General features: G+C 48.2%; 2 protein-coding genes and 2 long non-coding RNA genes across 15 annotated transcripts in view; 1 reads left to right on the forward strand and 3 right to left on the reverse strand.

Annotated features, from left to right (window-relative positions):
- The window catches only part of DIPK1C (divergent protein kinase domain 1C), a 24,174-nt gene extending 21,886 nt beyond the window's left edge, over positions 1-2,288 (reverse strand). Inside the window, exon 1 of one of the 4 annotated variants that reach the window (XM_033175813.1) lies at positions 1,873-2,287. In XM_033175813.1, the coding sequence (XP_033031704.1) occupies positions 1,873-2,169 (297 nt within the window). In that variant the 5' untranslated portion in view covers positions 2,170-2,287. Of the gene's footprint in view, positions 1-1,160; positions 1,573-1,872 lie in introns of those variants that run through there. The other 3 variants (XM_033175807.1, XM_033175820.1, XM_033175830.1) reach the window with 3 other exon arrangements.
- A 2,096-nt stretch (positions 2,289-4,384) lies between these two features.
- On the reverse strand, positions 4,385-9,262 carry LOC117062386. Its single transcript, XR_004428345.1, has 2 exons — positions 6,904-9,262; positions 4,385-5,278 (listed from the first exon to the last, which is right to left on the reverse strand). It is a non-coding gene; the product is annotated as an uncharacterized LOC117062386 (long non-coding RNA).
- Positions 9,263-20,530: 11,268 nt separating this feature from the next.
- LOC117062376 lies at positions 20,531-37,154 on the reverse strand. 3 transcript variants are annotated; one of them, XR_004428340.1, is made up of 6 exons: positions 36,856-37,154; positions 30,720-30,904; positions 30,002-30,131; positions 28,024-28,200; positions 25,565-25,706; positions 20,531-23,022 (listed from the first exon to the last, which is right to left on the reverse strand). It is a non-coding gene; the product is annotated as an uncharacterized LOC117062376 (long non-coding RNA). The 3 variants fall into 3 exon arrangements; XR_004428343.1 differs by lacking the exon at positions 30,720-30,904 and having other exon boundaries at positions 28,024-28,102; XR_004428339.1 differs by lacking the exon at positions 30,720-30,904.
- A 157-nt stretch (positions 37,155-37,311) lies between these two features.
- On the forward strand, positions 37,312-60,739 carry CNDP2 (carnosine dipeptidase 2). 7 transcript variants are annotated; one of them, XM_033175861.1, is made up of 12 exons: positions 37,312-37,556; positions 41,098-41,249; positions 42,100-42,243; positions 46,434-46,596; positions 49,019-49,107; positions 50,965-51,165; positions 52,599-52,683; positions 53,731-53,891; positions 56,880-57,044; positions 59,120-59,261; positions 59,562-59,709; positions 60,610-60,739. In XM_033175861.1, the coding sequence occupies exons 2-12, from the start codon at positions 41,190-41,192 to the stop codon at positions 60,677-60,679; spliced, it is 1,428 nt and encodes a 475-aa protein (XP_033031752.1). In that variant the 5' UTR covers positions 37,312-37,556; positions 41,098-41,189; the 3' UTR covers positions 60,680-60,739. The 7 variants fall into 7 exon arrangements, with proteins under 7 accessions (XP_033031752.1, XP_033031774.1, XP_033031767.1 ...); XM_033175883.1 differs by having other exon boundaries at positions 37,385-37,520; positions 41,153-41,249; XM_033175876.1 differs by having other exon boundaries at positions 37,397-37,556; positions 41,153-41,249.
- Positions 60,740-63,800: the final 3,061 nt, after the last annotated feature.

A 63,800-nucleotide genomic window follows, 5' to 3' on the forward strand; every position in this document is an offset into this window, starting at 1 on the left:
CTTTTTAAAAAAACAATTTCAATCTCACTTAAAAAATCATTTACTTTAAAAACCTTTGTGGTCCCACATTTTGAAAATCTACAATCTCAAAAGGCCCACCCATATGTAAGCAACTGGACTGAAAACTTCCCATGTGTTTCTTGAAGAGTTTTTAGAAAACAGATCACTTTTCAAACCAAATGCTTAGACGGTCACTATTTTAGGAAGTGAATAATCGCTTAAGAAGTCGTGTAAGAGTTGTTGCTACTATCTTCCCCTTTCTGGGATTTAGGGAACTCCCACCTTTATTCAAGCCTCCTTTGCGCCTGAAAGAACGGCTAGCCGCGTTTCCAATCAACTAAAGTTCATTCACGTGATGTGAGCCCAGCGCACGCAGCAGTCTGCAAAATGCCAATTATGATTTTTTCCTCACCCTAATTTTCCCGTTCAGTTGAGGAGCTGCTGGGTGCGAGCTTTCGGGCCCTCCCGGGTTAGAAGGCTCCTGTCGAGGACCCAGGATCCGGGATCCGCCCGGTCCGAGCCGCCTTCGCAGCGCGCTCTGCTCGCCAGAGCGCACGCTGCATCGGTTCCCACAGACCGCGATCGCGGAGAGCCCGGGCTCTGGAGCGCAGGAGGGCCGGGGTCTGACCAGCCCTCCGCATGGGGTCGGCGAGGTAGGGGGAGACCTGGCAGCTCAGGGTGGAATCACAGAACGCGGGCTGGGCTGGCGCGCTGCGGACCCGAGAGACAGAGGCGTGGCACCCCCGATCCCGAACCCCGCACTGGCTCGTGCCCAGAGCCGGGCGGCCTGACACCGGGCGCCGGCACCAAGGGGCTGTCCGGAGGCTGGACCAGACCTAGACACTCCTATGAGACCCGCAAACTTTCTTCCGGAGCTCGCACTCAGGGGTAGCGAGAGTAGGACGGAAAGGCTGTCTGGGGACAAAGGGCAAATTCTGGCGAAAAGGGGAGAGACACCCCCAGCTAGCCCACAGAGCATTCCCGGCTGCTTCCCCATTCGGGGGACCAGGGCGTGCGCCTCTGGCATTCCACGCAGGTGTCGGGACCCCACGGTCCCGGCGGGTGTCACCCAAGTCCCGGGGGAAGGCTGGGGGTCGGGGACGGGTGCGATCCCCCCTCCCGGCACGCGCGGCGCTGGGCAGAGCGGCGGCGGGACTTACCAGCGCGGCCAGGATGCGCCGGCTCTTCTCGTTGGTGCAGCGCTCGGAGAGGACACCCGGGTGCGCGCGGAGCAGCAGTGCGGCCGCCAGCACCCAGCCCGCGGTCCACGCCGCAAAGGCGAGGAGCGCGCCCCGCCCGCAGCGCCCGCGCCGCCCGCACCAACCGGCCCGGCCCCGCGCGCCCGCCGCCCGCGCCATGGCCAGCCCGGCCCGCGCCCCGGCCCCGCGGCCGCCCGCGCCCCTAGTTCTGCACTCGCGTCGCGGCTCCGCGGCTCAGGCCCGCGCGGCGGGGAGGGGGCACAGGGGAGGGGCCGAGTGAGGGTTGGGGCAGGCCCCGCGCCTGGGGCGGAGGTGCAGGGAGGGCGTCCAGCAGCAACACCCCGCGAGCCTGAGCACCGGCTGGGGGTCCACTCGCTGCATCCCCTGCTCCACCCTCCCCACTTTTTTTTTTTTTGCACTTTTTTCCGCAAGAAGACCAGCTCCCCACTTAAACAAAATCCGGGTAGATTCAATCCCCTCTCTCTTTGGGTACTGATTCCTCAGACTACATATCTTCAATTGTCACACTGCCCGCCCGCCCCCCTTCTTCTCTGACCGACTGCCAGGTGCCCCTGACCCCGGCGCTTTTTACAGCACACCCTCGCCCGGGGGGCTACAGCGCTGTTCCCACCCGTTTGCCTCTCCTCTAGAACCGCCCTCCTCTGAGTCTCACCCCAACTTGGGTTTCCTCCGGGCCCTCCCAGGAGTGAGATCCGGAGCGTGCGGAGAGTCGGGGTCGAGGACAGTCAGGAAGTTCTGGAACGACCCAGCCCTCTCCTTCCCACCAGCACCCCTGAATCAAACCTCCGCCGTCTCCCAGGCTGGAAAACTCGCTGGCGTCCTCTTCAGGGCTACAAAGAGCTGCTCTGGAAACGTCTCCCCGGGGAGGAGAACACGTCCACCACGTGTGTCTAAATCTGTATTTATAGATTCGCAGTATCATCTGGGAGAGCAGGCATCGTGTTCGCATCCCAATCGTTCTGTAAAGCAGACTGGCCCTGGGCCCACAGGGCGTCCCTGGTTCTCACCAGCATCCCCCACCCCACCCAGGGATGCTTCTCACTCCCTGAACGCCTTTCTTCAGGACACAGGGAGGTGGCGCCGCCCCAGGGGAATTGTCACAGCTGAGGGACCGTGAAAGCCGGCACGCCCGGTGGCTCCTGCGTTCACTGAACAAAAGCTTATTCAGTGCCCAGTGCGTGCCAGCCCATCCCGGATGGCTCTCCCGCCTGCCCTGCGCCTGAATTTCACATGACCCATTCCCGAGTTTAGAGATAATGGAAACATGCTCTGATCACGGCGTGCTGTGGTTGTCCCACACGAGCTGGCTTCTTGCCCTTGTCTCTTCTGCAACTCGCTGGTTTAACTTTGTTTTATGGCTGGCTCGGCAGTAGGAGTCCCCAGGAATTAGCAAACATCGGGTTAACAAACTCTGAGCCCCAAGAAGCACTTTGGGACACCACAAATATGCCCCAAATGCAACAGACCCTTGGGGTTGGGGTATCACTCAATGAATATCAGTAAGGTCAGGTGAAGTACCCTCTGTGTGAAGGTTCCCCCACCTCCAACCATCCCAGCAGAGCCCAACCACAAGTACCACCGTATTTTAATGGGCTGGCTGTATGGAAACTGTTGTTTCATTTCAAAATAGGTGTGGAGCATAGAAAGCATCCTAGGATGCTGCATTAAAATCTCAATTTGAGGCCAAGTCTGCCGGCTCACGCCTGCAATCCCAGTGTTTTGGGAGGCCAAGGCAGAAGGATTGGTTGAAGACGAGTTCGAAAGCAGCTTGGGAAAAAAAAAAAAAAAATAGAGGGCATGTTGGTGTGGGCTTGTAGTCGTAGCTGCTCTGAGGGTAGAGGCAGGAGGCCTGCTTGAGCCCAGGAATTTGAAGCTGTAATGACTGTTATGACACCACTGCACTCCAGCCTGGACAAGAGAACGAGACCCTGTACCTAAAAGGAAAAAAAGAAATCTCAACCTGATGTGAAGTTGTTTTCCTTTCCCAAGAATTGTATTTGGTGTGGGGAGGGGAGCACAGGAATGGGAAGAATGAGAAGAAGTGTGACTACTTATCCTTTAAAACACAGGAACAGAAATTACAGGGGGAAAAGCAGAACTTGAAGTTAAAATTAACCACAGTCAGATCTACATGGTGTTTTACTTTTGTGGGTTTTAAAAATCCAATATTAAGCACAATTCTTTTGGCATTTTATAAAGTATTCAGAAGAAAATAAAATTATAACCCCACAATAAAGAAATCCTTTTCATATTCAGCACTGTTTTAATACAGGGATGGTGCTGGCACAAGGTGGAGAATACAGCCTAGGTTGATACCAAAGAAAGTTTTATTTTGCAGTTTTGCCTTTTGAAACTGTGTAGCTTGTAAAGCTTATGAACTGTTTTGCACTGATTTAAGGTAATTAGGAATTTTTGTAGGATATAGGCAGAGATTTAGCATCAAGATGTTCTTTAGAACACAGTTTGTAATGGCAACATTGGAAGTAAGCTACTGTGCGCCATGAGGACTGGTGAAATAAGCCTTAGTCCTCCGCTGGTGGGAAAATGATGCTGGCATAAAAACTGTGATGTGAGGTGTATGTGGACAGGAAAGATATTACAGGAGAAATTTGTCGTTTCTCCTTGTCCTGCGCCTCTTCCCCTTCTCCTTGCACAGAGCTTCCTTGGGGAATCGCACCCTCTCAAGCTCTGACCCCACCTGCAGTGCCAGCCCAGGGTGGGCTCCTGATCCCTGGGCTGAGATCAGCTTCTCATTCCCCAGTCACACGGGCCAGTCAGGCAGCCCAGGCCCCAACACGCCAATCCCAGCCAGCACGCAGGCTTCTCAGGCTTTTTCTGAACAGTTGGGAGAGAAGTTTTGTTTGGGCTGAGATGGCCAGGCTCTGAGGATGCGGTGGCCAAGAGTCACCACAAGGGGAGAATCTGCCGAAGGGGAAGCCAGCCCAGAGGAAGGGGGAGGAATGGAGAGGGACTTCTGAGGATGTCCTTCGAGTTCCCGACTTTCCAGTTACCCAAATGACACATTCTCTTAGTGGCTTAAGCAAGTTCGGGTTGAGTTTCTGTCATTTACAGTGGAAAGAGCCTTGACCAGTACAGATGTTCATCATATCAATGAGTGAAAAAGCAAGTTCCAAAACATTATGTTCCGTGTGATTCCATCGTACTTGTTTTTGTTGTTGTTGTTGTTGTTGTAAGGCATACTATATACTTAATGCAATGTACACACACACACAGTCTGAAAAGTGGCATGAAAATGTTGATAGTGTTATCTCCAGGCAGAAGGATCGCAGGTGATTTTTATTCTTTTTGCTTGCTTATGTCAGTTTTCTAATTTTATTTCAGATAAGCTCACATTATTTGTGTAATAGTAAAACCATGTTATTTAAAGAGGAGAATTACCCAGAGACTCAGATATGGGAGTCCTGGCCTCTGCAGCTCTGGTCTGTGCAGCTGCTCCAGTGAGCGGGACGTAGGAGAGATACAGCCTCAGCCATCCTGAACCACTCTGAAGGCTTTATTGCTTCATCCACTGTGATCTCCCAGCCATGTTCATTTTTCTGTAATAAAGCTGAACCCGGTCGGAGTTCATTCATTCATTCATTCAAAGCACTACTGAGCACCTCTATTTTGATGTCAAAGATATAAAGATAGGAGAAACTGGACTCAGCCCTCTTTGGTGAGGGAGACCATCAAGCAGCTCTCTCCAGCGGGTTCTGTGCAAAGGGAGATGCTGCGAGTCCATCACTGTCTGTCCCTTCCACTACCCCTGCCCTACGGGGCTCTGCCAGAGCCAGGGCTGCTGCTGCTGCTGCTGCCCTCACAGAGGCCAGTCCCAGGGCCATGGGAGAGGTCTTGCACTCCAAATGTCCATAAGGATCCCCAAAAGGACTTGGGTGTGAGCCATAGCAGAGGAAAAGGAGTGGGCCAAGGCACAGGATCCTATCATTTTTCTTTTTCTCCTGATGACTTTTCATCTCATCATCTTGCAGGCCTGAGTAAGTCTCTCAACCATCTGCCCAGGAACTCAGGACAACAGCTCTTGTTCCTCCAACTCCTGCCTGTATGATGAGAGGATACACATTCTTGAGCCTCATGCCTCCTCTCTTTTCTTTTCTTTTTTTTTTTTGAGACGGGGTCTCACTTTGTTGCCCATGCTGGAGTACAGTGGTGTGATTATAGCTCACTGTAGCCTCTGACTCCTGGGTTTAAGCAATCCTCCTGCCTGGTTAGGATAATTTTTTAAAACTTTAGTTTTTGTAGAGATAGGGCTCAATGTGTTGTCCAGGCTGGTCTCAAACTCCTGAGCTCAAGCAATCCTCTTGCCTCTGCCTCCCACAGTTCTGGGGTTGCAGATGTGAGCCACTGTGTCTGGTCCATCCCTCCTTTATAAGGGGAGGGGGATCATAGCTCTTCCATACCTTAGGTTTTCAGACTACCGGGTTATAGTCATCATCTTATTTATTTATTTATTTAATCTTGAGAGAGTTTCACTCTGTTGCCCAGGCTGGAGTGCAGTGACATCACCACAGCTTACTGCAGCCTCCACCTTCAAGGCCCAGCCATCTTCCCATCCCATCCTCCTGAGTAGCTGGGACCACAGTTGTGCACCACCACTCCCAGCTAATTGAAAAAAAAATTTTTTTTTTAGAGATAGGGTCTTGCTATTTTGCCCAGTCTGGTCTCAAACTCCTGGGCTCAAGGGATCCTCCTGCCTTGGCCTCCCAAAGTGCTAGGATTACAGGCATGAGCCACCGTGCCTGACTACTATCATCATTTCTTTTTTTTTTTTTTTTTTTTTTGAGGCGGAGTCTCGCTCTGTCGCCCGGACTGGAGTGCAGTGGCCAGATCTCAGCTCACTGCAAGCTCCGCCTCCCGGGTTTACGCCATTCTCCTGCCTCAGCCTCCCGAGTAGCTGGGACTACAGGCGCCCGCCACCTCGCCCGGCTAGTTTTTGTATTTTTAGTAGAGACGGGGTTTCACCGTGTTAGCCAGGATGGTCTTGATCTCCTGACCTCGTGATCCGCCCATCTCGGCCTCCCAAAGTGCTGGGATTACAGGCTTGAGCCACCGCGCCCGGCCTACTATCATCATTTCTAAGCAGATTTATTGAGGTATAATTTGTATACTGTGTATATAATTTGTGTATGTGTATATAATTTGTATACACCACCACTGTGTGACTGAGGAGCGTCTCTATCATTCAGGAAGCTCCCTCCTGCTCACTTGCGTTCCCTCCATGCTCCTACTTCCAGCCCCAGACAACTGCTAATCGGTCTCTACAGCTGGGATTTTTTGGACATCTCATATAAGCAGAATCATATAGCAGGCATCTTTTGCACCTGGCTTCTTTCACTTAATGCTTTTCAGGGTCACCCGTCTCACACCATGTATCACTACTTTGTTCCTTTTGTGTTAAAAATAGCATTCCATTGCATTGTATGAATACATCAGATAGTGTTTATCCACTCTTCAGTTGAGGGACATTTGAATTGTTTCCACTTTTTGGCTATTGTACATAGTGCAGCTATTTGGCTATTGTACACTGTGTACACAGTGACACATATGCATGTGTCTTATGTGGGCGTATGTTTTTATGTCTCTTCAATTCCTAGGAGTAGAATTACTGAGTCTCATAGTACATACATGTTTCACTTAAAAACAAACAAACAAAAAAACTGCCAACCTGTTTTCCAAAGTGGTTGCACGATTTAACATTCCTATCAGCCACGTCTGAGGATTCCAGTTTCTCCATATCCTCACCAACACTCGTTATATTCCTTATAGCCATCCTAGAGGGGGCAAGGTGGTATTTCCGTCTGCATTTACATTGCATTTCCCTATGAAGAGTCATAGCTTTTATTTTCAATAGCTAGAAGGCACCCTGCAATTTAAGTAATCATTCTTTCATTGTCCTGCAGCTGGGTCCTTTTAGAATAGAACCACATTTTAAGAATTTTAGTTCACTTTCTCTCCACTTTGTGGCACTGCCTGGGTTGATGTAGTGGCAAGAGCCTGCACAAGAGGTAAGGCAAAACTGTTTATCATGGAGTTATCGGGGAGCTGCAGCCCAAGAACGTGGGGCACCCCATCTTCATTGTGGGTGCCATGGGGATTCCAGCTCCTGGAGTACACATGCGCACAGTGTTATCCTTTGATCTTAGAACGACTACCACATTGACGAAGGCCCGGGAAGTGGAAAACTGAAAATGCTGAACATTATTTGCTAGGCTGTTTTGAATGTCATGCCTCTAGAACCACTCACTGGAGTCTTTGCTGTTCTATTTTGTGATGCTTTTGTTGTTTGTTGAGGTTGGCCAGAAACCTTTGCACAAAATGAAGCACTGTTCCTTATAGGACTCAGCTTGGTTTGTAACCCTCTGGGATTTCCTAACCACCCACAGTTGCACTGCATTCACTGGGACGAAGCTTTAGGAAATTCCTCACCATTTTTTGGCCGCCCTTCTTGTCTTTTCATTCCAACGGAGACACAGCTGCTTGTTGAGATTTCCCTCCAGTGCAAAGGGAGAGACAGGAGGAGTCCTACTGACGCTTGATGCTACTCCTTCCCGCCTTCACCCCACATCCACGGCACTGTCTTCACGCAAGCGCATGGAGATTCCTGTCAAGCCCATTCTATTCACGCAAAAGCACAACACGGGGGAAAACATATCGTGCTGTTTGACTTTAGAACTCTCACACCAGGGTCCTTAGGAAAAAGTGACATCCTAGGATTTGTCATTTCCCTTTCAACAAATAACATGCAACTCTTGCAGAGAGCAGTGCTCTAATGTTAAGCATGTCTGAAAGAGCCTGTAGCCTGACCTGCTCACCTGACATGAAATCAGGACCGATTGGGTGGGTTCTTCTCAGCAGCAGATGGAAGGAGAAGGCTTTTTACTCTTTGGTGGGTGCAGGATGTTCACATCAGAAAAGCCGTGGCTGCTTTGCTGAATAAATCTCCTAAAGATTCGGATGGCTCTGACATTAGATTCCCCTTACCAAAGGATCAGGTGGCTGCGAAAGGTCAGCCTATGAGAAGCCACAGTGTCACATCAGCGGCATCTCCCTCGCCCGCTTTAATCTCAGCTCTCCAGATGCTGGTGTAAGAAGGCACTGGCTCCATCAGTGGAGATGGCATTATTACACAGGAGAGTTAGTGGCAGCTGACCCCACTCTCCAAAAAGGGCCTCATAGCCTTTCTACTTTGAGACAGCTTTTGCTCAAACCCAGTACTCCTGGGAGCCATTACATCCACCAATGACATCGCAATTTACCCAGCAACCTCCTAATACAGAAAGCCAGGAAAATCCTTGGTTCCACCCCTCTCTCACACCCAACACCAGATCTTTAAAAATAGAATATTTTAAAAGCAGTTTTAGACTCACAACAAAATTAAGAAGAAGGTACAGCGATTTTCTATATACTCCTGCCCCCCGGCATGCACAGCCTCCCCCATCATCAACATCTCCCACCAGAGTGGTGCATTTGCTACCATCACTAACCTTACACTGTCACATCATTATCACCTGAAGTTCATAGTTTACATTAGGGTTCACTCTTGGTGCTCTGCATGCTATGGGTTTGGATAAACATATGACATGGATCCACCATTGTAAATACAAGGCAAACGTAAACATACAGAAACAGTTACAGAGGGAGTTACAGATACAGATACAGTGACAGTTACAGATACAGATTAGTTACAGATACAGATACATTCAGAGATACAGTTACAGTTGATACAGACACAGATATCACTAGAGTTACAGATACACATACACATACAGCTACAGATACAGATAGTTACAATTATGCAAACAGTTACAGATAGTTACAGTTGATACAGATACAGTTACCAGTACAGACACAAATCGACAGTTACAGTTACAGACACAAATGCAGATACAAACATAGATCCAGTTACAGTTACAGATACAGTTATGGATACCGTTTTTCTTGTGTATGTGGGTTTTTTTTTGTTGTTGTTTGTTTGTTTTCTGTTTTTTGTTTTTTCACTCTTGTTGCCCAGGCTGGAGTGCAATCTCTCCTCACTGCAGCTTCCGCCTGCCAGGTTCAAGCGATTCTCCTGCCTCAGCCTTCCAAGTAGCTGGGATTACAGGCGTGCACCACCACACCCAGCGAATTTTTGTATTTTTAGTAGAGACTGGGTTTCTGTGTTGGTCAGGCTGGTCTAGAACTCCTGACCTCAGGTGATCCACCCACCTTGGCTTCCCAAAGTGCTGGGATTATAGGCGTGAGTCACTGCACCCAGCCTAGATACAGTTTTAAATACAGATACAGTTTCAGATACAGATACAAATACAGGTACACATACAGTTACAGATACAGTTACTGATACAGATACCATAATAGTCACAGATACAGTTTCAGATACAGATACAGTTTTAAATACAGATACAGTTACCATTACAGTTGCAGATACACATACAGACACAGTGACAGTTACAGTTGATACAGATACAGATATAGATACAAAGCAGTTTCATGGCCCTACAATTCCTCTACATGTCACCTTACTCATCTTACCCTCCTCACTAACTCCTGGCAACCACTGATCTTTTTCATAGGGAATCATATAGCATGTATCCTCTTCAGATTGGCTTTTTTCGTTTAGCAATAATCATTTAAGCTTCATTTATGTCTTTCATGGCTTGATAACTCATTTATTTCATCACTGAATAATATTTGGTTTTCTGCTTGTACTACAGCTCCATTCACCTACTAAAGGACTTCTTGGTTGCTTTTAGATTTTGGCAGTTATAAATGCTATAAATATATGTGTGCAGGTTTTTTGTGTGGATTTAAGTTTGTAGCTCATTTAGGTAAACACCCAGGAGCATGATTGCTAGATCATGTGGTAAGAATATGTTTAGTTTTCTAAGAAACTGACAAACTGTCTGTCAAAGTAGCTGGACCGTTTTGCATTCCCACCAGCAATGAATGAAAGTTCCCGTTGCTCCATATCCTCACCGGCATTTGGTGGTGTCAGCGTTCTGGATTTTGGTCATTCTGATAGATGTGTAGTGGTATCTCATTGTTACAATTTACAGTTCCCTGATGACACATGACGTTAAATGAATTTTAAATGGGCATTGTAAGGCACACTTACAATGTTGAAGGCATAAGGATGGCAGAAAAAACTGAAAATAATTTTTAAAAATAGAATAATTATATTAAATATTAAATTACATGTTAAATAATTTAAAAATAATTTGATTTTGGATAGTTCATGAAAGCCAGTGAAATAATCATCATGGACAACTAAATTTGATATACTCCCTTGCACCTGACTTGTGGTGGAGAATTATTTTTATGTTGATTTAGTTTTGTGGGATCACTGCCATCATTCAGCACTTTAGGACACAAAAGAAAGATCTTCACTGGCCTCTCAGGCCTGGTACCCAGTGTGCAAGTCCTGTCTAGACCACCATGACAACATCTCTTCCTCTCAGCAAAGGCTGCCATTTGCTCAACTCCCGTGTCATCTCTGTAGACCTGGACTGCAGACTCTAGGCTGGCCTCTTCTAATCCTGCCTCTGTCAAGCTATGAGTTATTTTCTTGGAAAAGGAAGCCGACCAGGGTCCTTTGATTGCCCCGTGAACTGCTCCCAGCCACTGCCATTCCCGCCCTTTCCTGCACGAGCCCTCCAGTCCCCATGGTCTCAGTCCGCTCCTCGATATTTGTCACCGGAAGTCTTGATCCTCCCTCGTTCCTGGGCCCCCGCTCATCCTTCAAGACCACCTCCAATACCACCTGGAGGCTCACCTGACTCCTCCCTCCCCCAGCACCTTCTAATACTTCCTCATGTGTCTAACTGTGTGTGTGTTTGTATGCACGTCTGTGTGTGTGTTACAGACCTGGTCCTCCCACTAAAGAGGGACTTCTCATTCCTCCTGGACTCAGCATCCCGCCCGCTGCACGGGGTTGTTCCTCAGATGACAGTGAAGAGGGTCCCACCTGCTCTTCTCATTCACCAACTTTGAGATTCAGAATCAACAGGAAGCCCTTCCAAAGAATGCTTTCCCTGCAGATAGCAAATCCGTGAAAGACAACAACCCAAAAGATGATAATGGGAATAAAAGCCGCTTCAGGAGAAGTTGGTAAATGAATTTACAAATCCATTGGTTCCACAGTGTTTCCATGGACACCTCTGCTACAGACATAACCGAGACCCAAGACACTTTTTCATTTCTCTTAAGCCTACTGCTCATATCCTACCACTAATTGCAACTTTTACCTCACTAAATAGTACTTCATAAAAGGAAGAAACACGGCCATGACTTCCTGAGTCAGTATGCACTTTGTTAATTTTCTAGATAATTTTGGCACTAAAGGAGTAAAGGAGAGAAAAGTCAGTAAAGGATAAACCATGAAAGCAGCTCATAAATAGAGTAATGATTATTATATATTTTTCTTTGTTGATATTAATTTTTAATGATAAAACAAGTGACTGCAAGATACATAATTCCCCATTATAAAATATGATTATTTATTATGGTAAAATATATATAACATAAAATTTGCCATTTTATTGTTTTTGAGTGTACAGACATTAATTAAGTGCATTCACATTATTGTATGAGCATCACCACCATCCATCTCCAGAACTTTCTCATTTTCTCAGACTGAAAATCTGTACCCGTTAAACACTAACTCCCCTTTCTCTCCTCCCTGCAGCTTCTGGCACCCACCATTCCACTTTCTCTCTCTATGAATTTGACAATTCTAGGGACCTCATATAAGTGGAATTATGTAGTATTTGTCCTTTAGGTGATGCTTATGTTATTTAGAATTGTCTTCCTAAGGCTGAATCACCTTCCATTGTCTGTATATATGTTTTGCTTAGTCATTCCTCGGTCAGTGGAGATTTTAGTTGCACCCACCTTTTGGATCTGTGAAGGGTGCTGCTATAAACATTGGTATACAAATGTTTGTTTGATTCCCTGCTAGAAAACTTGTTTTTTAATAAATGAAAATATCAAGCAGTAAAGAAAGTCTTCTGATAAAGCATGATTGCCTCTGTGAAATTAAAACTGATTCTCTATAAAGCATGGATTATGGCTTTTCTGCTTGCAACTAAGACATGATAACCATGTTTTTTTTTAAGTTTAAAAACTGTATTTTACAGGCTTGCCAAGGTACAGTATTACTCAGGAAGAAAATCTCATACAACAAATGCCACTCAATGCAAGTAATCAGATAACTCTAGCCAAAAAAAAAAAAAAAAAAGGTGAATTTCATCTGCACAGATCAATTATCTCAATACCTTGATCATCTAATTCCCTACAGGCCTTCCTCCAGCACGCCCTGTGTCTCCCTTTCCAGCCTTACTGCCAAGTTTCGTTCCTTCTACCATGTCATTTTCGCCTTGTTCACTCATGCCTTCTGCCAAATGCACTTACCCTTTTTCTTTAATGGGTTCCAGTTTTAATAGGAAGGTCTTGTTTAGTTGTCCATAAGCCTTACATGCCCCTTCACATCAATGCTGTCTTAGACTGTAAATTCCAAGAAGGCAGGGTAGGTATTGGTTTTGTTTACTTTGAGTTGGGAAGTTGCCTGTGTTTCCTGCTCCTCCGTGTGGAGGAGATGGAGGGAATCTGGGCAGGGAAGTTGCAGAGCAGGTCCAGGCCTCCCTTCCATGGCTCTTTCTTGCTTTTATCGTATCAGGGGGTGAACATCTCATCAGCATACTTAATTAGCTTATCTTATTATGGTGCAATCAGAAAGCAGACCTTTTTGTTCACAGCATCTAGTGTTTTTAATGCTCTTGGCTCCTGACGTTTTTGGCAGCTCTCATAGATTAGTCACTTTCACTGCTAAACAATAGCCTCTTTTTTAGGTAGTAAAGCGTCTAGTCCTGTTTAACATTAGAACTCCAGAATTCATTACAAATTCTCTCCTCTCTTGGCTCAGGTCAGCCTCAGACCAGAACATCTGCACTGAAGAAGGAGGGGTAACATCGGTGTCCTCTCTATTTCTTGGTCTCCCTCCTCCCCTACTTATAAATAATGATGTTTTTATTTCCTTCTTCCAATCCTTATGTCTTCAATTATTTTTGGACCTCCAGTGCAATGTTGTTTAGAAGTAGTAGTCGTAGCAGGCTAGGCGCGGTGGCTCACGCCTGTAATCCCAGCACTTTGGGAGGTCAAGGCAGGAGGATCACGAGGTCAGGAGATCGAGACCATCCTGGCTAACACGGTGAAACCCCGTCTCTATTCAAAATACAAAAAATTAGCCGGGTGCAGTGGCGGGTGCCTGTAGTCCCAGTTACTCGGGAGACTGAGGCAGGAGAATGGCATGAACCTGCGAGGGGAAGCTTGCAGTGAGCCGAGTGGTAGGCATGCCTATCTTGTTCCTACTTTTTTTCCAGTCATTAAATCAAATATTTTATTTGCATAACTGAAGAAAGCGTACAGCTGGTACTAGGAGCTTTAAGGAGTTCTTCTTTAAAGAAGGTCTTGAAGATAGCTATCATTTAAGATACATAATCATCTGTACAAATTCTGATATTAGCTTCTACAGTTTTATTTTTAATTAGCATAACAGAATCAGCCTTTGTGTGAAAATGTGTACTGTTCTATGAATTATAACACATGTATAGATTTGTGTAACCACCACCACAATCAGGATATAAAATAGTTCTGACACCCAAAAACATTCCCTCATGCTACTGTTTTATAGTCACCCTTCCCCTCACCCCAACTCTTGCTTAAGCTGCATCCCATAATTTTTGACATGTTGTACATTTAATTTGTTTCAAAGTATTTTCTAAATGTCCTTGTGATTCTTTATATTTGTTTATTGATTATCAAGAAGTATGTTATTTAATTGCCAAATACTTGTAAATGTTCCCAATTTCCTTCATTCACTGATTTCTAATTGTATGCCACTGTGGTCAGAGAACATACTGTGTCTAATTTCAGTCATTTTAAACTCACTAAGGTTTGTTTTATGACATAACATGTGATGTAGCTTGGAGAATATACTTGAGAAAAAATGTGTACTCTGTTGTTGTTGGAGAAAGTGTTCATTCATGTCTTTAGGTCTCATTGGTTTTTATGATGTTCAGGTCTTCTATATTTTTGTTGATCTTCTGTCTAGTTGGTCTATCCATTATTGAAAGTGTATTAGAAGTCTTACTCTTGAACTCTCTGTATCTCACTTCACTTCTGTCCATTTTTGCTTCATGTATTCTGGGGCTCTGTTGGGAGGCAGGTGTATGTTCACAGTTGTTGTGTCTTTCTGATGCTTTATTCTCTTAGCCTGATAACATGTCATTCTTTGTATCTAGTAAAAAGTCATAAAACTTGTTTTGTCTCATATCAGTATAGCAACTCCATCTCTCTTTTGGGTACTGTTTGCATGGTATAATTTTTTCTGTCCTTTTACTTTTTACCTCTTTGTGTCTTTTTTTTTTTTTTGAGACGGAGTCTTGCTCTGTCGCCCAGGCTGGAGTGCAGTGGCCGGATCTCAGTTCACTGCAAGCTCCACCTCCCGGGTTCCCGCCATTCTCCTGCCTCAGCCTCCCGAGTAGCTGGGACTACAGGCGCCCGCCACCTCGCCCGGATTGTTTTTTTGTATTTTTTAGTAGAGACGGGGTTTCACCGTATTAGCCAGGATGGTCTCGATCTCCTGACCTCGTGATCCGCCCGTCTTGGCCTCCCAAAGTGCTGGGATTACAGGCTTGAGCCACCGCGCCCGGCCCCTCTTTGTGTCTTTGAATCTAAAGTTTATCTCTCACAGACCGTATAGAGTTGGATCATATTTATTTACCTATTCTGCCAACTTCTGCCTTTTAATGGAGTGGTTAGTTTATTTACATTTAATATAATTACTGATAAGGTAGGCTTTACATCTGCCATTTCACCACTTGTTTTCCATATGTATTAGTTTTTTTCCCCCTATTTATTCCTGCCTTCTTTTGTGTTAGATATTTTTGTAGTATAATATTTGAATTTCCCTGCTCTTTCTTTCTCTCTCCCCTTCCCCTCAACATGTATGTGTGCATGCATTTTTTGAAGTTATTGTCCTAGTGGATTCCATAGAGATTACAATAACATCTTAAGATAATAAAGTTTGAATTAATACCAACTTAATTTCAATCACATATAAAATCTTTAATATAGCTCCACTCTCTCTTCTTCTTTGTGCTATTATCACATAAATTACATATTTATACACTATAAACTTATCAACATGGTTTTATAATTCTTGATTTATACACTTGTTTTTTAAATCATATAGGAAAAAAGGGGAGTCATAAATCAAAAATGCAGTGCTACTGGCTTTTATATTTATATATAAGTATATATTAATAAGCATATAAATGGTACTCACTTTTACCATTCTTCTTTCTTTCTTCATATGCTTTTGAATTACTGTCTCATGTCCTTTCATTTTGGCCTGGGGGACTTCCTTTAGCATTTTTTGTAGAGCAAGTCTACTTGTTATAAACTTCCTTATTGTTTATCTGGGTATGTCTTGTTTTCCCCCTTCACTTTTGAAGGATAGTTTTGCCAGATGTAGAACTATTGCTTTATAGTGTTTTCCTTTCAGAATTGTAAATCTGTCATTCCACTGCCTTCTGGCCTTCATGGTTTCTGAAAAGAAACTATTGATCTTTTTGAGGATGACTTACATACGACACATTGCTTCTGTCTTGCTGCTTTCAAGATCCTGTCTTTGTCTTTCAACAATTTGACTAGGATGTGTCTAGTTGTCTCTTCGAGTTTATCCAATTTGGGATTTGCTCAGCTTCTTGGATGTGTAGATTAATATCTTCATCAAATTTGAGAAGTGTTCAGTCATTATTTCTTCAAATATTCTCCCTGCCTCTTGCTCTTTCTCCTCTCCTTTTGGCACTCTCATCATGCATATATTGGTGTGCTCAAGTGTGTTCTGCATGTCTCAGAAGAGCTTTTCATTTTCCTTAAGGCATATTTTCTTCTGTTCCTCAGAATGGATGATCCCAGTGTCCTATATTCAAGTTCAGTGATTCCTTCTTCTGCCATTTCAAATCTATTGCTGAGCCTCTGTAGTAAAATTTTACTTTCAGTTATTGAACTTTTCACCTCTGGAATTTTCCTTTTGTTCGTTTTTACAATTTTGATCACTTTGTTTGTATTATCTATTTGCTGAGCTATCATTCTCATACTCTCCTTTAATCCTTTAGACATGGTTTCCTTAAGTTCTTGGAGTATATTTATAGCAGTTGGTTTAAAGTCTTTTTCTAGTAAGTTCAACATTTGGGTTTCCTCAGATATTTCTATTGATTGCTTTCCCTGCCCCCCCCACCCCCCACTCTGTGTATGGGCTATACTTTCATGCTTCTTTACATGTTTTGCATGTTTTGTTGAAAGCTGTACCTTTAAAATAATATAGTGTGTCGGATCTGGAATTAAGATTCTTCTTTTATTCCCAAGTGTTGTTGTTCTGTCTGTTTGTTGTTGTTGTTGCTATTTGTGAGAGACAGGACTGGCTGGATTTCCTATGCTGACTCAGAATCCCTAAGCCTAGCTGGGAAGGTGACCGTTTCCACCTTTAAACATGGGGCTTACAACTTAGCTCACACCCGACCAGTCAGGTAGTAAAGAGAGTTCACTAAAATGCTAATTAGGCAAAAACAGGAGGTAAAGAAATAACCACTCATCTATCGCCTAAGAGCACAGCAGGAGGGACAATGATTGGGATATAAACCCAGACATTCGAGCCGGCAACAGCTACCCTCTTCAGATCCCTCCCTTTGTATGGGAGCTCTGTTTTCACTCTATTAAATCTTGCAACTGCACTATCTTCTGGTCTGTGTTTGTTTCCGCTGGAGCTGAGCTTTGGCTTGCCACCCATCATTGCTGTTCGTTGCCGTCGCAGACCCACCGCTGACTTCCATCCTTCCAGATCCAGCAGGGTGTCCACTGTGCTCCTGATCTAGGGAGGCGCCCCTTGCCGCTCCCGATCGGGCTAAAGGCTCGCCATTGTTCCTGCATGGCTGAGTGCCTGGGTTCATCCTAATAAAGCTGAACACTAGTCACTGGGTTCCGTGGTTCTCTTCTGTGACCCACAGCTTCTAACAGAGCTGTAACACTCACCGCATGGCCCAGGATTCCATTCCTTGGAATACATGAGGCCAAGAACCCCAGGTCAGGGAACACCAGGCTTGCCACCATTTTGGGAGCTCTGCGAGCAAGGACCCCGGTAACATTTGTTTGTTTAATGAGTTTCTTGGACTAATTCTATGAAGTCTGTACTCTCCACTGTGTGCAACCACTGCTGGAGCACATCTCTTATTGGGCAACTCATAACTCTGTCTTAGTCTTTACTTGCTGCTTGTTCAGAACCTCAAGATCAGCCAGAGATGAGACATTAGAGCTTTCTGAGGTCTTCTCTGGGCATGCACACAGCCTTGCATTTGTGTGTGGCTTTCTCAATTCCCAGAAATATGTTGGAGTTTTTCGAAGTCCCCTGTAGTCATCTTACTCATTAGTTTCTTCTTTAAGGTTTTTTTTTGTCAGCCTCTTGTAGGTCCCATTATCACCACCTCAGGAGGATACAATGTGAAACAATTGCTACTGACTGTTTTTGAGGAATGCTCTGGAGATAGGGCTGTTTACAGCCTGAACTCTGAGTCAGGTCAAACTAAGACAAATAGCGTCAAATAGAGACAAAATGAAGCTTTTCCAGAAAGCTTCCAGACAGGTCAAATAGTGACAATTCTCTGGGGGTGGGACTTTTTGCATAGCTTCAAACCTGTTTTGCTCTCTCCAGTGGCTGCCAGACTGAGCTGCTTTTTAGGCTATTGAAGAGCTGGGGAAAGGGAATATGAGAATGGGTCAAGTTCAGATGGCACAAAGTTCATCATTCATGCAAGCATGCTGTTCACGCTGTTAAAAAAAAAAAAAGAAAGAAAGAAAGAGAGAAAGAAAGAAAGAAAGAAAAAAAAGCAACAAAAACTCTTTGCCTCCATCTTCTGCCTAATCTCTCTCCTTCTATGTACAACAAAAATCCTTGAGAAAATCATCTATTCTCTGTCAACATTATCTTTGGAACCCATTCCAGTCATGGTTTTGCCCTTACTACTCTGATGATCCACCAATGCTCCTCCTCTCCAAGTCACCGATTACCTCTACATTGCTATATTCAATGGCGATTTCTTCGCTGACACTTAATTTGAGTGAGCACCAACATTTGACCACATTCATCAGTCTCTCCTCCTAGATGTTCTTATTCCTTTGCCTTCCAGGACACAATCTAACCTCGTTTTCCTCCTTTTTTCTGCTTCATTCTACATACTGGTTTGTTCTCAACCCCTCAGCCTCTAAATGTTGCAGTGCCCAGGGCCTCAAACCTTGGACTTTTCCTTTCTACTTACACACACTCCCTGATGATTTCATCCATTCTTGTGGCTTTAAGTACCTTCTGTGTGCTCATGACTTACCATAATTGTATCTCCAGCTCTGCCCTGTGACCTGGACTCCTGACCTGTTTAATCTGTCTCCAACAGGATAATGAATATGCATCTTAAACCTAACCTTTCTGAAACAGAGGTCCTGCTCCTCCTTCCTTAACTAACTCCCTCTGCATTCTTCCCCAACTCAGTAAACAGCAACTTCCTTCTTGCCATTGCTCAGGCAAAAGCCCTTGGCCTCACCTTGCCTTCTGCCTTTCTCTTACCCCCAAACCCCATCCATCATCAAATCCTGTTGGCTCTGCTCAGCATCTATTCAGATTCAGTCACTCGTCACCACACACTGCCACTCATTCACATCTCTACTCACAGTAAGCTAACCGTTCAGCCAACCTCTACCCTTGTCCTCCTGCAGCTCATACTCAAGAACAGATATTCCTCTGCTCAAACCCTCTCAAGACTCCATCTCCCATAAGCAAAGCCAAGGCCTCACCACTTTCTACAGGTTCTGCCCTTGGTGACTTCTCAGACCCCACCTCCTGGCTTTCTTTTTCCCACTGTGTCCATGAAAGCCTCACAGGCTGCTTTGTTGTTCTTTAGCAACACTGGGCACATGGCCACCTAATGGCCTTTGAACTTACTGCGCCCACCAGGAATGCTCTTCTCACAGAAGTCCCGATGGCTCAGTCCCTCACTTCCTTCTGGCCTGGACCCAAAAATCACCTTCACTACCTCTTCCTTTTTAATTTTTTTCTCTCTAGAACTCATTATTATCTTACATACTACATACTTTACTTCTGTTATTTAATGTTGTCTCCTCTCAAGAATATAGATCCATGAGTGCAACTATATTTCCAGGGCCCAGATTAGAGAGAACTTGGTAAATATCTGTTGAGTAAATGAATGCCTGAATCAGCTCATCCCTCAGCAAGGCTTTGATGCTGCCCTGGTTCCACTCCCACAGACACCTCCATTGTTGGTCTTGGGCAATGATTATCCCTATGCACTGATGGGGGAGGCAAGAGGAGAACTTAAATTGCTTTGCTCTCAATTAACTTAACCGCCGGACAGCCATCCCAGCTACCCCTTCCCCCTACCTCTCCCACACCAACAAAAGCAGCCTTCAGCCGCCCCCTCTCCCCAGGGGCTTCTTTATTTGCCTGTTTCTGGTTTTCTTGATTCCAGGTTTTTCTCTTCTATCCAAGGCTGATTTGTGGAAAGACAGCCAGAGCCCATGCTAAGTCCACATTTTAGCAGAAACTTGATGCCCCTCCCCTCTTGTTGGCTGATGTTTCAGGCCCCTACAATTGTGGAGTAGGGGACAGAAGAGAGGTGAGAAACCATGCTGTCCTGTGTGATGGTGCAGGTTGCACACTGCAAAACTCCAGGGACTGATTTCACATGCATATGGCAGCCTCGGGCAGGAAAGGTCTCACTTGAGGAGGACAGTTGAATTTGACATCGAAGCCCTCAAGATATAGTGTAGTTCAAATGCTGGGGGGTTTTCCCTCAAGGGATGCTTTACAGGCTCTTCAAAGATGACACTCCAAAAGCTGAGTGTCTCTCCTACCATTTCCTTGACAGCTCCTCTGGCTGCTTGTACCTGTGTCCTCTACCCCTGCCCCTTCCAGGTGGTTCCTGTGAGTGGTGCATAGTCTGAATGTTTGTGTACCCCTCCCTGCACTCACACATTGAAGCCCTAACTCCCAATGTGATGGTATTGGGAGGTGAAGCCTTTGGGAGGTGATTAGGATTATTAGAAAAGAAAAAAGGAAGCAAAAACTGCCATTACTTTTGCAATAACCTAATACAAGGTCATGAAGGTGGAGAACCTACAGTAGAGGTAATTAGTGTCCTTATAAAAGGAAGAGAACAGAGCGTGTGCTCTCTCTCTCTCTGTCTCTTCCCCCAACCCCCAAATCCCTCCATGAAAGGACACAGCAAGAAGGCAGCCAGCCACAAGCCAGGAAAATGGTCCCCAACAAGAACCAAATCTCCTAGCATGTTGATCTTGAACTCCAACCTCCAGAACTATGAGAAATGAACTCCCATTCTTTAAGCCACCCAGCCTATGGTGCTTTGTCATGGCCGCCCAAACTGGCTGATTCAGTCGAGGCCCTGGCCCATGGGAAACTCTGCAAACAGACCAGTCCCATCCCAGCCACTTCCTCTCTGCTTTCCTAGGGCAGCCAGCAGCCATAGACATTCATCTGCAGGCTTTTCCAGCATCAATCAAACTCACGTCAGTAGACGCAGGCCAAGCACCTCCTCTCCTTCCCGGTGGGGAGAGGAGAGCAAATTCTAGCACCCCAACAGCTCACCCCAAAGAGATTCACTTCACCTGCCTCCAACCTCTGCCATGGGCTGAAGGTTTGTGTCTCTCAAATATGTATATGTTGAAACCTAATCCTCAATGAGGTGGGAACAGGAGGTAGGGCCTTTGGGAGGTGATTAGGGAATGAGGGCAGAGCCTTCATGAATGGGATTAGTGCCCTGATAACTGTCCCCAAGGGACCCTGTTGTCCCATTCAGCCGTGTGAGGATGCAGTGAGAAGTCACCACCCATGAACCACATCTGCCAACACCTTGATCGTGGACTTCTCAGCCTCCAGAACTGTCAGCACTACATTTATATTGTATATAAGGCACCCAGTTTGTGGTATTTTTGTTATAGCAACCCAAATAGACTAAGACAACCTCTCTAAATAGTCTTAGCTTTGCTGGTAACCAGGGGCCTGGGGAGAGGTGAAGGGCTAACCCTGGTAGGACCCAATTTAGGCATCTCCTTTGCAAGCCTTGCTGACTGGTCTAGCCCCTCATGCTGAGATATCAGAGTACTCGGACCTATTCTATTCTGGTCTTAGAACTTTCTGTCGAAACTCCAAGGCGACAGGAAGTCTCATGTAACATCTTGTCACACACATAAAACAAGGTGGTTACTAACAAGAGGAAGGAGGAGGAATGGGAAAGAGAGAAGGAAGGTTTTCTGTTCATGTGAGCCAAGTCAACACGAATCCCCCATCCAAGCAAAAACCCGCTGTGCGGGAGCAAGAGACCCCCAGTGGTCCTTCGGGGTACTGCAGGATGGGTCTGAGAACTGACTGCATTGCCCAGACTTCTCCACTGATACCTCACAGTGTGGGGGTCTGAATAGTGACCCCCTCCTCCTCGAAGATGCTTATGTCCTCATCTCTGGAACCTGTGAATATGTTACCTCGTATCGCAAAGAAATCTTTGCAGAAGTGATTCAGTGAAGGATCTTGAGATGGGAGACTATCCTGGATCATCTGGGTGGACCCAATACTGAAATCACAAGATCCCTTAGAATGGAGGGAGGCCAAAGGGTCAAAGTCAGAAAAACTGGGTGTGAGGTTGGAGCCAGAGACTGGGTGATGCACTTTGACGATGGAAGGAGGGGCCGCAGGCCCAGGAATTTCAGTGGCCTTCAGAAGCTAGAAGAAGCAAGGAAGTGGATCCTCCCCTTGAAGCCTCAGGAAAGAACCAGCGCTGCCAACACCTTGATGTTAGACTTCTGACCTCAAGATCTGTAAGAGGATAAATGCCTCCTGTTTTCAGTCACTAAGTTTATGTTAGTTTGTTACAGTAGCTACAGGAAGCTAATACTCTACACACAGCTTTTATATGCCTTTTATTTGCCCAAAGGAAGGAAAGTTGTCCAGGTACTTTCAACATCTAAAGAGCATAATAATATACAGTTATGAGACAAACGCAGGTGCTAAATGCAAATGGGTTTTCCACTGTCTCCTATGGATTTTCAGCCCACTTAAAGGGGAAATGGGAACACATCCAACATTCAGCTGAATCCCATTGTGGGCTAATTTACGGATGAGTTCCTCATGTCCATAAAGCCAAGCTCTGATTCATTTGTTTTTCTTTTTAGAAGCACAGTGAAGAGTGACACCGGAATTGCGAGTGACAACAACTGTTCACAGCTTGAAACCCTGAATAATAATCCATGACCAGGTTACCTGCCTGAATTCATGACTTAATTTATCTGGCCCTTGTTCATCCAACAGGAAACATGTGTTTTAAAGAGAAATAAACTTTATTCAGGGTTCCCAGCAGCATTTAACAACTGAGTCCATCTGTTCAATAAAATCTTTAACTGGGAACTTGTCTTCACTTGTACTGAGGGAATTTTTAAGCCTCCCAACTGAAAGATAAGTTTATGTTAATATTTCTGTCTTAGTTCAGGCTGCTCTAAAAGAATGCCACAAACTGGGTGGCTTAAACAACAAACATTAATTTCTCAAAGTTCTGGGGACTGAAAGTCTGAGATCAGGGTGTCCGCGTGGCCTGGCTCTGGTGGGGACTCTTCTTCTGTGTTATGGATGGCCGCCTTCTGGTTATATCTTCACCTGGTGAAGAGAGAGCGCTCTGATCTCTCCATCCCCTTATAGGGACACTAATTCCCTTCGTAAGAGCTCCACCTTCACAGCCTAAGTAGTTCCCATAGATTCCACCTCCAAATACCATCACATTGGGGATTTAGGCTTCACCATATGAATTTTGGGAGGATACATACGTTCAGACTCTAGCAGTCACCCATATGTTTCCAGTCTTACCCAACAGTGACTAAGAAGTAAGGACACAGCTCCTCTCTACGCCCATGTTCTAGCCACACAGCACTCCTGTCAGCTTGACTTGATACATTTGCTCATCTCATATGTCCCCCATAGTTCTCAGTGTCTCCAATGGGGTGGCTCAGGGCCTCACACGGACCCCAGGTCTCCTGGCCCTCCTGTCAGCTCCAGCACCTGAGGGCACCACCATCCCCTCTAGGCTGAGCTGGGTGCTCCCTACGCTCACAGCCCTGCAGCATCAGCTGGCCTGGGATGCAAGCAGGAGACTGGCTGCCTCTCCAGCCTGGGGTCACGCTGCATCCCAGAGCAGTGCCCTTGTGGTCAAGCGAATTCTGCCTGGGCCTGGTCCTCATGCCCCTGGCCACAGGCCCCAGGCCCTGCCAGCAGCCTCAGCCCTTCCTGCTCCTGCTCCCATCTGCTCCTGCCCCCGCCCGCTCCTGCCCCGCCCACTCCTGCCCCCGCCCACTCCTGCCCCCGCCCACTTCTGCCCCCGCCCACTTCTGCCCCCGCCTGCTCCTGCTCCCCCTACCCAACTCCCAACTCCAAGGCCTCACTGGACCCGTAGTTCCAAAAGAAGGAAAACCAAGGAGGAGTGATGGGAAGAAGAAACCCCACCGCCCATGTCCCAACTGCCTCCCTGACTCCTTCATGGGCCCAGAACCCCATGACCCATCACCCTGAGTGCGCAGAAAGTTCCCTAGCTTCTTCCCAGACACCCCGTCCTTATGGCCCACTATGCTCCAGAAAGCAGGCCTGGATTTCAGTCAGTGGTCCTCAACCTACGGGGCTCAGAGACACCCCAGGGGCAGGAGTGTCTTGACGCTCCTGCTGCACCACATTCCAGTTACCTAGCCTTTCTGGGGCACTGGGGATATGGCTGTACTCTTTAAAGCTTCCCAGGAGATTGTCCATGGACTGAGATAATTCTCGAAGATCATCAATATCCTAAGCTAAAAGTGGTGGTGGAGCTGCTAGCACAGATGGTTTCTTACATTTTATTTTGTCAAATTAAGTACAATGAAGAGCTAAATGGTTTTTGAAAATAGACAGCATGGTTGAATCAGGAGATGGCAGAAGCCTCTCGAATGGGGCCCATGTGACATCCTGGGCAGTGATTTGTGGCAGCAGCTGGGACCCAGGGCTGGGGTGCCTTGGCTGTCTTTGCCTGATGGTTCTGAGCAGCTCTGCCCTCCTTCATTAGCCCAAGGCTGGAACCAGGCTTATGCAACCTGAAGGTTTTGCAATTTAGGGATTGCCCTAAGAAAAGGAACACAAAACTATGCATAAAAAAGTGAGGCACAAAAGTGATTGCTTATTTAGAAGGAGCCTGTGGGGGATTTTATTAATTTCATGGTAGATAACTTCTCCAACTTGGCTTCAATATCCTAGCACAGGCTGGGCTCTCTTTGGTGCTAATCAACCATCAATCAAGTGTCACTGTCAAGCTGTCCTTGCTTCCTCGTGTGTAGATAACTGGTTGTGTTCTTAGGCCTTCCAAGGAGGGACTCCTGTGTTCAAGGGCCACGAGGCTCTAGACAGTGGGCTGAGAGAGGCCGTGCATTCTGTGTTATCTGTGCCAGGACTCCCCAGCCCTGCTCCCAGCACGCTGCGGATGAATGGCAGTTATCTGCCGCATGCCCCACGGAACTAGCCATTTCTATACTACAGTTCCATGCAGTGAAATTACTGGAAGCCCAGTCTAGGGCATCATTTCACTCACACTTTTGTGCTTCAAATGTGTGGCTTAAAGCAACTCACCCGCGGTACTGTGGGTGGCTGGAGCATTCATTTCTCACGCTGGCCCAGGGCAGGCTGCTGTGCCCTGAGAGTCAGCCCCTCGGCTAGGGGCTCACACTGTCATCTCCTGACTACAATTTCTGGTCTCTGCTAAACACTCTTTTCTTCCCTTTTCCCATCAATTTTTCTTCCTCTTTTTATTTCTCTTCTTCCTTTTAGAACTACCAGTAAACCTCAGCTGCCCTAAACATTGCTCATTAGCGGGTTTGTTTGGCTGACTCTGCAGCATGAGACATGGTTGGGCATAGAAGCTGTATTAGTCTGTTTCCACACTGCTGATAAAGACATACCTGAGACTGGGCAATTTACAAAAGAAAGACATTTAATGGACTTACAGTTCCGCATGGCTGGGAGGCCTCACAATCATGGTGGAAGGTGAAAGGCACGTCTCACGAAGCAGCAGACAAGAGAAGAGGATTTGTGCAGGGAAACTCTCCTTTTTAAAACCATCAGATCTCATGAGACTTGTTCACTATCACGAGAACAACACAGGTAAGACCTGCCCCCATGAGTCAATTACCTCCTATAGGGTCCCTCCCACAGCACGTGGGAATTCAAGATGAGATTTGGGTGGGGACACAGCCAAACCATAATAGCAGCCATTGGAGGATTGAGTCAAAGTGGCTTTCAGGAGGCCAGGAACACAGAATGTGCTTTGTAACCTGTGTAAATAATACGCGACTCAGGATAGCATGCCCCAAAATTCACGTCCACCTGGGTTTATTTGGAAATAGGGCTTACAGATGCAATTCATTAAAATTAGGTCGTACTGAATTAGGGCAGGCCCTAAACCCAATGACTGCTGTCCTTATAAGAAGAGGAGGGGCACAGAGAGACACACAGGGACGAAGGCCATGTGAACACACAGCCAAGGCTGGAGTGGCATGACCCAGGAGCCCCGAGGCTTGCTGGGGAGGAAGCGTTCTCCCTCATGGCTACAGAGATGGCGTGTCCCTGCCAGTGAGTTGACCTCAGACTTCTGGTCTCTGGAGCTGTGAGACAATGCGTTTCTGGGCTTTGTGAGCCACCCAGTTTGCGACAATTTGTTACCACAGCCCCAGGCACCTAAAATACATGGAAATAAATTACTTTGGAAACCAAGTCTCAAGTGTGTGGCTGACTGTAAGGTACTGAGAGAGAAAAACACCTCAACTTGCCTGTTTATGCCTGGATTTTTCAGCGTGGCTTTCATTTCCTAAGTAAAGGTAAGACCTTAAATAAAGCAAATGGGTCCAGGAAAGGTAATACATTGATTTGACTCAGACTTCATGATAAGTGATGTTTCTGAGCCAAACATTGTTTTGAAAACCTTACTTGGGCACTGACGGTGCCAAATATTTGAATGCAAACAGAAATGCAGTCACATAAGTGAACATTTCTTTGTGCATTTGGTTATTTTGCTATGGCCGAAGAAGGAATGAAACTCTCCAGTCTCTGCTTACAGACTCTGTGTGGTAACACATGAGGCACAGGGCGTGGGCTGGCGCTTGGCCTGCCTCCTGCTTTCTTCCATTCCTCTGGTTCTGGGTAGACTGCTATCGCCTAAGGCACACAGAACTTTGGATATTTGCAGGAACTTTTAATGGTTTCAATTTCCCTTTTCTTATCAAGGGGTTTTTTGGTTTTGTTTTGTTTTTTTCTGAGACGGAGTCTTGCTCTGTTGTCCAGGCTGGAGTGCGGTGGCGCAATCTTGGCTCACTGCAAGCTCCGACTCCCGGGTTCACGCCATTGTCCTGCCTCAGCCTCCTGAGTAGCTGGGACTACAGGTGCCGCCACCGCGCCTGGCTAAATTTTGTGTTTTTTGTAGAGACGGGGTTTCACTGTGTTAGCCAGGATGGTCTTGATCTCCTGACCTTGTGATTTGCCTGCCTCGGCCTCTCAAAGTGCTGGGATTACAAGCATGAGCCACCGTGCCTGGCCCTTATCAAAGGTTTTAAAGCTGTTTATATTCTGAAACAGGATAGTGCTTTTTAAAGGGCATTTCTGCATTTTTCTTAGATTTAATAAGAATCTAATTTCAAGATTAGAATCTTACTGCAAGAAACCTCAAGGGAAATTACCACAATTTAGTTTCAGATACAATCTAAAGATTCAAGTACACCTGAAAGCGTAGAACCATGTGAAGGCTATTTAAACAGCAATCACACCCAGCTGGCAATTGGTCTAGCATCTCAAAACTTGCACATGAATCGAGGAAGGAGCTTTCTTTCCTTATGTCCAAGGACTGTACCTATGGCAGGAATTTTGGACTGTGTTGCAATTTTGTTAGGGTCAGTGATTATACTTATTTTTTGCCTTGGATAGAATTAGATTGCCTATAAGCACTTATAATCTGCAAAAGTAGTTTTATGCATTTATTCAGATGTGCAGTCTCAGATTATAAGTAACTATAATCTTGAGTCTCAAGCCTTTTCAGCCTATATAAATATATATAAATACACATCTATGTACATACACACATATACAATACATATATACTTTTTTTGAGATGGAGTTTCACTCTTGTCGCTCAGGCTTGAGTGCAATGGCATGATCTCAGCTCACTGCAACCTCCACCTTCCAGATTCAAGTGATTCTCCTGCCTCAGCCTCCCGAGTAGCTGGGATTACAGACATGTACCACCACACTCAGCTAGTTTTGTATTTTTACCACAGACGGGTTTCTCCCTGTTGGTCAGGCTAGTCTTGAACTCCCAACCTCAGGTGATCTGTCCGCCTCGACCTCCCAAAGTGCTGGGATTACAGGTGTGAGCCACCGCACCCAGCCAATACATATTTTATATATGTAATCTCACTGTGTGTGCATATATATATATATATATATATATAATTCTGCTTGCCAGTGCGGGAAGAGCTGGGGGAAGAGAAAGCATTGTAACTTTCCTGCAGCTATAAACCTGCTTGAGAGGAAGATTTGAAGCAGAGAAGGAAAGCAGCAAAGAAAGAGTAGCTTCATCCAACCATTCATTTGTTCACATACTCTTTAAATTCATATGGAGGCGGGCACATGGCTAGTTCAGTATTTGAGGTCAAAGTTCAGTGTTAGTTGGCGCTTTGTGCTGGCATGACACATAGTGATGTTTCAGAACAGTCTTTCCAAAAATGTCCTATTTTGAACATCTATGTGCCACTCTAACACATCAACAGTAATGCATCTCTAAAAGACAAACGTTAAAAAAGAAAAATGCAGCGTTAAGCTGATCACAAGACTGCTATTCAGACACATGGCAGCCAAACCCTATCTCTAGTGAAAAAATATATGTATGGCTAAAAATAACTGCAGTAAAACAGAGAACATACTGTCCGGAAGGCACAGACATGACAACACAAGACAAAAAGCCAGAATGACAGATCTAACCGCTAACCACAGCCGCAATGAGATTTACTCTCATTCCGTGATGTTTTTGTTGACCTTTGTAAAAAGCCTGTAAATATTAGTGGAAAAAAGCGATGCCTTATGTTCTGAAGCTCTTTTGAGCTTTCTGAATGTGAAAATCTGTGGCGTAGTCCAGGAAGATTTCACTGAATTGGAGGAGATTGCAGCCAATTTTTTGAATTCATTAAATTAACTTTCTTTAACATACTTAGAGTTAAGGTATTATATAATTGTTCTGAACCAGAGAGCAAGAAGTACCCATAAAAAATGTTTAGACTAGATTCTGCTGCTGCTGCTGCTGTTTTGGGGGGAGGGTAGTCATGGGAATAATTGGAGTTCCTTCAAAGTAATGATTTACAGACTTTAAGGGCTTCATTCTGTAAGCTTGTTTGCATCTTCTTAACTGCCTACTTGAACTTCTCTGCCCAGGTTGGCCCCTCTAGATTCTAGGATAAAAATGCTGCCTGAGGACCATGGAATTGAGAAGCATGCACTGAGTCCAGTGGCAGCTTTTAACTTGAGGATAAAAATAGTTGTTTTTACGATGCAGGGAGAGTCCCAACCTGATCCCAAAACTGTGGAGAAAGAGGGCACGGGGACCTTCTGCCTCCTGCTGATTGCTTCTTTCCAGCACTTTCCCTAGTTAGCCAGTGAAAATGGCCAAAAGGCCTTTCCTGCTATATGTCCAGTGAGCTGGGCTGTCCCACAGGCCCTGTGGGGTGTGCCAGCTGTGCAGCCCCTGTCCTGGGAGAAGTCCCAGAAAGTCCTCCATGCCCACACTGCTCTAGGGGTTCCCCAAGCACAGATGGCCGCACTGTGTGCTGTGTGGTTCTGCTAGGTGGGCACCAGACCCAAAGGCAGCCATCAGTATGTGGGATTGGGCTGGTGGTCCTGGTGGCCTGGAGAAAGCCTGGAGCAAACATCCTGCCCAGCTGGGGAAGTTTAGTTCTAATGATAACTTTCTAAATGAATCACACCCTCTCTTTTGAGAAATTTCAACCTGAGATGAAGAAAACGAAGTATCCAAGTAGAAACTGGAAGCAGAATGACAGACAGCAGGGAACAAAGGCCTGGGTGGTGTGGGTGCCTCGGCAGCTGCAGGTCAGAGGGGGGCTGACCGTCCTGTGCAGCGTGCTCTCCCAGTTCACCGTAAGAAACTCTTCCCTGGTAAGCCCCGCTAGGCTTAGCAACCTGTGTGCTACTCTGTTCCTCGTTGCTTGAAAGTCTAACCCAGGGAGGTTCAGGAAATATGTTAGGCCTGGTCCCAACCCTAAAGGAGACTCTCCTGCAGTAAAGGCTGGGTGGGTGGGTGGGGTGGGGGACAAAACTAAGGATCAACAGAGAGCAAGGAAGAAGCTGCCTTACCCTCCCCAACCTGCTTTCAATCTCATTCTCAAAGCATCTTCCTGGGCTGGGAATTGGAAAACACACGGTTATTTGTTAGGTACAAAAGTGACTACGTGTGGGGTGTTATACTGTCCCACATGTACAAGCCATCATTCTAGAGAAACAGATTCTGAGCAGGGGGCACATTCCCACTTTCTGTGCTCATAAATGCTCTCTGCAGGGACACACGACTTACCGGGCGGGGACTGTGGCAGGATGAAGTGAAGCAGGAATCCAGGGGTCACTTGGTCCCTGTAGTCCTTCGTCTATCCTGTTGCTGTCACTTAGGCCAGAACTCGTACCCCCTGTGGCTGGGGACACACAAACTGAAAAGACACCAGCTGTCCTTAGCAGCACTGGCATCAGCCATGAGCTTCACATCAACCTGGGGGAGAGGGGAAAGCAGGAGACGAGGGGAGGGACATGAATTCCAACTCTGACTAGGTCCCACAGGAACTCAGAAAATTCACTGGAGTGAGTGCCTCTATCTGGAAAGGATTCTATTAGTCTCTACCTCAGACCTGGGTCTTTGAGATAACAATCAGGTATAGTTACAAAAAAAATTAAATCGTGCTTTTGCAGATAAAGCATTGGGGCTTTAATTCTCTAAGACACACGAGGCGCTTCACAGCACCCCGCATACAGCGGGTGCACAGCCAGGCAAGCGGGGATTCTGTCTCCCATCCATACAGTAGGAAGGACCTGTGGTGAATGACGGGAGGGACACACTGGACTAGCACACTGGATGCTGCAGCTGAGGCACGAGGAGAGAAAGGCCCAGAGGATGGCAGCTGTGCAAATGAGAGAAGTGTTTGCATGTGGAAGCCATTTCAGATGAAAATCATGTAAATTGTATTTAAATAAGTATAGATCTGTCCTGGGTCGAATAGTGTCTCCACAAAAGTCATGCCCACCTGGAATATATGAATGTGGCTTATTTGGAAATAGGGTCTTCGCAGATGCCATCCAGTTAAGAGGAGGTCCGGCCAGGCGCGGTGGCTCACGCCTGCAGTCCTAGCACTTTAGGAAGCTGAGGCGGGAGGATCACTTGAGCCCAGGAGTTTTTGACCAGCCTGGCTGACATAGGCAGACCCTGTCTCTACAAAAAAAAAAAAAAATTAAGTTATTAAAAAAAGTTAAAAGGGGCTAGGCGTGGTGACTCATGCCTATAATCCCAGCACTTTGGGAGGCTGAGATGGGCAGATCACTTGAGGTCAGGAGTTCCAGACCAGCCTGGGCAACATAGTGAAACCCCGTCTCTACTACAAAAATCAGTCAGGCATGGTGGTGGTTGCCTGTAGTCCCAGCTACTCAGGAGGCCGAGGCAGGAGAATCACTTGAACCTGCGAGACAGAGGTTGCAGTGAGCTGAGATCATACCATTGCACTCCAGCCTGGGTGGGGGAGCAAGACTCCGTCTCAAAAAAAAAAAAAAAAAAAAGTAAAAGGAGGTCCCCCGGATTAGGATGGGCCCTATCCAATGACTGGTGTCCTTCTTACTAGGCCATAGACACAGACATACACAGAGGGAAGATAGCTGATATGGTATGAGTCTGTGTCCCCACCCAAATTTCATCTGGAACTGCAATCCCCATGTATCAGGGGAGGGGCCTGGTATGAGACGATTGGATCCTGGGGGCGGACATCCCTGTTGCTGTCCTGCTGAGTGGAGTGTGTTCTCACGAGATGTGGTGGTGTGAGGTGATTGGATCCTGGGGGCGGACATCCCTGTTGCTGTCCTGCTGAGTGGAGTGTGTTCTCACGAGATGTGGTGGTGTGAGGTGATTGGATCCTGGGGGCGGACATCCCTGTTGCTGTCCTGCTGAGTGGAGTGTGTTCTCACTAGATGTGGTGGTGTGAAAGTGTATGGCACTCCCCTTTTCTGTCTCTCCCCTGCTCCACCATGGTAAGATGTGCTTGCTTCCCCTTCGCCTGCACTGCAGGCGACTTCCCCTTCGCCTTCCGCCGTGGTTGTAAGTTTCCTGAGGCCTCAAGTGTGAGAACAGATTCACACAACGGCCATGTCCAGATGGAGGCAGAGACTGGACTGGAGTGAGACCGCTACAAGTCAGCAGACACCAGGGATTGCTGGCACAGCCCCGAAAGGAGAGAAAACAATGAAACGGCCCTCCCTCAGAGCCCTCAACCCCAGAAGGAGCCAACTCTGAGGACAGACACCTTGATTCTCGACTTCCAGCCTCCTGAACTGAGAGGATAAGCGTCTGTCGTTTGGAGCCACCTGATTTATAGCACCTTGTACAGCAGCCCTAAGGAAATGAGCAGAATCCACAATGAGAAAGCCGACCGTTCCTCAGGTGACATGAGTTCTGGGTCAGACCTGTTAACTTCTAAAAGAAGTGATGTCCTGAAAGCCCATGGGCCTGGGTAACTGAAGGACCTCAAAGGTGGAGGGGAGGAGGCAAATGCTGGCCTCTCAGAGGAGGGCCAGGGACCCTTCGGAGAAATTAGATGGACCAGAATTAGATCCACTGGGTGAAAGTGGCAAAGCACAGGAAGACGTTGTGGAAGTTTGGGAGTTTGCTCTTTAACAGCTGGGCGCATTCAGAATTGACAAATCCATTGGAGAATTGGAGACAGAAGAGGGTCTGGAGGAAATGCAAAGACAATCAGTTTGTCTGCGAAATCTGCCCTCCCAGGAATGTTGGCTCTTCCTGGAATAATCTATACGTTCTTGAAGAATATATGAGAATCCAAACATATAGCCTTCAAATTCTTATTTGGAACTTTGCCAAATCAAAAACCCATCTGATCTATGAGGTGTTCAGAGGATGTTCCTGACTGCTTTATCTTACACTAGACAACTACAACTTCCGGTCATCCTTTCATATTTAAGGGTTAATATGAGAACTAAGTGTTTAGCCAAGAAGCTGAAATTATAAATTGAGGTATTTTGTCAGCCCAGGCTGCTATAACCGAACACCACAGCCATGGAGGGCTTAAACCACAGGCATTTTTTTCTCACAGTTCTGGAATCTGGGAAGTTCAATATCAAGGTGCTGACAAATTTGATGTCTGATGAGGGTCCGCCTCTGGTTAACATATGGCTGTTTTCTTACTGTGTTGTTAGAGGGGAGAGAGAGATAGGGAGGGAGGGAACAAGGGAGGAGGGCGGAGAGAGAGAGAGAGGGAGGAAGGGATGTAGGGAGGGAGGGAGAGAGAAAGATCTCTTCCTCTTCTTATAAGAACACTAATCCCGTCATGGGGACTCCACTCTGGTGAACTCATCTAAACCTAACTACTTCCCAAAGTCCCCACCTCCAAATACCATCAGATAGGATATTAGGGGTTCAACATATGACTTTTAGGGAGACACAAACATTTAGTCCATGGCATGAAGCAATAAAATTTACTAAGAAAGTTAGTTCTGGAGGCATAGTGGGGATTAAGATTCATTGGCCTGGTAGCTTTTTCTTAAAATCAGCTTGTTAACAACAACAAAAAAAACCTCAGAAAATAGACACACATAACCTTCTAGACCAGAGACCAAGCCATTACATGTCCTGTACTTTTATAAAGGCATACAATGACATAATATCTTTCCCTGAAAATGTCACTACTAAAAAGAAACATATTAAATAATCCATGCTACTTTTAAAAGAGGAAATGTTCTTCTACTTTATTAATAAAATCAAAGCTTTCTTTTCTTTCTTTTTTTTTTTTTTTCGAGATAGAGTCTCGCTCTGTCACCCAGGCTGGAGTGCAATGGTGTGATCTTGGCTCAATGCAACCTCCGCCCCCCGGGTTCAAGCGATTCTCCTGCCTCAGCCTCCTGAGTAGCTGGGATTACAGGCACACACCACCACACCTGGCTAATTTTTGTATTTTCAGTAGAGACAGGGTTTCACCATGTTGGTCAGGCTGGTCTCGAACTCCTGACCTCGTGATCTGCCCACCTCAGCCTCCCAAAGTGCTGGGATTACAGGCATGAGCCTCCATGCCCGGCCATCTTTTATTTCCTTTTTTGCATTTTCTGTTACAGTGGCACATTCAGAGTGTGTACAGTGATAGTCCCTGGTGTTCTTTCTGATGACAGACTCATATGTGGGAAAATGTTTCTAAATTATAAGACCAGCTATATGGTGGTTATTGTTTCTTTAAGAGTTTGCTGTCTGCATATTACAATTGATACACAAGACATAAGAGTTCCAACTATACAGGTTAATCAGGTCACAAATCACGATGTGAAAATTAGATTTGGCATGCAACCAAATAAATAGCAAAACAAACGAAAGTACACATGGGGATTAATAACATGTATGCAAAAAAAAAAAAAAAAAAAAAGGCTGGGCATGGTGGCTCATGCCTGTAATCCCAGCACTTTGGGAGGCCGAGGTGGGTGGATCACCTGAGCTCAGGAGTTCGAGATCAACCTGGCCAACATGATGAAAACACTGTCTCTACTGAAAATACAAAACTTAGCTGGGTGTGGTGGCGTGTGTCTATAATCCCAGCTACTCAGGAGGCCGAGGAAGGAGAATCGCTTGAATTTGGGAGGCAGAGGCTGCAGTGAGCTGAGATCATACTGCACTCCAGCCTGGGTGAGAGAGTGAGACTCCGTCTCAAAATAATAATAATAATAATAATAATAATAATAATAAATATGCACTGATAAAAGACTTACAGTGGGTAACAGTCTACTTTCTTGATCTTCTGAATGAGATAACCTTAAAAATTATGTTTTACTAGCCTCAGAACTATGTTAAAGGTTATAGAGCAGAGATTTCCAATTCTTGAATTTCTCAATTACAAAAATTCTGAATTCAATATGTTTAAGGTGAGATATGTTTATTATAAGAATTGTTGCAAGTGTGACCACATGGGTGGTACTTTGATGAGAAAGGATATTTAAAATGTGAAATACATTGAGATTGAGTCATGATTCCCTTAGGTACTGACTTTAACAATGTTTGCATTCCCTAAATTCTGAGAACAGTCACAGCCTTTCTCTTTCTGAAGTACTTAACCTATGGTCACTCATCCACATACTTCTTTCTTTGTTTTCTCTCATAATGTCCCTGTTGTCCTCAAACTCAGCAGAGAGGAACAGGAACATATTTATGTAGCTCTTTAAGCTCAGATTTGTTGCCACCGAGCCACCTGCAATGCACCCTTTAAGAAGCAATGGACTTGTGGGGCCACCTGCTGGAAAGTCAGAACTGAGCACACAGGCTCCGCTACCAGCTGCTTGCATTACCAGCTGTGTAAGGCGGTGGTCTTGAGACAGACGACTGAGGGCGCAAGGAGACTTAAGGACTCAGAGAGTTCTAAAGGGCATCAACCTCCAGCTGCTCAAATTTTCCAGAGGCTCTCTCCTAGAGCATGTGGGTGGTGCAGCTGACCTGCTGACTTCAGCCAGGGTCTCCTCTTCCTAGGAGTCCTGGTCCCTGCACAATGATGAGTAATTAACACTCACGAGGCACCTTCTTAGTGCCAGGCATTGTTCCTGATGCTGTATGTCATCAACTCTTGAAGCCTGGCATGCTCCAGACAAAGGGACAATTTGAAATGCCACGTGGTATCACTGTAGGACGACTCCTTACTCAAGGACACTGATCAGGTACTGACTTAACATCGTTGCCAGGGGAATAATTAACCTATTTCCAAGTAACAGAGTTCTATATTAAGGGTACATTTTGTGTTTTGTATTTTCTTAACATTTATTCAGATTCATAGGAGAAACATGTTCACCAACTTCTGTTAACACTGAGTATTGCAAATGCATTTTCATGTTTTCACTTGGACTCAAGCATCTGATTGCTCTTAACAAGTTCTCAACTACTTTGCTCATTATTTATTCTTACCTTGAGCCTATTAAATTTTGGTAACAGTAGTGTGTTACGGCTTCTACTCTAAATCACTTCTTTTTGCTACATATATATATATATATGGTTTTTTTTTTTTAACCAAACCCTGACTCTTTTCAGCAATCATCTCATTTACAGATACCTGAAGGAATTTATTTAAAAGCCCAGTAGATATGACTAAAGGATGTATTTTCCACCAATGTTTACTTTTTGCAATGTTTGCAAAATGTGTAATATAGTTTTTTCTTTTTATCATTTATGTACTAATAATTGTTACGAGAATTTAATCCAGAAGAACACATTTTAATACTTGAAGCTTTTTGGTTATAGCAAAGTGTCTACAGCCATACCACCCTGAACATGCCTAATCTCATCTGGTTATAGCAAAGTAAATATTAATTCAAATTTTTATCATATTCTGTTGTAGAGAAGTATGATTAGGGTATGAGTAAGACTATTAAGTATAAAAACGTTACATTTAACAAAATTATATGAGGGATGTGGAATGGAAATAATAAAAGAGGAGGCCGGGCTGGGTGGCTCATGCCTGCAATCCCAGCACTTTGGGAGGCTGAGGCGGGTGGATCAGTAAGGTCAAGAAATCAAGACCACACTGGCCAACATGGTGAAACCCCGTCTCTACTAAAAAGACCAAAATTAGCTGGGTGTGGTAGCGCGCGCCTGTAGTCCCAGCTATTCGGGAGGCTGAGGCAGAAGAATCGCTTGAACCCGGGAAGCGGAGGTTGCAGTGAGCAGAGATTGGGCTACTGCACTCCAGCCTGGCGACACAGAGAGACTCTGTCTCAAAGTAAATAAACAAATAAAAATAAAAGAGGAAACAAGCCATGTAAATTTTAAGGGGGGAGGCAATTTCATTTTAACATTTTACGTTATGTGGGAACGTACACATCTCTTACAACTATTAAATTCATGTTTAAAAAATAATAGCCCCCGAGCCATCACTCCTTAAAGAATGTGGTAGTGGCACAAGTTTTACATTCTTTTGAGAATACTCTATCGGAAAAGTGAGCAGGCCAGGGAATAACAATTTTACCCCCAAGAATTTTTGTGAAGATTAAAAAGGGAAGCGCTGTCGCAGATGCTCATAAACGGTGCTGGCTCTGCTTCCTGCATCAGTTCCTAGGGTCATGGGAGACAAATACTAAAATATTTCCACTATCAGTAACGGTGCTTACGAACGCTTTGCTAATCCAGTCCAGACCGACCTGTCATTGGAGCTTGTGTGACCGGCATGAGTCCGTGCCCCGACTCCGCAACTGGAAGCGCAGTGCAGGATGCGGGAGGGAAGGGGAGTGTCGCGGGACCTCCAGAGCCTAGGAGGTTAGAGGGTGGAGTCAAGGCCCCCCAGTTTTGGACTCCATTGCTGCACTGCGGGCGACTTCTCGGACCCCACCGTTGAAGCGCCAGGCCCTCCCGCCCATCCAGGAGCGACCGGGAAGCACAGCACAAGCCCACAGCTGGGACACGCGCTGCCACGAGTCCTGCCTCCCCTGAAGCCCAACCCACGAAATCTCCACCCCCCCTCGCCACGCCCACATCCCCGTCCACCGTCGGGGAGGGGCGGAGTGACGTAAGCCCTGTAGACCAGGCCGGGATTGGTTGGCGAAGCGGAAATGGAGCTGGGAGAGGTGACCTCAGCCTTACGCACCAGGCGCCGGACGGAAATGGGGCGGGGAGTGGGTGACACCACCCCTCTGCCTCTGGCCGGATTGGTGGGCGTAGAGGGGGCGTGGAGGGGGCGTGGAGGGGCGTGGCGATGTCTGCCCTCCGGACAAGGCGGGGTTGGTGGCCTGGGCGACAGCGGGGCGGGCCCGCGCCGGGGGTCGTGGCCGGGGCACGTGGTGCGGAACCGGCGCCGCGCTTTCTGCTGGTAAGAGGGCCTTGCCTAGTGGGCCTCCCTTCCCAGGTGGGTCTTCCTGATGGACCTTCTTTCCCGGGTGGGCGCCCTCAGCGGAGAACGGGGTGGGCGGGGAGGACCCCGGGCAGCCGCGAGAGTCACGCCTCATTCGTGGGGGAGCGTGGGGCGCCCGGCCGCAGCCACGCGGAAACAATGGTGTCCGGGCTGTGCCCTAGCGCGCGGTCGGGGGCGGAGGCCCGTGACGGCCATGGTCCCGGGGCCTCTCGCACCTCCGGAGGCCCGGGGCCCCGCTCACCCGGGCCACTCATGTCCCAGCAGCGCCGATCGCGTCCCCGGTCCGCAGGGACAAGCTGGGCGGCGCACTTGGCCTGAGCCTGCGTGGCCCTCCCTGGTGGAGTCGAGTGGAACGACCCTGGTTGCAGATGGGGTTGCAGGGAGCCGAGCGCTGGTCAGTCCACTCCCCTCCTCAGGGGCCTGCTGAGAATTCCAGCCTTTCTCCAAGGGATCCCTTTCCTGAAGACCTAGGGTGGGGGGGTGTGGCGGGACAGACGCGCCCCAGGTTCAGAGGGCCCTGGGCAGGGTCCCTAGCTCCCACTAGCATTTGAGGCTGCGTTTATATAGGAGGAAGCATCTGAGGGGAGACAAAATTCCCATGCCAGCTTGATGATCTGGGGCAGGTGTCTCATTCAGTTGGCTTCAGTTTCCTCATCTGTGAAATAGAAACAATATTTGGTCCGCCTGGACCAATGTCCTTGAGACCTTCGTCCTCACAGACAGGGCCACAAAACTACCCCTCCCCACCGCCTACCAAGGTCAGATTCCGTAGATCATCCAAGCGTAGACTGCATAAAGAGGCGGAGAACCCGAGGCCTGCTACCGATGCCTTCCTTGTCCCTAATGTTTGCAGGCAGGAGTGGAGAAAGAGAATTCACATTGTGTTTAGGGATCAAGTTCTAGCTTGGGCAGACTGGTGATTTTTTTTTATTGGTTCTTATACAGACATGAAGGTGTGATTCAGTTATTTGTGTTATATATGCCTTCAATTATCAAGGAACAGGGACTGAGATTCTCAGAACTAGAAGACTCATTTGTGTGTACTACTGATGGTTCCAGGTGCCACAGCAATTTCTCCTTCCCTCCACCAGTCTCAACATTCAAATCATGTTACTCCCTTACTCCCTTGCCAGGCACAGTGGCTCATGTCTGTAACCTCGGCACTTTGGGAGACCGAGGCGGACAGATCGCTTGAGCCCAGGAGTTTGAGACCAGCCTGAGTAACATGAGGAAACCCCATTTCTACAAAAAATACAAAAATTAGCTGTGTGTGATGGTGCGCGCCTGTAGTCCCAGCTACTTGGGAAGCTGAGGCAGGAGGATCATTTGAGCCTCGGAGACGGAGATTGCAGTGAGCCAAGATTGCACCAGTGCACTCCAGCCTGGGTAACAGAATGACACCCTGTCTCGATAAATAAAGTTACTCCTTATGAACTTTAGATTTTTAGAGGGGAGTGAGGTGTCATTTAAAAGGATAATGCTTGCTTTTGCTCGATCCAGCATACTGCTTTTACCTTAATTAGTGGTGTTCTCCAGAGCATATAAAAATGGTTCCATTTAATGGCTTTGTAACGGGGGGGGGGGGGGGGGGGGGGGGGGGGGGGGGAGGTGAAACAGGGGTAACCCAGAAGTGTGAGTGGGAGGAGAAACTGGAACCTGGCCTAACCTGGTTTGACTGGATGAGTGATTAGCAGGAGTTGCTTTTTAGCCCATCTCTGATGGTAGAACAATCTGATCTCTGTTTCCTCGCTTTTAGTGAACGTTGTAACTTAGATAATTACAGTCATATGTTGCTTAAGGATGGGGACACATTCCGAGAAAGTGCGTCGTTAGGCGATTCGTTGTTGTGTGCACATCTTGAGCTGCGCTCACACAAACGTGGACGGTACAGCCTTCTACATACCTAGGCTATGTGGTGTAGCCTGTTGTTCCTAGGCTGCAAACCCATACCTGCTCCTTTACTGGATACTGTAAGCAGTTGTAACACAGTGGTAGGTATTTGTGTATCTAAACATATCTAGACAGAAAATGAATTTTTAAGATTATATTGGAATTATTTTCCATTATAATCTTTTGGGACCACTGCCGTTGTTGATGGAAATGTTATGTGGCATGTGACTATATTTTTGAGTGACTTTAGCTATAATGCCATTGGTTAATTTGACTACAAGAGCATAATATTAATGAGAATGTACCACAGTGAGCTTGGGATTTGTGGCATTTAATAACCAGGAACTCATGAAAATCACCACATGTAGCATATTGTCCTGCTAAATAGGATTTCTTTTAATGTGAACAGGTAGCTTCCCTGCGTACATTTTTGGCAACAGGTGGACGACAATTTGATGTATTAACCCTGATAAACGCCTCTCCGGCGTGCTCATGGGCTCTGTCTTACTTGAGGCTCCTCCAAATGAGTGCCTCGCGGAGAGATCCGAGCTGGCTGGGAAGTATGTAGCTCTTCCATGCTCTGTGGCTGGTGTTTGAAGAGGAGGAAGAGAACACTTGAGAAGGCAGTGGGTGGATCTCCCACCCATATAGAAATCACATTTGCAACTTGCAGTGCCCTACGATTTCATCACCCTGCACAGCAATGGCCACTTGTGAACAGTTGCCACGCTTGGTGTCATGGTGGATAAAGTGACCTCTCTGCCGAGAAATCTCTTTGAAATCCTATACCAAGAAAACAATGCTCTTTACCTGAAGCATGTCAATGCACAGGCATTTGTCTGGCATGTAGACACGGGGCCATAGTAGGGTCCTGTCACTCCGCAGCTGTGATTCCAAGGCACTTCATGGCCCCGCAGTCTTGAATTCGCTCAGTACAGCTGGGTGCTTTCTGCTGCAGAAAGCCAATTATAAAAGTCCCAATACCAGAATCATTTTTACATTGTATTCATTCCGACTTCTAAAAAGAGTCTGATGACGTGTTTTCACCTGTATCTGTGAGTGGGGCGGAAGTTGCTGGGCGTCACACGTGGAAGGGGGGTGAGAGCATGTGTCCTGGAGCCTGTGTGGCCTCTTGGTCAGGTGCTTGTGGAGGTTTAGCTGTTACCCTTTGGCTGTTTCTGGACTAAGATCATCAACTTTCTTAAACTGACTTTGGTTTTCCTTGGGCTCTGTCGTCTGTGTTGTGGGTTTGTGGTGGTGGACACAGGAAGTGACATTCTTGCTGAGATCCCTGAAGTGACTATATCCTCTGGGATAACAGAAAGTGGAACTTACCTTTGGGCTTTAAGAGTATAAAAATTTTTATTAAAGTGCCGGTGAAACAAAAAGTGCCTGCTTTTAGTTTTCACCGTATTTTCTTCAACTCAGGCCCTCCCTCTGTTACCTGTCATCTGACATGGAATTTTGTGTAACTTTCCTTCCAAGTAAAGGAGGGAAGATTAGCCCCAGCCTCTAACTGGTTCCCAGAGCTTTTGTCTCCGAAGCTGCAGTCACTTCCTGGAGCATTTCTGGCTAAGGGTGTTGCAGTGCTGGCTGGGAGGGTGGGGCAACACTTTACAATTCTCAACAAGTGCTTTCTGGGCAGGTTGCCGGTCAGTGCCTACTGGAGACAGGACTGACCAGTTGCTCTTCCTTCCAAGAACCTTCAAGATCTGTGGACTGGGCTTTGGTTGAAAGATGGCGGCCCTCACGACCCTGTTTAAGTACATTGATGAAAATCAGGATCGCTACATTAAGGTAAGGGAATATTCATTAAAATCTGATATTCACTAAAGTCCCTATTCATTAAAATCTGATTTAATCCCATGGGGCCCAGAGAAACTGTCAAGAGCTAATATGAATTATGCCATTTAAATCCAGAGTTAGAAGATCTGCCTAGAGATCTCTTCCATTAGCTTCTTACTACAGTATAGGTTACACTTTTGGTTTTTGACAAAGTGTTAATATATGTTTCTAAGAATAGCAAATCTAATTGAAATTTTTGTTTCATCTCCATCAACAATTTCTTGTGGTAATTACAGATTAAATAGGTTGCATTAAGTATATTCTAAGTAATTCAATAATGTTATATATAAATCTGTTTCTTGATGTTAACTTAGAGCATTACGCTGTAAACGTATTCTTTGTAGATACATTACAGATGAAATCTTTAGAATTCTCATTCTGAAAATTATGCTTTAGAAAATTTGGCCATTGTCAGGATGATAAATAAGCTAATTTGGACTGTGGCAACATTGGGTATTTTCTGTATCTTTCAGTTGAAATTTAGTTAGATTCAGATAGAAACTTATTTGTGGAACCTGGTACATTTTACATTTACTTCCTCCTTAATCGTTAAAAATAAACCATCTGACATTTTTCTTTTGTACTCTAGTTCTTGGTACAGGGTTAGTACAAACAGTTTTTAAAATCTTAAACCCAAAGCACATGTGATGGGTCTGTCCTATTTCCAGTCAGCCTATTCAAATGCAGCAGCCACAGAGGGTCAGACAACCACGTGTGCCTAGAACATGGCAACATTATGGAAGCCTTTTCTCCCTCAGGGACACCTTTTCAGAATCCTTGGTTGCTTGTTGTCCACAAACAGAAACTCGCAAAATGGGTAGCTATCCAGAGTGTGTCCGCGTGGCCCGAGAAGAGAGGCGAAATCAGGAGGATGATGGAGGTTGCTGCCGCAGATGTTAAGCAGTTGGGTGGCTCTGTGGAACTGGTGGATATCGGAAAACAAAAGGTAGGAGTCAGCATTCTTTGCATTGCAGGACCATAAACAGATTCTGCCTGAGGGGTCAACAAGACTCCACAAGTTCTTAAAAGATCTTTCGCTTCAAATACTCCAGGCATCTTTAAAACAAAAAAGGAAGGGCCCGATTTGGATGGTAAGTCCTGTACGTGACTGCTTCAGTTGTACTGGGGCAAAGGTTTTGTGGCACTCAGCATTTTTCTCCAGGAAGGAGAACTGCTGACAGTTACTCAAGACTAAGTTAATGTAATAGTCCTTCTTAGAGAATGGCTGAGATTCCCGTCCCAGTGATCCGTAGCTTTCAAACTAGGAAGTTACACTTTATTCATGTCCGTTTAAAAATGATAAAGACTCCTCCCAACTCCCAGCTCCCCGCCCCCCCCACACACACACAGTGCTGCATCCCTGAGCCTTTTTTTCTTTTTCTTTTTTTTTTTTTTGAAACAGAGTCTCCTTTTGTCTCCCAGGCTGGAGTGCAGTGGTATGATCTCGGCTCACTGCAACCTCCGCTTCCCAGGTTCAAGCGATTCTCCTGCTTCAGCCTCCTGAGTAGCTGGGATTACAGGCGTGCGCCACCACACCCAGCTAATTTTTATATTTTTTTATAGAGTCGAGGTTTTACCACTTTGGCCAGGCTGGTCTCAAACTCCTGACCTCAGGTGATCCGCCTGCCTCGGCCTCCCAAAGTGCTGGGATGCCAGGTGTGAGCCACTTTTTCATAACAGATATTTTGTGTGCGGGTCGGTTGCTTCTCATTGCAGGATTCTGACAGGTGAGAATGGTTTGTTTTCTTCCTAAATGAACAGTCTCACTTTGTGGTACGGTAAGTACTCACATCATCCACAGGTTCTTAGAAACTGCAGCTTTAAGCAAGACAGCATACAACAACAGGTCATTGAATAAGGTAGTTTTGTTCACTTAAAGTCACAGTTTCTAAAAGGCTATCCATGAAGTTGAGTGAGGACTTACTAGGTGTGTGTATGTATGTGTGTGTGTGTGTGTGTATATATACATACACACATATATATGTGTATATATATATATATATTTTTTTTTGTCGGGATGGGGGTTTCCAGGCTGGTCTCAAACTTCTAGTCTCAAGTGATTTACCTGCCTTGGCATCCCAAATTGTCACACCACCATGCCTGGCCTCTTACTGTATATTATTTCACTAGTTTATTTCAAATGATTTCAGCCTTATGTTAATTGCATGTTTCATGCCATATATTTTCAAAGTTGGTAATATTCTTTTATATTCTTTGATCTAATTACAAGCTTAGGCTTATCTGGGTTCTTCGGCCTGATGATTGGGTGTCAAGCTGAAATCACAGCCCTAGAAGCTTAGGTGTGGCCGTTCAGTTCAGCGTGTTTATGTCATCAGAGGGAGAGAGTGGAGGCCAGGCAGCTGTGTCCATGGGAGCCCACGGGAGGCTCATGCAGAGCAGGTGCACGCCCAGGCCTCCCGATTCCCCAGGCAGGGCTGTTCATAGGAGGTTTTCTTCTGAAAACAAATTTAAGAATTGACTGAAGGTATATTATAGCTTCCCACCAATGTCCCCCTGTCTTTGGGAGAATAAACCAAGTTTCTTCATGTTGTTTCTTTTGAGGGTCAGACTCACCTTGCTCCCTTTCCTTTCTTTTTTCCTAAGATATTGAAAAATCTAGGTGAGGTAAATCATTTTTAGGAGTTGTTTCATTACAATAGTTATATTTACTTCACTGATCACTGACCTTGCTGTACAGTTCTTAAGAAAGGGCCTTTCATAAAAAGCTAAATTACTGTTATACTATTTTGAATTACATAACACTGAGTTTTATGAAGAAATTGAAAGATTTCATCACTGGTGGAAACCTTCTGCAGAGATGCTTGTGGCTGTGGGGTGACCCCACATCTTCTCTTCTCTTCCCACATGTCCAGGTGGCAGAGGTGGCCTGTTTCTCAGAGTGATGATGACTTGATGCAAGGGTGAAGGTGGGGGTGTGTGTTCTCCTGTGTCAGTGCAGAGGTCGGACTATTTTCCGGCTGATGAAGGAAAGGTGATGTTTGGCATTTCAGAACAGTGTTACCTATGGGCCCAAGCACTTTCTCAGAAAATGCTGAAGTATTTCAGAGGAGCCCTACTGAGCAGGAATTTATTTAGAGAAAATCTGTGGTCCTTTGAAAATCACTATTCTGCTCAGGCAAGCTGAGGGCCAGCTGGGACTACCAAGGCCATGGGTCGCCTGGGACCAGAGCAGGGAGATTTCAGCAACAATTCTTTGTCCCTGGTGGCTACAGGCTGTCCTGGTGAGAACTAAAGCACAGACACAGCCACAGTGCCGCTGGGACAAATGATGGGCATCAGGCCATACGCCAAACACGCAGCCACAGTGCCGCTGGGACAAATGCGGGCGTCAGGCCATACACTGCACACATAGCCACAGTGCCGCTGGGACAGGGGGCATCAGGCCATACGCCAAACACGCAGCCACAGTGCCGCTGGGACAAATGCGGGCGTCAGGCCATACACTGCACACATAGCCACAGTGCCGCTGGGACAGGGGGCATCAGGCCATACGCCAAACACACAGCCACAGTGCCGCTGGGACAAATGAGGGCATCAGGCCATACACTGCACACATAGCCACAGTGCCGCTGGGACAGGGGGCATCAGGCCATACGCCAAACACGCAGCCACAGTGCCGCTGGGACAAATGAGGGCGTCAGGCTACATGCTGCACACTGGCAGCCATCAGGTTACAGGAGTTACTGAAATTACTGGGAACACAAATCCTGGATCCCACAAGAATCCCAGCCACCTGCCCAGTTCCCTAAAGAGCTTGCACACTTAGAGCTGGGGGCCCTGCAGTTTGGAGGGGACACTTTTCTCAGCCCATCACCAGCACTGTCCTGATCCAGTTGTCATTTCCGTGACGGCTCATTTTACCTCTTAATTGCAAACTGTTAATTTAACTTCAGTATCACTTTAGTTTGTGTGTTGTGTCTGTCTGTTAATACCTATTTTCATGAACACTATTTTCTAGTAACTAGACTGAAAAATATGGATGTCATGTTTTAGTAGGAACAGTCTCTTCCTCCTACAGCTAAAACCATCCCCTGCCACTTGCCTGTGGCCCTCTGTGATGAGCGGGGGGTGTCTTCCTGCTGGAATGTAGGCACTGGTGAGGAGCTGTGTGGCCACAGGAGTTTTGCTCAGCCTGAGTAGGTCTAAAGTAAAAGGCGGAGACCATTGACCTGATGTGAAAATTGGAAAAGCCCTAGATTGCTTTGCCTCCATTTAGATGCAGGGGTGGGCTGGGATGCCTGTCCCGTCCTCCATTCCTATGGGATTGTGGAACACTGGTAGTGCCTTTGGGACAAAGCTCAGAAGGCGTACCAGCTACCACTAACTTTTTAGAATGGCTAAATGTGAATTTAGATATAGTTTTTTTTTTTTCTTTATATCTTGGTTTATGGCCTTTTCCATGCATAATTGTAATCTATGCACAGAATTTCAAAAATATCTCTTCTGATTTTAGATTATAGTTGATTTTAACCATCATTTCAGAAAATAATAAACTAAGTTGCATCCCGAACTCAGCCTGCGTGTTTTGTTATATAAAAGTCAAAGAAACATCAGTCTTTAAGAATTTACCAAATCCAGCCGGGTGCAGTGGCTCATGCTTGTCATTCTGGCACTTTGGGAAGCCGAGGTGGGTGGTTTGCCTGAGCTCAGGAATTCGAGACCACCGTGGGGGCAACACAGTGAAACCCTGTCTCTACTAAAATACAAAAAATTAGCCAGGCATGGTGGCCGGCACCGGTAATCCCAGCTACTTGGGCAGCTGAGACCCTAAGAATTGCTTGAGCCTGAGAGGCAGAGGTTGCGGTGAGCTGGGATCACGCCACCGCACTCCAGCCTGCGTGACAGAGCAAGATTCTGTCTCAAAAAAAAAAAAAAAAATTACCGAACTGCCTGCAATTGGCAAACATGATTCTGTACCTGTGCTCTGGAGTACAAGAAAGTCAGAAAGTAAATCTTCATTAGTGACTCCATTGAACAGTGTGCTCTTAAACGCTACAATAGAGGTTGGTTGATAAGGACAGATAAGGAAGCTCAAAGTCTTTTAATAATCTCCACCTTAAGTACTGCATTTCTTAAACAAAGGCTGTCCTTGGTTCCTTTCCTCTCCATGCTCAGCTCCCTGATGGCTCGGAGATCCCGCTCCCTCCTATTCTGCTTGGCAGGCTGGGCTCCGACCCACAGAAGAAGACCGTGTGCATTTACGGGCACCTGGACGTGCAGCCTGCAGCCCTGGAGGACGGCTGGGACAGCGAGCCCTTCACCCTGGTGGAGCGAGACGGTGAGCCCATGCATGCCCAGAGGAAAAGCACTGACTTTTGGAAAGTCACTGCTAGTCCGTTTTTCTGTTTCCAGTACAGATTGTTTTTATTTTATTTTATTTATTTTATTACTTTTTTAAAATCTTTTTTTTTGAGACAGAGTCTCACTCTGTAGCTCAGGCTGGAGTGCAATGGTGAGATCTCAATTCACTGCAAGCTCCGCCTCCCCGGGGGTCAAGCGATTCTCCTGCCTCAGCCTCCCCAGTAGCTGGGATTACGGGTGCCCACCACCACACCCAGCTAATTTTTTTATTTTTAGTAGAGACGGGATTTCACCATGCTGGCCAGGCTGGTCTCGAACTCCTGACCTCAAGTGGTCCCCCCCCACCTCAACCTCCCAGAGTGCTGGGATTTACAGGTGTGAGCCACCACGCCAGGCACAGACTGTTTTTAATATAAGCTAGAAATGGAGGTTTCTCACATGTGCCTCTGTCGCTGAACTTCCAGAAAGCCTGCCTTTTCGTGTGCAAACGAGCACCCCATGGCTGCGGTCTGCCAGGCTTCCTCTGCTGCTGACGCTTTTTCTTAGAATGCACATTTGGAATCAAGGCAGGGCCATCCTGAAAAGCCTGTCCCCTCGTCCCCCTCCCCTGCCCTTACCGACAGCTGCTTGTGCAGTATATGCTAGTGGCCTCCCTCACCCCAGCTGCCTCGGTAGGGGTGGCGATGTTCCTGTTATTCACCGAGTGCTTCCGTGTGCTGGGCACCTGCAGGCCTTTCGAGGCCCGTGCTGTGAGGGACCCCGCAGACCGGCCTCTCTTTTCTTCCTGCTCCTTCTGGTGGAAAGGCCTTCTGCTTTCATTTCCACATGTGCCTGCATGGGAGTCTTTGACCAGATGAGGAATCCTCCCGCCCTGGTGCTAGCCCCCTCTGGGCTGAATTCCAGACTCTTCTCTTCGAAGCCCTTCCAACTGTTTCATTGCATCTGTGTTCAAACCTTTCCTGGCCCAGTGTCAGTTGTGTTCATTATTGTGCAAAATTGAAAATGACTTTACTTAAAGCAACAGTCCATGTCATTGTCCTTGTCGTGGTGGATTGTAGGATTAACCCTCTCTGTGCACTTGGGTGCCCCTCGAGCATCAGACCCACAGGTCTGCTTGGCCATGCCCTCAAGTGTCAGACCCGCATGTCTGCTTGACTGTGCCCTCACTCCTGGAACTGGCTGTCTCTGAACAGAAGTCCTTGTCTTTGCTCCTTGTCTGCTGTCTTACAGTCTCCGTGAATGGCACCACCTCTGCCACCTGCACCGGGAACTGGGTCCCCATCCCTACCAGGCTCTCCTTCGGGACCACTGCCCTTCCCACATTGAAAGCTCCCTGTCTCCCTCACCCACTCTGTGGCTGGGTCCTGCTCTCCATTTCTGGGCCTTCACGGTGCCACTCCCTTTCTGGGCTGCTCCCAGAGTGACCTCAACATGCCACTTCTCTTCTTTACTCCTCCTGGGGGATGCAGGATGGCACAGAGGGTCCCTCCCCTCGCCTGCCTTCTGCTGGCCCCTTCTCCCACCTGTACCCAGCCACACGGGACCACTTGCAGCCCCCAGGAGCGTGTGCTGCTCAAAACTGCACCTGGGCACCTGCGTAGGCAGCAGCCCTGTCACCACTGCCTCGTGCTCTGTGAGGCCTGCCTTCGACCATCTTCTTAGCCCTCCCTGTCCCAGCCTCAGTAGGCTCCTGACTGTCAAGGAACCTAGAAGAGCACCTGTACTGTGGTAAAGCTTCACTGCCAGCCGCCCGGCCTCCCTCTCCTTGTCGGGGAGCCTTGGAGAGTGGGGGCAGGTCACATTTGTCTGCAGCTCTGAGCCAGCACCGTGCCAGCCACTGCAGTTGTTCAGTGTTTGTTGCAGGGAAGAGGATTTTTTTTAGAAAAGCTTATATTTGACCTTCAGTTTTTGTGAAAAGTTGGGTTTCATTGGTCAAAGGAAATTCCCCAGGTGGTGATGACTTTCAGCCTCATACTGCCATGGGCTGGGTCATGCTGAGACAGTGGGACCTGGGAAGCAGGCTGAGCCCCAGGAGGTCAGGAGCTCCCCGCTGCTTCTGGTAAATGGGTTTTAATGAACTAAGCAGCTGGCTGCGACTTCCTGGAGTCAGATTGGAGGTCTCTGCCCTGACCTAGCGGGAAGCCGTGCCCCCATCTGACCGCTGTGACCACGGTGGGAGAGGGAAGGGGGGACTTGGGAGCATCCACATGGCTTATCTCTTTTGATGATGGCAAATTATCTGACAAATTTAACAATGGTGTTAGGTGGAGACTGGGGGCTTCTGATCTTGGAAGGGGAAGCCTTGCTTGGCTAAGGGGTTATCAGATGTGCACCTGAGACACGCTGCTTCTGGGTTCGTTGTAATCATCACTTCATGATTTTGTGGATTGCTGTTCTAGGCAAGCTGTATGGGAGAGGTTCAACTGATGATAAGGGCCCGGTGGCCGGCTGGATAAACGCCCTGGAAGCGTATCAGAAAACAGACCAGGTATGCCCCCACGCTGACTTCTGCCTGAGTCCTGGGTTCCATCTGAGCCATACAAAGACAGGCTCTCTGTTCACACAACAGCTTGTAAAGCTCACAGGAAAAGAGAAGACAAGCGTCCCCTAGCCCTTATCAGCACAAATGATGTTTCCAGCTTTCAGAAACATTCAAAGTTTAATTGTTTTACAGCTGCTTTAAGGTCACAATATTGGCAACTCAGCATGGTTTTTGCCACCGCATGAAATGTGACTTTTCCGTCCCTGACTTCAGTCTGTGAGTGTAGTGCAGGCTTTGTGACATCACACAGGCCCCTCACTCTCTCTGTGTGGTTTACATCCTCCTAAAACTAAATTCTGATTTTTAAAACGTATTCTCTGGCTGGGTGCGGTGGCTCACACCTGTAATTCCTTTGGGAGGAATTCCTTTGGGAGGCTGAGGTGGGTGGGTCATTTGGTGGCTGAGGTGGGTGGATCAGGAGTTCAAGACCAGCCTGGCCAACATGGTGACATCACGTCTCTACTCAAAATACAAAATGAGCCGGGCATGGTGGTGGGCACCTGGAATCCCAGCTCCCTGGAGGCTGAGGCAAGAAAATCACTTGAACCAGGGAGGCAGAGGTTGCAGTGAGCCAAGATCATGCCACTGCACTCCAGCCTGGGTGACAGAGCGAGACTCTGTCTCAAAAAAGAACAAAAGCATTCTCCTACCTGTGAAATACCAGCTCATTGTTCAAAGTTTGCTAAAAAACAGACAAGTAGAAAGAAAAATACTTGCCTAGAATCCAAAGACAATTAATATTTTGAAATTTACCAAGATTTTCTGTTGCTTTTTGCCTAGTTGTGATCATGCTGTATAGACATCTTTGCATGTTGCTTTTATCTTGTATCATGATGAAATAAGAATAAGATAAGCATTTTTGTCAAAACATGGAATGTTAGGTCTGAAACGGGTCTCAGCCCTGCTGGTCCAGGGAATTACTTTACATGGTGGGGAAGTGACACCGAGAACCACCTGGCCTGGCGCGGCCAAGCCTGCATGCTGGGCGGGAACTAGGAAACCGCTCCAACCTCTGACCCCGTGGAGCCCTCAGCCTCAGCTGCAGCGCAGGCACCTCGGGCACTGGGGCAACCAAGGATGACAGGTGGCTGTGCACGGGCAGAGGTCCTGTGGAAGAGTTCACGTGAAGGGCAGAAGAGGAAGGGGAGGCAGGGGAGGAAGCGCACCCATGAACAGGGCTGTCCAGGGGCAGCCTGGGCGGTCTTGAACTAGGACTCAGTAGCGTTGAGTCCTCATTTAGGACCTGCAGTTCTTTAGCCTGCCTGGCCTTTGGCAAATCACCAGCTTCGTGTACAACCTCATTTTTCACCTTTGGGTTTTGGGGTGAGAGTCGGGCGAGCACCTGTGAAGCCACAATGATCCAGATACACGGCACGGTGCGCACGTTCCCATCGGCCTCCTCAGGGAGAACAGCGCTTCTGTGCCTGGGAGCAGCGAAGGTCGCACAGGAGGACCCACCCCTCTTCGTGTCGGTGGCTCCGCTGGTATAATCAGGGCTCGTGTGCTGTTCTTCGTGTCGTGGCCCTTATTGCAGAGGGAGCAGCATGGGCTTTCCTGGAAGCTCCCCTCGGTCATGTGGGGTGGCTCCAGAGAGCCCCACCTTGAGAGACTGGACAGGTCCAAGTGGTCTGGAGCCACAGTGGCCTGGCCGTGCCTGGGGAGGGGATGACGACAGGTGCACACAGAGGCCCATGTGGTCAGTCTGGAGAATGCCGGAGATGTGAAACATGTAATCCTGAGTGTGGTTTCTAGAAGGAAGGTTCACAAAGCTGAATATCCATTCTTGCTGTTCTCTTCTCACAGGAGATTCCTGTCAACGTCCGATTCTGCCTTGAAGGCATGGAGGAGTCAGGCTCCGAGGGCCTAGATGAGCTGATTTTCGCCCAGAAAGATACATTCTTTAAGGACGTGGACTATGTCTGCATTTCTGACAATTACTGGCTGGGAAAGAAGAAACCCTGCATCACCTATGGCCTCAGGGGCATTTGCTACTTTTTCATCGAGGTACAGTGCCAAGCTGTGCGGCTTCACTTTCTTCTAACCCCTGAGTCTCCTGGTTCTTCCAAGCCCAAAGTAGGCAAGGACCCAGAAGTCAGGTGCGCAGGAAGGAGAAGCACAGGGCTCACTTAGTGCCCCAGTTCCCAACTTCCAGAAACCACCGTCATACAGCAGGGTGGACAGCAGCACTTCCAGTGATCGGAAGTTAACACACAGCAGCGTCAAGCTAGGACAGTGTGATTTGTAATGTCGCCTTGGAGCGGCTGAGAGGAGATTAAATGCTAGTTCATTTCAGGAGATGCAAACACATACAAAGCATTTCAGAAACACTTCCTTTTGAAGGTTGAAATATTGATATGTTAGCACTTAGGCTCCTTATCCCATGACTAAGTGACGGACTGCACGGGATAAGGAGAAACTGAGGCCCGGTGCAGTGGCTCACGCCTCTAATCCCAGCACTTTGGGAGGCCGAGCCAGGTGGATCACTTGAGGTCAGGAGTTCAAAACCAGCCTGGCCAACATGGTGAAACCCCGTCTCTACTAAAAATACAAAAAGTTAGCTGGGTGTGGTGGCGGGTGGCTGTAATCCCAGCTACTTGGGAGGCTGAGGGAGGAGAATCGCTTGAACCCGGGAAGCGGAGGTTGCAATGAGTGGAGATTGCACCATTGCACTCCAGCCTGAGCTACAGAGCGAGACTCCGTGTCAAAAAAAAAAAAAAAAAAAGAGAAACCAAGGCAGCACTGAGCGTGGGAAGGGCCAGGGCTGGCTGGATTCTGCCACTCACTGGCTAGTGGTCATCTCCCAATACCTCACAGGATGACTGTGGTGATTCAATTAGATCCTGTGTGCAGACGTCGTTTATAACCTGAACAGTGCTAGAAATCACTGCCCTGAGCCCTCACTCTGAGCAAGGCACTGTTCTGGTTTTAAAAGTGGCCCCTTGTCACCCCCGGTGCTGGGAGGGGCACTGCGCCTCTTCCCATTTGCAGGCCAGGAGGCCGGGCACTTTGCAGTCAGCTGCCCTACGCTGGGTATGCGGCTGCTCAGTGCAAGGGCGAGGTCCAACCCCAGGTCTCAGGCTCCAGGCCCGTGGTGGGTCTCATTCATGTTGGGCTGCCTCTCAGCAGAGGTGCAGGGTCTTTGTTAAACTTCTAGCAAAGGCTTTGAGTGGGAGGCAGATTGCCCTGTGGAATGCTTGTACCTGTGTCTAGTGTTACCATCTTATCTGTGGTTGGCATATGCCACAGATAAGCTGGTATTTTTTTGTTCCTGCCTAAGTTTTTAATTTGGGAAATGCTTTGCTTTGCTCCCTGAGGGAGCAAATTTTGATTTGGAAGATTGTCAGGCCTTGTAAATGCTCTTTGTTGAATTCACTGTCACATGATAAAAATAAGCTCCCACTAGGCAGCCAGATACAGTAGCCTTTGTTTCCGTGCAGGTGGAGTGCAGCAACAAAGACCTCCATTCCGGGGTGTATGGGGGCTCGGTGCACGAGGCCATGACTGATCTCATTTTGCTGATGGGTAAGTGTGGGATGGGCGTTCAGTCCGCAGTTTAGGGGAAAGTGGACGCGCATGACTTCCAGGCTGTCTGTCATCAGCACTGGGTGCATTTCAGCATTCCACACGAACCAGCTTCTGTCTCGGTTCCAACGGTGCCTCTCCCTCCTCCCACTCACTTGTGCCTCTGAGAGGCCCCCTTGTTTTATTTTTGCCCCTGAAGCCCTCGTGTGCCTGTCACCACCTGGTGAAACCTTACCCTGCCTCCAGCACCCAACTCCGTCGCCCCCAGGTCCTGTCTGGCCAAGCCCCTCGTGCCAGATGGTGCTGTCCTTCCTTTGGACGTGGTCATTTGACATCTCTTGCAGGGCATGTGTTTGGGCCTGTCTTATGTGATAACTGGCCCCGTCCAGGTCCCCCGCCTGATCAGCTTGTTGAGACCAGGCATCCCATCATGCTGTCCCTGGTGTCCTCCTGCTCTGAGGCCAAGCACAGCCCTCCCTTCCCGCAGCATCCACAAACTCTCCATTCCTCCCCACCAATGCCAGCTGCCCGTGTGACATCCACTCTGTGATGCCCACAGTTTACCCCCCTCAGCTCAGGAGCAGCACTTTTCTTGTGGAATGCGTATTTAAAAGGCACATGGGGCAGTGCGGCGGTTGTTAGAGTGGGGCTGTGTGAAGCCAGACTGCTGATTTGTGTCATGGTCCATGACCAAGGATAATTTCCTTTCCCCACGTGTTCCTCGGTCTCCTTACCTGAGAAATGGGAATGCCTAAGCTGCTCCCTCATTGGGAGGTTGATTCCATCACTGGCTGTTCGGCTGATTACATCACTGGCGGAGCCTGAGGTCCCGGACGGTGGCTGACAGGCGACACATGCATGGGACGCGTCCAAGAGCATCATTCTGTGGAGCGTTGTGGCTACTCTTGGCCCCTCCCTCAGCCATGTGGCTGTGGGGCCTGAGCCGCCTCCCTCCTGAGCCCGGCTCCCTGGGGTCAGTGCAGGAAAGAGCAGCTCGCCTTGGCGCGGCCTCCCCTGAGTGCTGTAACCCTCTCCCGCTTCCCTCAGGCTCTTTGGTGGACAAGAGGGGGAACATCCTGATCCCCGGCATTAACGAGGCTGTGGCCGCCGTCACGGAAGAGGAGCACAAGCTGTACGACGACATCGACTTTGACATAGAGGAGTTTGCCAAGGACGTGGGGGCGCAGATCCTCCTGCACAGCAACAAGGTGCTGATTCAGGCCTCGACCCTGCTACCTGCTCGGGCCACGCTGTGACACAGGTGTCCCCCAGGCCCTGTCACCTTCCCTGGCTCCAGGAGGTCTCCGAGGGAAGGAGCTGGAGTGTCCAGTGCACATGAGTCACCAAACAGTGGAGACACTCAGAAAGTAGGCTGTGACCAGGTTGCTGGTCGTTGGAATTTTTTAGTATCAAAATCCACTTTTGATTCCCTCAGACCTGGAGAAGCATGCAGAGGGGACATGGGCTGGTTCCTGCTGGCAGCGGCTCTGCCATGTTTGTGTTTATAGAGTAACCTCCTTACCACTGGACCTAGGGATCATTTAAGCCACACCAGAGCCGAGTGCGAGGTGGAAACTGCTGAATGTTTACCTCACTGTTAGGGGAAAAGTGGGTCATGACTTTTCTCTAGGCTGTAAGTTTATGCGGTATGGAGGTAAGTTCTGCAGCCTGTGGGTTATGTGGTATAGATGGAAGTTCTGCAGGCTGTGGGTTATGTGGTATAGATGGAAGTTCTGCAGGCTGTGGGTTATGTGGTATAGATGGAAGTTCTGCAGGCTGTGGGTTATGTGGTATAGATGGAAGTTCTGCAGGCTGTGGGTTATGTGGTATAGATGGAAGTTCTGCAGGCTGTGGGTTATGCGGTATGGAGGTAAGTTCTGCAGGCTGTGGGTTATGTGGTATAGATGTGAGTTCTGCAGGCTGTAGGGTTATGTGGTATAGATGGAAGTTCTGCAGGCTGTGGGTTATGCGGTATGGAGGTAAGTTCTGCAGCCTGTGGGTTATGTGGTATAGATGGAAGTTCTGCAGGCTGTGGGTTATGTGGTATAGATGGAAGTTCTGCAGCCTGTGGGTTATGTGGTATAGATGGAAGTTCTGCAGGCTGTGGGTTATGTGGTATAGATGGAAGTTCTGCAGGCTGTGGGTTATGTGGTATAGATGGAAGTTCTGCAGGCTGTGGGTTATGTGGTATAGATGGAAGTTCTGCAGGCTGTGGGTTATGTGGTATAGATGTGAGTTCTGCAGGCTGTAGGTTTATGTGGTATGGAGGTAAGTTCTGCAGGCTGTGGGTTATGTGGTATAGATGGAAGTTCTGCAGGCTGTAGGGTTATGCGGTGCAGATGGAAGTTCTGCAGGCTGTGGGTTATGTGGTATAGATGGAAGTTCTGCAGGCTGTAGGGTTATGCGGTGCAGATGGAAGTTCTGCAGGCTGTGGGTTATGTGGTATAGATGGAAGTTCTGCAGGCTGTGGGTTATGTGGTATAGATGGAAGTTCTGCAGGCTGTGGGCTTATGCGGTATAGATGTAAGTCCTGCAGGCTATAGGTTTATGTGGTATGGATGTTAAGTTCTGCAGGCTGTGGGTTTATGCGATATAGATGTAAGTTCTGTGCCATTGATTCAGCCAGCATCAGTTGAATCAAGCAACTCAGCCCCTGGGACACAAGGGAAATAAGGCCCAGCTGGGCTCTTGAGTTTTGTCTCCCAGAGACAGACGGGCAAGAGCTCTGGAAAGATGTGCTAAGGGCCACACCAGGCAGTCCCAAAGGCTGTGCGCCTGCACGAGGAGAGGGTCATGGTGCTAGGAGTGGCTGAGGCTCATCAGAGGGTCCTGTCGGCCAGCAGAGGTGCAGGGCAAGGCTGGTGTGCCCAGTGAGCAGGAGCACAGACATATTGGCTGCTTGGGGACAGACGGGTAGCGGAGTGAGGCCTGGGACCAAGACCGACATGCTGGCCTGATGGCCTGGGCACGGCCGTGTCTTCCTAGGAGGTGGTGAGCCCTGCCAGGCTTTGAGTTCATCAGTTCTCACATAGGGAAGGATCATGGGTTGGGGTGTCAGAGCTGAGTCGGTGGAGCTGGGAGACCCGTGAGGCTGTTGCAGGTGTGGGAGCCTTGGCTGGCATCAGGGAGGAGCCTCTGGAATAGGAAGAGAAGGTTCCCACTGGCAATGACTGGACAGTGATGTCATGGACCGAGGGGTTGGGTGCAGGGAGGAGCGGGCCTGGGAGAAGGTGGGTCTGTTTCTCCTGCCCTGTCCCTCAGGCTCATATTTGCTTCTGTGTATGGTGTTTTAGGGCCTCGTCTGTACCTCCCAGATAACATTGAGCTGTTTGGTTCACAAACAGAAATCTACATATTCAGTGGCTAAGTCACTGAGGAACTTTCTGGAAGCCCCTTTGGGGGCACACCTACTCTCTTGACCCACCTTCTGCTGCAGGGATGTGGGGGGCGGGGGCAGGCAGGAAGGTCATGGTGTTGATGACACACGTGGGAAACAGGGGATGAAGTCTCTCCTGGTCTGAGGAGATGGCGTCGTCGGTACTCACAGGCCTGTACCCGGTTTGCTGGTCAGCCTGGCTGTCCTCTCAGTAGGAACGGGCTGCACGCCTATGTCCTGTGGGCCTGGGAGGGGCCTGCACACAGTCTGGGCTGCATCCCCTCTTCCTCCTCCTGGGAGGGGCCTGCACACAGTCTGGGCTGCATGCCCTCTTCCTCCTCCTGGGAGGGGCCTGCACACAGCCTGGGCTGCATCCCCTCCTCCTCCTCCTGGGAGAGGCCTGCACACAGCCTGGGCTGCATCCCCTCCTCCTCTTGGTGCCTCTGGCTCATCAAGAGCTCCAATGTCTGTGGGACCTCGACACCCCCAGTTCTACAGGTGCTCAGTGGCCAGCGTGGCTCTCCTAGTCCTGCCGGGTGGACCTGAGCCACCCACACTGCAGTAAGAAGCAGTAAAATGCCTCACCTGAGGGTGTGCAGCCTGTCAGGGGCCTCCTTTGTGCTGAGTCACTCGCTGCAGCTGCAGAGTGCACCGGGGCAGGGTGCCTGCACCGGGACCTCCTGCCTATGGTTGTCGGGGTCCTGGGCCAGGGCCTGTCTCACACCGCTGATTTCCCAGACAACATTCCCAGCTCTTCAGTGAGCAGACAGGGCTGGCACCGAGTGCCTGAGGTGTCCCTGACCCTCTGATTTTTCTGCAGAAAGACATCCTCATGCACCGATGGCGGTACCCGTCTCTCTCCCTCCATGGCATCGAAGGCGCCTTCTCTGGGTCGGGGGCCAAGACCGTGATTCCCAGGAAGGTGGTTGGCAAGTTCTCCATCAGGCTCGTACCAAACATGACTCCTGAAGTCGTCAGCGAGCAGGCATGTGGGGCTGGGATGCAGGGCGGGGACCAAGAGCTGCTGTGTCCAGGCAGAGACTTGGGTAACAAAGGCTCTTACTAGGCAGACACCCAGGCCACGCATGGCCCGGCTTCCTGGCTCTGGCAAAATCAGTAATCATAACGACAGTCATGATTCAGAAGCTAATGTAAGATAATGCATCACATGGAAGTGACCTTTGGTACTGATCTGGCCTTTGTTACTAAAGTCTGGCCTTTGACCTTACCTCAAGGCTCCAGGCCAAACACCAACGCTGGGCCAAGTGTGTTCTGGTCAGAGTCCCGGAGCCGCCCCTTACCATGGTACCGTGTGGAGGGGACTCTGGTGGCTGGAGGTCAGCCCAGCTTCTGACTGCCCTGGTCAGCTGGGATTCATGGGGAGATGGAGTCGGAGTCTTTCCACTGGGAACGGGAGCCTGGGGCTCGCCCTTCGTGCTGAACACTGAGGTCTTGTCACGAGGAGGAGTCCCCGGACCAGCGCCTGGCTCTATCCTGGGTCTGGATGCAATGTAGCCTGCGGTCATTTATTTTATGAAGTGCTTTCGGTCTGCTCAGGCTGCCACAATAAAGACCGCAGACCGGGTGGCTTACGTGGCAGAAACGGATTTCTCACTGTGTCGGAGGTGGGTGAGTCCAGGACCAAGGTGCCGGCAGCTGTGGCATCTGACGAGGGTACCTCGCTTGTCCTCACATGGCGGAGGGCAGGCTTTCTGTATCTTCTTACTCAGGCTGCGTCCCACCCTTCTGGCCTCATTTAACCTTTGTCTAAATAAGGTTTAGAAAAAGAAAAAAAAACCTACTAAAGAAAAAAAGCCAGGCTTTTAATAATTCAAGTTAGTTTTATTCAGGCGTCTCACTGAGGACTGCAGACTGCGGCCTGGGGCCCAGGAGCAGCCTTCAAGAGGTCTGGCCAGCCTGCTCCGAGACAGCGGCTCAGCCCGCAGCTCATCTGCAGGCGGGGGAGCTTCGGTGCGTGCAGAATCACATCGCACCTGCTCAGATGTTACATTCCAGCCAAGCCACACTGAGCCTCAGTGTAAGAGCGCGTGTGGCCATAGGTCACAGAGGCGCAACCACTAATGCGGTCAGGCGCTATCTTATGTGTGGGAAAAGGTAAGGACAGGGTCGTTTATCTCCTAAGGAATGCAGCGACTCGGGCAAGAGGCAGGGGTGGTGTGTGCTCCCCCGTTTTGTCTTCAAAGCATCTTTCCCGAGAGCTGCAGGTGGTGGCAGGGTGGAGCCTGTGAAATAGGCTGGCAAGCGGATCGGTGCACACGCAGTTTCTCACATTTGTGACTTTGTCTCACACCTTAGTTACTTCTGTTAAGTTCCCAGATGTAGTCACAATGGAGTTTAGGGCTTAAATATATGAATTCTGGGGGCACACAAACATTCTGTCCATAATATAAAGCAGGTCAGGGAAGATTGTTTTTATACTTAATTTAAATAGTTTCATCATTTCGAAGATCTTTGGAAAGAGTGACTTGCTTGATACTAAAACTTTGTCTTTTACTTTGAAATAACTGGGTTTTATTTTTTGATGAGAAGTCCCCTCTGTCTGGCCGGGCGCGGTGGCTCACGCTTGTAATCCCAGCACTTTGGGAGGCCGAGGCAGGCGGATCACGAGATCAGGAGATTGAGGCCATGGTAAAACCCTGTCTCTACTAAAAATACAAAAAATTATCCGGGTGTGGTGGCGGCACCTGTAGTCCCAGCTACTCGGGAGGCTGAGGTAGGAGAATGGCGTGAACCCGGGAGGCGGAGCTTGCAGTGAGCCGAGATCACACCACTGCACTCCAGCCTGGGCAACAGAAAGAGACTCCGTCTCAAAAAAAAAAAAACAGAAGTCCCCTCTTTCCTTACTCTCGTTACGTAGCTCAGTATTAAGCGACAGAAAATGAGACTCATCGTAGACTCAGCATAGACCCATTGCAGACCTGTCAGAGGCCGATTGTAGGCTCGCTGTAGACCCGTTTTAGCAGACCCGTAGGTCACTAGCATTGGATCGAATGCCAAGCTTATAAAGCATCGTATGTCTGTCTTCTATTTGTGGTTTAGGTCACAAGCTACCTGACTAAGAAGTTTGCTGAACTGCACAGCCCCAACGAGTTCAAGGTGTACATGGGCCACGGTGGGAAGCCCTGGGTCACTGACTGCAGTCACCCTCATTACGTGGCTGGGAGAAGAGCCATGAAGACAGGTTGGACACTCCTTGTGGATGATGCTGGGCAGGGCCCCTCGCATGTCTGACAGGACTCTTACACGGCGTGGGCGCGTAGCTGTGTCGGGGCACTGCTGTATCGTTGGGCACGTAGTTAAGTCAGCATGAGGACAGCCAGCGTGTGGGATGAGCCTGGGCCCCGGCAGACCTCGAACATGGATTTGCTGTCCCCAGGGCCTCGCACGGGGTCTGACTGAGTGCGACTGAATAGTGGTCTGAGACAGATCCCCAACCTTGGGGCCCCAAAGCTCACCGTTTATTTTATTCCATTTCCCCCAGTTTTTGGTGTTGAGGCAGACTTGACCAGGGAAGGCGGCAGTATTCCCGTGACCTTGACCTTTCAGGAGGCCACGGGCAAGAACATCATGCTGCTGCCTATGGGGTCGGCGGATGACGGAGCCCACTCCCAGAATGAAAAGCTCAACAGGTGAGAGTCCAGGGTGCGGCCCAGGTTGGCGTCTCCTGCACGGCGTCCCTCTCGTCCCTTCCCCTTCCCCTTCCCACCGTGTGCAGCTGCCAAGAGAAGCAGGTGGGGGCAATGGGCCGTGACCTGCCTTCCCGTGAAGCGGGAACTTCAGATGGGAGGCGGGACGAGGCCTTGCAGGAGCAGGTGCTAAAAACAAGGTTCCTGCAGTGTTTTTCTGTGCACTTCCTCTACCCCTCTCTCCATTTCCTTTTTTTCCTGTTCATTTTCCTGTTTCCTTTTTGGGGAACTGCAGTGTCATTGCTAACTGCATGTGTTGCTGCTCTGACACATCCCTGACTTGGGCAGACGTGATGGGGATTCTTCCCACAACAGGGCGGGTGCAGCCTCTGAGCCGGCCTTGGGAGCAGGAGGGGCCCAGCAGGCAGGGGTCTCAGGCAGTTCCGGGAGAGGCCTCTGGCCCCTAACATAGCTGAGGAGGGCAGAAGGCAAGAATGCATCCTGTGGTAACCAAGGCAGACGATCAGGGGCTAATAAGACAGAGACAGAGACCCTGCAGGAAGGAGGGAGGGGGAGACAGACCTGGCTGAGAGGACCGGAGGGGAGGCCTGGTCTTCAGAAACAAGTGGATAACGGGAGGAGCCCACGATCCAAGCTTGATATTCATTACCCAGGCACTAGGGGACCAGGATTGGTCTCTGGGCTGGGCAGTCAGACTGAAGCTGCACTTGAGAACTGGGGTGCTGAATTCTGAAGGCAAGCAATGCTCAGGGCCCCCAAGCTGGGCTGGGGGATGCTCCCCAGGAAGAAGGCAGAGTGTGTCTGGGCTCGAGAGGAGTCACCTCGCACCTCGGTGTTGGCTCACAACACCAGCTGACACGACGATGTGTTCCTCTTTACCAGGCATAACTACATAGAGGGAACCAAGATGCTGGCCGCGTACCTCTATGAGGTCTCCCAGCTGAAGGACTAGGCCCGGCCTCCTGTGTGTCACCTCCGACGAGAAGGAATCCCGCCCTCACCTCACCCTTTTCCGACTCGCCCAGGGAAGTGGAGGTTCCCTCTTTCCTCTCCCTCTTGTCAGGTCATCTACGACTTCAGAGAACAGACACAAGTGTATCCAGCTGTCCATGGGTAGAGCTACCCGATGGGCTTATGAGTGACCTAGAGTGACAGCTGAGTCACCCTGGGTAAGTTCTCGGAGTGGTCAGGATGGCTTGACCTGCAGAAAATACCCAAGGTCCAAAAGCACAAGGTCTGCAGAAAGTTCTGGTTGTTGACTGGGCACCACAATTCACACCTCTAATCCCAGCACTTTGGGAGGCCAAGGCAGGAGGATCACTTGAGGCCAGGAGTCTGAGACCAGCCTAGGCAACAAAACAAGACTCTGTCTCTACAAAAAGTTTAAGAAATGAACCAAACATGATGGTGTATGCCTGTAGTCCCAGCCACTCAGAAGGCTGAGGCAAGAGGATCACTCGAGACTAAGAGTTTGAGCTTGCAGTGAGCTATAATTGCACCACTGCACTTAAGTCTGGGCAATGTAGCAAGACCCCGTCTACAAGAAGTTTTTAAAAAAATGAGCCAGGTGTGGTGGTGCATGCCTGTAGTCCCAGCTACTCAGGACACTGATGTAGGACACCTGTAGTCTCAGCTACTCAGGACACTGATGTAGGAGGGTTGCTTGAGACTGAGAGTTGGAGGCTGCAATGAGCCGTGACTGCCCCACTGCACTCCAGCCTGGGCGACAGAACGAGACCCCATCTCAAAAAAAAAAAAAGTTCTGGTTGTCATTGAATTGGGATAAACAGAGAGCTTGATGCTTTCTGCCTTCTGTCTCAGGTGATGCATTGCACATTTGGGATATTTGGAAAGGAAATGAGGAGAGAAGTCAGGGCCTCCTCTGATCTCTTGCCATCTGTGGGTCCCGTCCTTTTCTCAAGACCTTCACCATTACTGGCGTTTTCCTGTCTTCTCTTTAGTATGAACCCTCAAAACCTCACCTAACTGGAAGGATGATTTTGTCTCAGTTTGTACTAAATAAAAAGTAAACATGACACCTCTAAAAGAATCGCTCCATCTGAGTTGCTCGCGGCGTGCACAACATGCTTATTGAGTGGGGTCTGGTTGATGGTGTCAGCTCAGGGCAGGGGACAGCAGGCAGGACCCAGAAAACAGAACCCAGGTCTTCCCAGGCGAGCACTCCCTCCGTCATCCACACAAGTGGAGGCTCACTCATGGCCCCTGCATGTTCCAAGAAGTGTCCCTGTCCCTGCTCCTTACGGCTGTGGGGCCACAGGAAGTCCAGCTGGCTTAAACAAAGAATTGATTGGCCCAGTTCACATAAAAGAACAGAGTAAACTCAATGAAAGGAAAAGGCTGCTTGAAGTGGTTGGTTCCAGGGCTGGGCAGGGGAAATGCAAGATGAGTTTGGACCCTCTCACATCAGAACGTAAGGATGTGCTCCTGAGGGCATGGGGATGCGTCCAAGAACACAGGAGCCAGCCTGGAAGAGCTCGCAGGGGCCCCACGGAGCAACTGGAGTGAGAAAATAGCAGTAGTGTTGGATTTTTACCATGGAATAAATAACAATCTGTGAGTTTATAGTAATATAAATAAATAAAGCGACAAAGTGGGTGAGAAGGAGCAGTGCCCCTTGATGAAGAATCTCTGCTCATGTGGGAGAGAAGTGGGAGATCCAAGCTGGAGCAGCTGCTGCTGCAGGTGAGATCCCTGACACACTCGCAGATTGGTAGGCGGTTTAAGGAACGGGATATTTGCATAGCTTGAAAGCACCTTCCAAGGGAAAAACAGGAACTTCACAGTGGAGAGACCTGGCAGGTGCCACCCTCAGATCAAAATGAACTTGAGCAGTAATGACACATCCACACCAGGCACTCCTGACACCACGCCCTGAGGAGGATGTGCCCCAGGAAGTTCTGGGAACATGACATTCATTGTGAAAAAACATCAGACAAACACAAATGGATGAAACGTGAGGAAAATCTGTAGTTGGTTTTACGCGGATGTTAATCGCTTAGTTTTGATCCCTGTGCTGTGGCTGCGTAAGAGGTCAGCTGGGCAAAGTGTGTCTGGGGACCCTTTATGACTGTTGCATCTTCTATCTAAGTCTCCTGTCATTTCAAAGTAAAAACAAAAAAAGAAGACAAGCGTAGCAGCTTCAGGTACAGCTGGACCCAGCACTCAGTGCTATCTGGGCTTGTGTCTCCAACTCTCAACTCCTCCATCAGAACTGTGAGAAATGCCTTCTTTCAGATTCTAATCCTGCAAGAAGAACTGCATGGTCTTCCCCCAGAAATCCTAAGAGTAGCTGCTGGTGTCTCATGCATGTGAGCTGCATGTGGGCCTGCGTTGGTCAGGAACCCAAGCTGAGAGGGGCTATGGTTTGAATGTCTGGTTCCTCCCAAACTCGTGTTGAAACTTAATAGCCATTGTAACAGTATTAAGAGGCAGGGCCTTGAACTGGTCAGGCCATGAGGGCCCTGTCTTCCTGACTGGGTGAATGCTGTTATTGTAGGGTGGGCTCTTTACAACAAGGCTTGTTTGGCCTTCTCTTGCTCTCTCTACCCTTCTCTGAGCCCTTGTGTTGTGGGATGACACAGCCAGAAGGCCCTCGCCAGGTCCTGGCCCCTCCACCTCAAACCTCCCAGCCTCCCAAACCATTAGCCAATACATCTCTGCTCATTGTAAATTACCTGGTCTTGGGCATCGTATTACAGCAGCAAAAGGCAGCCTATGGGCAGTCAGGCAATCACCGTGCTAAAACCTGCAGCACCCTGCATGGCTCAGGGCAGTCAGGTTCCCTTGAAGTAAGTGCAAGGTCGTCACCTCTGGAAGTGCTAGGGGAGGGTGATCTGGGGGAAATCCCAGTGGTGTTCTACCAGAAGGCCTATGACTCCTGGGGAAAGTGCCAGTGCTCACCTCCATCTCTGCAAGCTCAGTCCCTCGTGGAATCTCCAGGAGCACAAGAGCCACCTCGACAGCTCCAAGTTCCTAGCGCCCGGCCCAAGCCTGGCCCATGATCAGATCCATGCCTAAGTGGGGTGGCATGGACGTTTTCACACATCCAGACT

Source organism: Trachypithecus francoisi, unplaced genomic scaffold, assembly GCF_009764315.1.
Source record: "Trachypithecus francoisi isolate TF-2019V2 unplaced genomic scaffold, Tfra_2.0 Contig01474, whole genome shotgun sequence".
Lineage (NCBI taxonomy): Eukaryota > Metazoa > Chordata > Mammalia > Primates > Cercopithecidae > Trachypithecus > Trachypithecus francoisi.

Bases quoted from the DNA above. Each gene is read 5' to 3' on its own strand.
- CNDP2 (XM_033175861.1), top strand. From the start codon at position 41,190: ATGGCGGCCCTCACGACCCTGTTTAAGTACATTGATGAAAATCAGGAT. The intron at 59,262-59,561 runs GTTGGACACTCC...CATTTCCCCCAG, and splicing joins GAGAAGAGCCATGAAGACAG to TTTTTGGTGTTGAGGCAGAC. The intron at 59,710-60,609 runs GTGAGAGTCCAG...CCTCTTTACCAG, and splicing joins CAGAATGAAAAGCTCAACAG to GCATAACTACATAGAGGGAA.